Source organism: Nicotiana attenuata, chromosome 2 (assembly GCF_001879085.1).
Source record: "Nicotiana attenuata strain UT chromosome 2, NIATTr2, whole genome shotgun sequence".
In the NCBI taxonomy this organism is placed as follows: domain Eukaryota; kingdom Viridiplantae; phylum Streptophyta; class Magnoliopsida; order Solanales; family Solanaceae; genus Nicotiana; species Nicotiana attenuata.
This window is the reverse complement of record NC_031990.1, coordinates 85,757,226-85,829,314: the sequence shown is the minus strand read 5'-3', so window position 1 is coordinate 85,829,314 and position 72,089 is coordinate 85,757,226. Positions and strand designations below refer to the sequence as shown.

General features: G+C 39.0%; 2 protein-coding genes across 2 annotated transcripts; one reads left to right on the top strand and one right to left on the bottom strand.

Annotated features, from left to right (window-relative positions):
• LOC109221758 (zinc finger BED domain-containing protein RICESLEEPER 2-like) lies at window positions 29,170-31,389 on the bottom strand. The gene is made up of 4 exons (XM_019386211.1): window positions 30,082-31,389; window positions 29,776-29,946; window positions 29,352-29,679; window positions 29,170-29,252 (listed from the first exon to the last, which is right to left on the bottom strand). The coding sequence occupies exons 1-4, from the start codon at window positions 31,387-31,389 to the stop codon at window positions 29,170-29,172; spliced, it is 1,890 nt and encodes a 629-aa protein (XP_019241756.1).
• Window positions 40,817-41,986, top strand: LOC109221748 (F-box/kelch-repeat protein At3g23880-like). The gene has a single exon (XM_019386203.1). The coding sequence runs from the start codon at window positions 40,817-40,819 to the stop codon at window positions 41,984-41,986; it is 1,170 nt and encodes a 389-aa protein (XP_019241748.1).

Genomic DNA, 72,089 nt, shown 5'->3' with positions numbered 1-72,089 from the left:
GGGCTTTTTCTTTAGATTCACCAAGGAGATCCTGTCTGGAGCGATGTCTATGTTGTACTGAAATTGTCGAACAAAGTCTCGGGCCAGATCGTCCCAAATATGCCAACGCGAGATATCTTGGTCCATATACCACTCTGAAGTGATGCCAATTAAGCTTTCCCCGAAATATGCCATCAACAATTCTTCTTTGCCACCGGCTCCCCGTAACTGATTGCAATACTTCTTCAGGTGAGCAATGGGGTCACCGTGCCCGTCATACTTCTCAAATGTTGGTGTTTTGAACCCTGACGGCAAATGTACATGCGGGAACATACATAGGTCTGTATAAGAGATACTCTTTTGCCCGCTCAAGCCTTGCATATTTTTTTAAGCTCTGCTCGAGGCTTCTCATTCTCTTTGCCATCTCATCCTGCTCTAGGGCTTTGGGGGTTTTGTCCTGCCCTGTGTAAGCTCGTATGGTGGCTGCTGAGAGTAGGTATATTGAGTATAATGAGGAGGGTCAGCCTGAAAGACGGGATTTTGGAATGTAAAAACTGAGGGATCGAAAGCATGCTTGGGTAGTGATGGTTGTGTGGTTGCGGAGCAGGGTGGAGCCGTGAAGATGTTGGGAGCAGCTCCGGATGGGAACACCTGAGGGCGAACCTCAGAAGGTGTTCCTAGGAAGTGAGCAGTTATGGCAGGTTGCCCCAAAGGAGTGTTTGGGTGGCTAATGGGGACAGTAGTAGCACCTCCAGATCTAGGAAATAGCTCCGGGAATCCGGGGATGGTGCTTGGAGGTTCCTTTCCATTGTTCCAAGCATCCCACATTTCCATGAGTCGCAGGCGAAAAACCCGATTTTCTTCAGCTGTAAGGGACTCAGAGGCCGGGATCCCCGAGATGGGGCTGTCTTCGGATATGGGAATTGCAGGCAGGGTCATATCTGTAGACATTTCTATGCTACCTCTTGTTCTGGTGAAGTATTGATGTGATGCCAGCGTACCACAACCAACCACCGTTTCTAAAAGCTAAGCTGGAATTGACAGCAACAACGGTTAGTGTGAACAAATAACAGATAGGTAACTGCACATTGGAGTGTGATGCACCTATACAGCTAAATGAATATCTACATGTTTGCTTCAGTTGCATGCGTCATCCCGACTTTTCTTTTGTTCCCTTCGCTTTTCTTTCTCTTTTTGTTCTATTTTCTCTCATTTTCTTTTCCTTCTTCTCTCTTTATTTCATTTTCCGCTCTTTTCTTTTCCTTGGCCATGGTTTTTCTCTCAATGCCTTATTTTCTTCTTTTGCGTTTCTTTTTTCTCTCTTGTTTTTCTTTCATTTATTTCCCTCGCGTTTCTCTTTTTCTCTTTTTCTTAGGATTACGGTCGAATCTTATGTAGATTGCCTACGTATCATGGCCCCGCATGAATCAGACCAAGCGTAGTTCTTGCAAATAAGGTAAATAAGCTAACTCTTTTTTTTGGAATTTTGAAAGAAATGCTTTAAAAGAAAAAGGGAAATATTTTTTCTTTTTTTTGATTTTTGATTATGATTTTTCTTTTGATTTTTTGAAAGAAAGACTTCTACACATTTCTTTTCTTTTTATTGGAACTTTGGAAATTTTTAGAAGTAAAAAGAAATATTTTTATATTTTTTTTGTTTTGATTTTTTTTGATTTTGAGAGTTGCCTCTTAATTTCGGCAAAGGGACTTTTACGAAAAATGTTTTGGATTTTGAGAAAAAATATTTTCGGACACAATTTTTCAAAATATGTATTTTTTATATTTTTATTTATGAAAGAAAGACATCTAAGGAGTATTTTAATGATTTATTTTGACCTAAAAGGAAAAGTGGCTATTTTTCAAAAATGTTATTTAAGCAAACAAAGACTCGGTTTTGCAGATACGACCTTTCAGCACTTCGGGAAAGAAGATTTTAAGGTTGTGCCCGCTAACCATTGAAAATGACCCAAGGTGGTTGTTCTTCCAAAAACGGCCTTCCGGCCCCCTTTTGGGGACATTCGGCTTATTTTAAGCAAGAATGGCATCACCTGACTTATTTTGTGACAAAAATTAAAATTTTGGTATTTTTGGCTATTTTTGCAAAAGGGTGGTTGGACCCGATGAGGGTTGCCTACGTATCTCACATACGGTGAGAATCAAACCAGCGTAGTTCGGGCAAATTTGTCGAAACAAAATACATGTTGAACAACAATCCCCTTTTTTTTCAAATATTTTCCTTTTTTATTTTTCAAAAATCCGGCAGCATCTCGGTACTATTTGGGCATTGATTTTTCAAAGCAAGTGGTTACCCTCACTTAGTCCTAACACTGCTATTTTTCTCAATTTCCTCTCATTGTATACAAGCCGGTCAACATGCAAAGCCGAGCAAATAAATGCACAAGTAGCACGTAAGATGCATCAGGATGGTCTTTTTCATTTCAGGTCACCTGTCCTAGACGGACCCAACCCCTGTGTTGAGTCCCCTAAGTCAAATGCACATGATGCAAACAAACGTTCCTACTAGGGATCCGGCATGGGGTTTTGTTCTTCTAGGTTTAAACCCTAGATTTATTGGTCTAGACCTGGCTTACCCGAGCATACAACTCGAGCCGGAGGGGGGGGGGGCAGCGTACCGGGGATACAGAAGCTCCGCCGGCTTAGCAACTTATCCAAACCTCGTTCTAAATAGGGAAAGACTCTAAACAGAAGAGAAGCTACACGAAGTGCACCCTTCTCCATGATGTAGAAGACTCAGAAAGAGGAAGAGATTCGTAACAGTTTATATATACAACTCAACAAATAATAAAGCGGTAAAACATTTAGCACATATAGCATGGAACATGTAGAAAAATCAGATAAAGCCAAATATAACAATTATACTAAGCTCGAATTCTTGAACCCTGAATCGAAATTCTGGGTTCGTATCCCCAGCAGAGTCGCCAGAGCTGTCACACCTCCTTTTTTACACACCTACCCCGCAGGATAATATATAAGGGAGTTTTTCCATTTAAAGTGATATTATTCGAAATGGGATTATTTATTGGTTTTTTAGAGTCGCCACTTGGGAAAGGATTGGCTTTTGGTGTCCCAAGTCACCGGTTAAGCATAAATCCAAATCGAGGAAAATTATCGACTTCCCATTTGGAGTCTGCGAACCAGAAATTCTGAATAAGGAATTCTGTTGACCCGAGGGAAGGTGTTAGGCACCCCCGGATCCCGTGGTTCTAGCACGGTCGCTTAAATTATTATAAATGGCTAAAATTTGATTTTTATACATGTCATCCTATGGTGCAATTTTAGAATTATTTACCGCTTTTAGTTAAATTTTTAGGAAATTGAACGTCGTTTAAAACATGCTTTTGGATCACGTCACATGAAATGCACCCGGATCCTCGACACATTTTTATTCAACGTTTTGGGATTTGGATTTGGGTCACATGAAATGCACACCCGAATTTAGGAAGGTAAAATTATTAAAAGCGCGCCTAAAGCGACTAACGTGTTATTGTCTATGCGGGAGGCCGTGAAAATTTGCTAAAGGCACGTCCCGAATTCTAAGTATTTTAATATAAGCATTTAAAGAGGGCCACACAATTTATGAGTTTTATTTGGCGTGGCTCACCTCATTTAATTTTAGAGGCCATCCTAAAATGAACTATTATTTTCTATTAATGATTGTCTCTAAAGGCCTAATTAACATTAAGAATTAATCATTATTTAGAAAGTTCGAAAAGGTTCGGGCCTCAAGATCAGGTCCAAATTTAAACAAAGGAAATTTACATTGCTGAAAATCCCTTAGTTCAAATCTGCCACCTAAATTGAAGGCCCAAAGCTTATATTTAAATCGAAGGCCTGAACTTATTGATTTGGGTAACAAAGGAAATTGGGCTTTCAAAATTACTTTCACAACTGAACACATCAATTCGATAGCAACAGGAAAATAGTAGATTTATTCAATTCAATAACTGCCAATTTAATTCTAAACGTTCCAATCAGGTCTGAGCTAATAAATTTCTGCAAACATTTATAGGATTCAATGATTCAGCTAAGGCGATCAACCCTTATGGTAAAAAAAATCAAAATTCAAAAAACTTAGTAAATGCCGAAACGTTATTGTCTGATTTCAAAANCTGGTATTAATCTGAAATATAGAGCCATTTGCTCATTTTGTAAACTCAAAACTCAACATTCCTGTTGCACCTAAACTCAAACTTATCATTCAAAGTCATAACCTAAAATCATGCTCATTCTAAAGTTTATTTATAGAAATAATATCTAAACCTGTGATGTATTTACAGAACAATAACGCTAGTTCAACACCTATGCTGAAAATTCAATAAAGTCCAAACAGTCCAAAATTCAACTAAGCTATACTAAATGATACCAGATATGGCATTCAAATTATGCTGAAAACAGTCCAAACAGTCCAAACAGTCCTTAATACGAATGAGGCAACTGTTCAAATTACACTATTAACTGTATCTAAGTTGAATAACAGCAGAAAATTCATGTGAAACAAACAATTCTTCATCATTTACTTCAAACGTGTTCATACATATGGATCCAATCTTCAACATCACTTGAGGCAAAGAAAATGTACTTGGAAATTTGATCAAAGTGAGGAAATAAGAGTCAACTAAGTCACAGTGCAACAACAGCGATATCTTCAGCAGAAAACAACAATTCCAGGCCCAAAACCCAGGAAAATGGGACAGAGTGCAGTAGACTTCAAAAATGGACTTCAATTAACCAAAACCAAGCTGAACTTTGAACACCTAGCTGATGAACTAATGCAATTGACTCGAACACAGATCCAGGAACCCTTTTTTTTTTAAATTTTCAGTAGTTTTCAGTGGTGTTGAACTCGGAATGTGGATTTTGGAATTTGTAGAATTTTGGAGCTCTAGACTACTAAAATTAGTTTTGAATTTCAGATTTCAGTTTTTGGTTTTTGAATTTTGAAATTCAAATTTTTAGATCTCAAAATTTTAGAAATTTTTGGGGATTTTTCATATTTTTTGACTTTTGGAAATTTTTCAGATTGTTAAAACATCTTTATCAAGGCACTAGGCCTGCCTTTTATAGGCAGGAATAAGGGCAGAAGGTTCTGGAGGTTTTCACTCATTTTCTCCCTTTTATTTTCAGAAATTACTTACTAATCCTAAAGTTTTGACTTGTTCTCAAGTTACGTGCTTTCAAAATATTGTAAACTTACACTGAAACCCCGTTCTAGAAGGATCTAGGGTGTTCTAGCTTTGTTTCTACCTATGGAATCCTATACTACCCTTGAGTTCTGAAATTACTACCTATGCCAAACTACCCATTTTAGGTGCCCAAACTACCCTTGAATACCTCTGAAATTATCAACCAACCCCAAACTCTTTTATCCTTGGTCAAATAACTGTGGTTAAACCCAGTAAGTCTCAGCTATATCCAAACCCTAAACCTAATTAACTTGAAAATGAACACTGAATTGAAGAACAATTAAAACTAAACTAATTAAACTAACAGAAATATTAATTCAATCAAACCAAAAATCAAACAGTGTTCAGAACAGGTTTGAAGCACAATTAAACTAAAATCTAAAAAGGAAACAAAAAATCAAATTACAAAGCTAATACAAATGTGTTTATACCAAATACTACACTACTTATCAGAATTGTCGAAACACCAAGTGAATCGAAGTAAAACTAAAAGAAAATCCAGCTAAACTAACAATTTAAACTAATCAGAATTAAACCAATACTTAACAATTAAACTAACAAAACGAAAATCAAAATTAAGCTAATATGAACCAATTAACTGAAAAGATGAAAACTAATGCGAAGAATTGAATGACCTAGGTCTGAAAATTCAAGTCAAATTGGAAGCAAAGCCAAACAATTGCATCACAAGAACACAGATAAACAGACACATAAAAAAGAAAGAAAGAAATTAAAAAAAAAACTCACTGATTTTCGGCTTTACTTCATTAACTTGAAATTGACCCTAAAAATGATATTATATGTTTACTTCATGTCAAATAAACACATAATATCACTTTCAGGGTCATTAGACACTGGTAATCATGAGTCGCAATTCAACCTTGCTTAAAACCCTAGATGTGAAATTAGGGCTATCCGATTGGATTTTTTATGAAATAATCAAGAGTAGGGGTTTGTGGTGACCTAGGGGTTATGGGGTGTGAGTTTGGTTGAGTTTGGATGAGTTGAGGTTTTGGCCGAATTTTTCGATCTAATATTCGAGAGATTTGGTTATGACTTGAGAGAAACTGAGCCCGTATATGGAAAGAGGGGGTGGAGGAGCATCCATGGTGTAAATTTGGGCGCCATTGGAGGTTGGCCGCCGCCGTGGGGCGATTTCCAGCGGCGGCGTTAGGGCGGAGCCGGCGGAGGAAGATGAGGTACGATGAGGGTAACGTTTGTCTCTAGGGTTGAATGAATTTTCGGACACTTTTATTAAAGAGCCTTGAACGAATGAGGACCGTTGGATGATGAGCAATAGACGGTCAAGATCAAAACATAACCAAACAACGTCGTTTAGGGGGGTAAGGAGCTGGACCGGGTATTTTTGGGATTGGACCTGGTCAGTTGGTCCGATTTTGGGGGTTTTGGGCTGGAATTTTTCATGAAAATAGCCCAAACATGGCCATCCTATTTGACCCTCTTTATTTCATTTGTTTGTTTTTCCTTCTTTTCTTTTGTATTCTAATTTTATTTATTATTAAGTTTTTTTTTGAATTTTCTGATTTTATTAAAAATAAAAGACCCAAATTAAAATTCCAAAATTAACTAATTTCTAATTTAAAGGAAAACTTAAGACAAATTCTAAAAATTGAAAGTGAAAATGCAAAGAACAATTTTTTGTTATTTTCCTTATTTTGTAATATTACAATGCATACTATTTTGTATTTTTGGAATTATATCAAGTAAAATTCACACAGAAATGCAAACAAGACACAGAATCATGCAATTTAATTCCTAAAAATTCAAATAACAAAGAAAAATCTTAATTCTAAGGAATTTTGTAGGAGTAGTTTAAACGTGGCAAAAATCACGTGCTCACAACCACATGGCGTGTGTCACCACACTCAAAACAAGCTCTGGGAGGACGTGGCGGCTGTGACTGGCTCGGGCCAGGTCTGCTGGACTGACCACTGGAAGCACCCCGTGCAGGAGGCGCACTAGAGGCTGGAGGTGCATAATAAGGCTCCTGAGGCCTAGGCGGAGCTGGAATACCACTGGCTGCTGGAAGAGCTGAATGAACAGGGCGACCCATATGACGTCTACCATGACGACCTGCAGTTGGGGCACGGGCACCAGAAAAATGGCTCGACTCTCGAGACCTCTTGGCCTCCTCTCCTCTCTGTCCCTAGCATGCATACCCTCAATCCTCCTAGCAATGCTCAGCACCTGCTGATAAGATATATCTGTCTCTAACTCACGAGCCATGTTGCTCCCAAACGCACACGCAAGTATACGTGGTCGACAAGTAATATAATGATAAGTTGAGTGTCGAACCCACTGAGATTTGTGTAAACTACTCACTAAGTCGCTAAAATTGTTATTCAGTCCAGCAAAAATCAAAGTCTGATATATGATACTACGATTCTGAATAATAACTAAATTATCAAGTAACGAGTTGATTGTTGTGTAATCAATAGAGACAAGTATTCCAGGTTTGTGATCGATTAACCAATCATATTGTGTTCTAATTAACTCTCCCTTTCATATAATTCACTCATGATTTCTAATTAATCGATAAATGCTCACATAGCCTTCTCCCGAAGTACTACTCACCTATTCTCAATAGATTAACGCCTATATTCCTATGAAATCAATCTATTAAGAACGCTTAAAGATCACGATATTTAATTAAGCACGGTGACTAGGTATACTCCTATCCTAACCACAAATCCGCTCCCCCTAAGGGTTTGATATCATGCTCTCTTCAATTCTCCTCTAATCTAAAACACGACTTTCCCAAGCATAGCATAGATAGTAAATAGAACCTAACTGCTGGCCAGACAATTAAGCAATTAAATACAGAATTGAAGAAACAACCATATGTTGGTGAACTATAATCAAGGTTAAGTTAATATCAACAACAATATTCATAGCTAAATCACAACCCCAGAACAATGGGTGTTTAGTCACTCATGATGTAATTAAACAATTGCATAAGTGTTGAATCAATTGGAAATACTAGAAAAAGATGAAGAAAACTGAGAATTCTCCGCTTCCTCACGATCCCGTGTGTATCTTTACTCCAAAGTGGCGTCTCCCTTCAAAGTGGTGTTTTAGGATGTATTTATATGACCTAGGGTTGATGGGGGCGGAATTCTTCAATCCAACTTCAGATGGGAGAGTCGGAATCCGCGTCTGCCTTCGTGTCTAGACACGGACTTTGACGCGGATCCGCGTTTGCCTTCGCGTCTAGACGCAGACTTTGACACGGATCCAGCTTTTGAGATTTTTCCATTTCGCGAAGCGCTCCGTGCCTTTGCTTCGCTTCGCTATTTTGTGCCTTAAATTTTCTCCTTTTTCGCGTCCGACTTCGTGCCAGCACGAGAATAGACGAGCTCACACTCCTTTAATTTCTTCTTTTTGTGTCGAATTGTCATCTTTTGATCATTTATCATCCAAAATCGTTCCTACACATAAGAAACATAATGAGTATATTTCACTTCGAAAATCATGTACTCTCCCGCGACACACACAAGAATTAATATACAAATACACTCAAAAATATGCATTTTTTATCATTTATCAAGCCATGCTAGATCTGATGCTACGAATAAGCCCCTCAATGAACCGGCGAACCTTCTCGCGAACCATAGAAACCAAAGCTGGTGCATGTCTAGCCAAGTCAATGTAATGGACAACATACTCCGAGACAGTCATAGTACCCTGGCGCAAACGCTCAAACTCCGCGCGCCAGGCGTCCCTAAGACTCTGGGGGACATACTCCCTCGTGAACATGTCTGAAAACTGAGCCCAAGTCAGGGAAGCTGCCTCATCCGGACTGTCTAACTCATAAGCACGCCACCACTGATAGGTGGCTCCTCGAAGCTGGAAAGTAGTGAGGGAAACCCCGCTCGATCCTGATATGCCCATAGTGCGGAGAATACGGTAGCACTCCTCCAGAAATCCCAAGGCATCCTCTGATGCTAACCCATTGAATACCGTAGGATCGTATTTCTTGAACCTCTCAAGTCTCCGCTGCTCATCCTCTAAAGTCGCTGCCCTACCCTCGGGCTGAACTGGTACTGCAGGCGGCGCAGGTATAACCTCTAGGGCATGCTCAACATGCACTCGTTGCTTAGGAGTGCGGGCGGCGGTCTGTACCCCTCCCCCGGCCTGGGATATGGCTGCAGCAAGGGGAAGCAACCCTGCCTGAGCCAAAGTGGTGTACATACTCATAAACTGTGCCAAAGTCTCCTGGAGTGCTGGAGTAGTAGTGGCAGACGTATCGGGTGTCTGGTCCTCTCGGGTAGCGCGTGTCCTCACCATCTGTGAGAGAATAGAAAGACAGAAGTTTAGTTGTGTCATTTGCGATGTGCGTGCAAAGTTTCAGGTCATTCGGAGGTGGTTTGGTTAGGTTTTTGATCGAAAGCGTATTTTGAGGAAAATTGGAGTTCTTAGGCTTAAATCCTTGATTAATTCGAGTTTCCGGTGTTGTTTTAGGTGGTTCAATGATTGGTACAAGTTTGAATGAGGTATTAGGTGTTGTTGGTGCTTTTGGTTGAGGTCCCGGGGGCCTCGGGATGATTTCGGATGGTTGACGGGAAGGTTTAAGAAGTGTTGCAGCAGCTGTAGTATTGCTGCTTCTGGTATTTTCGCATCTGCAGCTTGGAAACCGCAGATGCGGCGCCACAGAAGCGGCTAAAGGGCCGCAGAAGTGGTTTGGGGTCATTCCTTCAGAAACCGCAGATGCGGTGTGAGGCCCGCAGAAGCGAAACCGCAGATGCGGTAGGAGGCCTGCATAAGCGGAACCGCAGGAGCGGTTAGATGTCCGCAGGTGCGGAAGCTGGTCACTTAAAGGAAAGTCGCAAATGCGACATTTTGGTCCGCAGATGCGGTCCCTTGACCGCAGATGCGGAATTAGCTGGGCAGAAATATGAAATTTCGAGGGTTTGGTTTCAAAAGTTGGAAAATCGAAATTGGAGCTCGGGAGAGGGCGATTTTGAGAGGGATTTGAAGAGGAGATCTCTGGGTAACGATTCTTTAACCCTTTATAGTTATATTCCGTCAATCTTTAGTTAATTTCATCATTTGATTTCGGAATTTGTGGTGAAAATTGGGGGAAAAGTTCTTAGACCTTTAGTTGAGGATTTGAGGGGTCATTTGGACTCCGATTTCAGTGTTCTTGTTATGTATAGACTCGTGAGAGTACGAGGTTTCTAAAAATATAAATTTCACTCGATTCCGAGACGTTGGCCTGAGGGGCGTTTTGGTCATTTTTACAAAATTTCGCGTAGTAGCTTTGAATTAAATTGTAGAATCAGTTGCTTGAGATGTTATTTACGATATGTAATTGAATTGAATAGATTTGGGCCATTTGGAGTCGGATACTCGTGGCAAACGTGTGGTTTCGAGTTAATTTTGGAGCCGGTTCGAGGTAACTGGCTTGTCTAACCTTGTGTGGGGGGCCTTTCCCCTTAAGATATGATATTTGGTAATTGAATGCCTTGTACGTGAGGTGACGAGCGCGTATTTGAGCTAATTGTTGGAAATTCGGTTTACTTTAAGTATTTAAAACTGAGTTCTTTTCTTACTTGTTTTATTCTACTTGCACTACAAGAAAAAGGGTCTTTAGTGAAGGGAAATCTGGTCGCTATAGGTCCAAATACGGTCGTTATCGATCAATAACGACCGGTAAAAATCCGGTCGTGACCGGTCGTTAAAGGTCTTGACGCTAAAAGTTTACGACTGGATTCCAATCCGGACGTTAAAACTTTTTTAACGACAACAACTAATCCGGTCGTTATAGCACCTTTCAACGACAGAATGTCCCTTCGTTAATTGCCATTTCCCTGTCGTTAACAGCCTCTAATAATGACAACTAATTCTGCTTTTAACGACCACAATTACTCTCGCTAATTGTGAATTGCTCTCAACATTACGTTTAATGGCCAAAATTCTATTCGCTAATGACAATTTTAATAAATATGATTAGATGGAACTAATGGATCACATCACCAAAAATATAAACATTTAATACTCATAAAACATCATTGTTAATTACAAAGGACTAATGCATCACATAGACTAAAATATATAAATATTAAATTGTATGACATTATTCTTTTCAAAGTCCAAAAAGAAAAGAATAGAATTGTAGCATCTAAAAGGACAACTCAACCCCTTGCAAAACAAAGTAGGTTCCTCTCGCAATTCAACTTGGTCTTTAACATTTACAGCTGCTTCAACTCGCTCAACAATACCCCTTACTTCAATTGTGAATAAGTCCATGAAGTAGTACCCATTGCTCAACAATAACGCTTGCTTCAAGACCAAATATTTTCACATCCTAAGAAGTAGATTCAGAATTAAGTAAACAACTCCATCATTCAGTAACGAAAGAAAAAAAGACGCTTCAAGTATCTTTCAATTTGCAATCCATTAAATTGAGAATTCAGCCACTAAATATCATCGTGAAACTGTTCATAAACATGAGAAGGCAAAAAGAAAAATAGTAGCAAGCCTGAAAGCAGGAGCATAGAAAAAAAAAGATAGTGCTCAGCTGCTACGAACTATGTTCATCCTTTACGACTTCATAAAGAGCCAATAGGAGATACCTGCTGGAAGAGATCCTCTTCACTTTCATAGGAGACCATTGTACAATAATTTTTGAATTTCTTTTCCAATCATCAGCTGAAGATTGATTCAACGTTTTCCACTTTCTTTTCCCCTAATAAAAATCAATATTCACATTGCCAAATATAAAGACCATGTTAAATAATTTAACGAGGCATTCCTACAACTAAATGATACTATAGTTTAGAAAATACAGAACGGGATATAAAAACTATCTTTATTGAAATTCTAAACTAACATTTTGAATATGAAAATTTAAAGTACCAAGTAAATAATGCTAAATATGTTCCGTAATCCAATAAATCAACAAGAAGAAACCAGGAAGTCATAGCATAGGAACAACAACACCTTATTTTCTTGTACTCCTTAAAAATGTATATGACAAAATTCCAACACTGTGTTGTGCTACAGAAACAAAAAGAATATCTTACTTCTAATATTGCAATTCTAATCACTAGAAACATGACAATATGAGAAACTAGCAAGAACAGTTATGAGGACAATAAAAATACCTTCTTCCTTCTCTTCCTTTGCAACGCGAACAATAAAATCACATCTGCCCCAAGTCTCATGCGACTTGTTTTCAAATTATTTCCATCTAGCAACTCATTACAAAGTTATAAGTCAATTGTTGCATACTAAAGTATTGTTGTATAGTTTCCAAGCATGCAATCGTAGTAAGCCCGAGATGGTATCCCGATTTACAAGGCGCACTCTATTTGGATTAAATCATATGATTTGGTGACTACCAAAGTTTTGAATATCTGGATATATAGCATGTACTGGGATCATTGGGTGGATCAAATTAAGAAGATGCATAAAATATTTAACATACAGAGAACGAACATATTTGGAACGCCAATAGTTCCTCATAGAGAGCCAACAAATCAACTCAAACCCTCTGCACTATCTTCAAGAAAGATTCTTGATTTGATAAGAGGACAAGTGCATGATAGTGAAGTAAGAAACCTCATACTATCTCCCTTTGTTGTAGAAAACAAATGAATTAAAATACTAGGTTGCTACTATTGTAAGACGTGAAACAAAGATCCGAAGTACATCTCACAAAAATATGAACTATTAGGGCGTTTTACATCAATATCACTAAACTAGATTGAAGGGAAAAAAGACATCACTTACTTGAAAATTACATGTCTCGTCTCCTAATAAATGGCGCACTTTTTCTTTAGCAAAATACCTAACTCAAGGAGCATCTCCTTAGAATCTAACTTCAAAAATTCAACTATTGATCAACAGATAAAGATAATAATATATTTTTAAAAATGCTAAATAACATATGTAAGCTAACTAGTTTACAAATGTTACACATTAATGAAAGTTAGGGAAAAAATATAAAATTATAGGCTTCAATTCTTGCGCCTTAAAAACAATTGAAATGTTTTCATGAATGCCGAAAATAAAAAGGTAGATATTCAGACAAATCTACGAATGTAGTGAGACAGAGAGAGAGAAGTTGTACCTATTTCCTCTGAAACATAGAATATAAACTGCACCCATTTCCTCTGAACCATGACAAATGTTACCATTGAAAGATCTAGAAAGAAAAGAAATACGTAACAACAAATCTACCTTCAACTGCACATTAATGATAAGCTGATCTTCAAAGACAAAAAAGGTGTAATCAGCTAACAAGTGCTTCAAAAAGTTTGGCAAGTCCATTCTTCCAGCTTCGCTACGTCTGTCTTCGCATTCGCCCTTTCTTCAACACTATTAGAGATTAAATCGTATTCCTCCATCTTAACAAGCCATCCCTTCTACAAACCTTCTTCATCACAGTAGGATATATGTTCATTTTCTTAGCATATACAACAATGGGAAGATGGAAATATCCTGAAAAGTCTTTCAATTCTACTGTTGCAGTTCATTCCCTCTATTCTATTAAAGAAAAAAATGGTCCTAATTCAAAATACAATAATGAAAAAAGACGGCAATATCTCTACGTAAATGTATAGCACCAAAGAAAACTTTAAAAAAAATTAAACAATCAAGTCCTGCTAAGATGCCTTTTTTCAAGATTTCAATGTGACATACTACAAAAGTGTGGCATGTTTCATGTCTGGTCATTTCCCTTGGCCTCTCTTTCCTGTTTCATGTATGTGGTTCATTTGACAATCTTCTGCGCACAATTATATCCAACATCATTATGTCAGTGATATAGAGCTAATGGAGTACCATTTGATATATAATAAAATAAGGTTTCATTCATAGCATTAACTCGAGCTAAACAAAACTAATATCTATTCACACTTTTTGAAGTATATTATGGATGTCAAGTTCGTCCTGACCATCAGATTCAACACTTAAAGCTTTACAGAAATCATAGAATGGATCGTGTAGCAAAATATAACCTTCATGCTTACAAGTATCAGGATATCTTTTTGATAAGGAAAACTACAAGTAAATAACATGGGTTGTGACAGCTGTGGGATTTGAACCCACGCACAAGTGTTAAGATATTGAAATTACAAATTACTTCACAAAGCTTGTACAACCCTTTCTAAAATCGTTTAAGCGGAAGACAAAACTAATAATTAAACTTGTCAAGCAAGTGCCTAAAGTACATTGTATACTAGAGCAGAAGAGGGAAAAATCCATGTTCTAGAAGAGCATAAAAAGAACTAAATATTTGGAGCGACTCAAGACTATGGTGAACAATTTAAGGGTTGTAATGAGCTTGAGCAGTGTGCATAATTGAAGCATCTAAGTTTTAACCATAAAGGAAGAAGGAAAACCTGTTGAAGCGTGCAATCGTTGTAAAGAAAGACTCATCGGAGGGTAACTGTAGCGATAGCCAAATAACAGGATAATATCTTGCATAGAACAGCAGTTCCGGACAATTAACGCCAAAACAATATCATGATTTGTCGAAACAAGGGACAGAGCTCGATAGAACTTTAACAAACTGAACGAGATGGCATTCTGCGACACGAAGGCATATTTGAAGAGGTACAACAACCCTTGTTCAAGCCCCGATTTAGTGCCTAGGGTTATATAAATTTCAGTGACTCAGACGACGAATTGGAAGACGTCTGCGATGGTGAATCAGAATAGGTTCAAGGCTTTTGGAATAATTGACAGTGATTTCAAAATAAGAGTAAAAGAGGGCTGAAATCAACAGAATGTTAACGAGGGTTTCTTTTGCTTTGGTAGAGTTGGGATTGGGGAAGGGGAAAGGAAAATAATTAACGCCCCATTTTCTAATCAATTAGCGCTAATTAGTTTTACCGTCCCGATATTAAGTCTTTTAAGGGATGTATATTGTCCCTTCGTTAATATGAACTTAAAATTGGCTTTAACGTCCAAAAAAAGATGTGGTCACTATAAGTACACTTATAACAACCAGATCTAGCTCCCTTCGTTAAAAACTGATGGTTAAAAGTCAATTTTCCTGTAGTGTTGCAAACATAGCCTGTGTTAGTTTAGAAGAGCATGCTTAGTTGAATTAATTGCCTATTTTGCTTAAACTGTCTTAATTGCATTACGTGAAGTATGTTAGGCTAGAATTTACTGTTTACTTATTACGGACTTAGTTTTTATTTTGATATCCTTGAGCTGCTGCTGTATGTTTTAAATTGGGACTACGGGACGGCATCCCGGGAGATCCCCTGTGCGTAATTATGATCTGGATTGAGGTGCGGGATACCAAGAGACCCCTGGCACATGTATGCAGGATACCAAGAGATCCCTGGCATATGTATTGAGGATACCAAGAGATCCTCGGGATACCAAGAGATCCCTGGCATCTGTATTGAGGATACCAAGAGATCCTCGGGATACCAAGAGATCCCTAGTGTGTATATTGAGGATACCAAGAGATTCCGATTATTTATCTTGCTGTGAGGGGTATTTCCTTGTAGTTTGCCTTTATCTCTGTTTCCGTTATTGCACTAGTATTATACTGTGTAGATCCTTATTATCGACTCTCAGTTTTACTGCTTAATACCCTGTCTTTTCATTATATATATTATCTCAGTAGGGCCCTGACCTTCCTCGTCACTACCCAACCGAGGTTAGGCTTGGCACTTACTGAGTACCGCTATGGTGTACTCATGCCCTTTCTGCGCATGTTTTTCATGTGCAGATCCAGGTACTGCTGCACAGACTTACCATCCTTGAGGCAGGGAGAGCTTTTGGAGACTTCGAGGTACATCTGCCGCGTCCGCAAACCGAAGAGTCTCCATCTTTATTCTATCTTGTAGTATTAGCCCTTCTATCATACTGTTGATGTAGACATTCCGGAGTTGGAGCATTTTTACTATATTTCTCTCAGCTTGTGTTTCCGTGAGTTTCCGGGTTTGGGATAGTATTGTAGAAGTTTGAGATATTGTGTTGTATGTGCCGAGTGGCATTTTTACATTTCGTTTCCATTTTGTTAAATCTTGGTTTTAAGTTATAATTTCCGCAAGGTTTCGATTGTTTTTCCGCACTTGTTAGGCTTACCTAGTCGTAGGGACTAGGTTCCGTCACGACAGTTCACGCAGGGCGAACTGGGGTCGTGACAAGTTATCTGTTTATGAATAGTAGGGACCAAATTCGAATATTTTCACCATCTGCAGAGACGCTTCGAGCTGCAGAGACGCTTCTATACCAAATTTGAGTCGTTTCAATATCTGCAGAGACTTCTCTATGATTCTTATGATCAAATCTCTCAACTTAGAATATTAGTCTCTATTCTCTTATTTCATATCTCTCTCTATGGTCTCTAACTTTTGCAATTGAGGAAATGGTAGTGGCTCCACACAACCCATTCTTCTGGGATTTCTACACAACGGTAAAGTATCTAAATAGAAATGAAAGTTTCTATTTTGTCTTCCTCCATTCTACCCAACATTTATGATATTCTTATATATCCTTGTGTCTCTTCTCTTTAAGGCGATCTAGGCGCGTCTATTAAACTATTTTTTTTGTTATTGAATTCAAAGACTTAAGTAATATGAATGTGAAATTTCCTAGATTAACTTTGATGATTCAGTGAATTATTTCATCTAATTTCGATAATTTTGTTAATATAGAGATTGCAAGAAATTACGAGAATAAACACGAGATAGTTTTAACCCAATTGAAGCAAAAAAGTGCACTAGAAAGTGCATCTAACTTTAGCATTTGTGTGGTATTTTTATATTATAAGCGTGGATCTTAGACTTTAGTCTCTCATGCCTTATTTTTGCTACACGGTGCAACACCTACAGAAGCAGCTATGTGGTTATTATTTTGTGTGGCGAGGTAATATCTATGTTTTTTTTTTTATATCATTCTAATGTTAAATCAAAATAGATTTTCCTTCTTTTGGCTGTTCCTAAATATCAAATTTATATTTACAACTTACTTAGTAGTTCCTTTTGCTAATTTGTCCTTTGCAGTATGTATCAATGTGTGTTGATAAAGAATTGTATTGCTTTAAATTCATTTGGCTGGTCAAAGTGGAGTTGTAACTAATAGATTATTATTTGAGGGGGAAGGAGTTTAAATAATTCTAGGCTATAAAAACTCAGCACGAGGTGATTGTTTATGTAACTTGTTATTGTAGTGCCCTACTCCTCCTTGCACTATGCAAAATGCAGGCAAACCAATACATAGAAGTCCTTGATGCATATAGTTAAAAATTGTTCAGCTGATTAATTCATTTTCTTTTTCTTTTTTTTTTTGCTTCTTCAATGTACAATAATAGTGCCAAGTATGTGTATTTTGCCTTCTATAGTTCTGATTCAACTTTTTAATGTTTAGCATTTGGAGTTAGAGATTAATGTAAGGGAATAGGAGTTAAAGTTCTGTTCTTTCTTCTTAGACCAAATGCTTCTCTTTTTTCTTTTGCAAAAGAAAAATAATATACTTTTGTAGGTGGCCATTAATATTTGACCACACTCTAGATAATTGGACACCTATTGTGTAATCTATATTTGCATTTTATGTACTATGTGTATATTACATATTTGACCAGCCGGTCAAAAATAATTATAGCAGCCAACCCAATATACAAAATAATAAATTTATTATGTATACAATTTGTATATTATATGTATATTATACATAAATATACAAAAATATACATTTGTTGGCTATTTTTTGGAAGGTGACTATACTATGTAGATTTTCCTTTATTTTATAGTGCAGATAAATAGAAATCTTTATTTTGAGATGGGGCAAACACTCTGATAAGAACATGATGTGAATGGTTACAGTTTAGGGCATACATTATAGCTAAATGGTTTATTGAAACCTATGATAAATGGTGGAGACTTGAAGCATGCACAATTCTTAAGCATGTGTGATTTTCCTTTGCAAAATGTGCGCCCTGAATTCAAATGCCTTCTTCGATATAATTTTGTTATATCTTTGACAATGTCTTCTGTTTTTTCATTTTTTTTAACATCTTATTTTTTAATTATTCTACTTTTAGAATTTCACGGGTCCTCGTATAATTTTCTTTTATTTTTGCAGCTTAAACTTGCTGATTAATATCAATATTTTTTCAGCAATCTGGTCTTCTGTGTGAGTACTCATTCCAGGTAATTTTTTTGACCTATGTGAAGTTCATATAGTTTGAACTTCGGTTTCTTATTTTTTATTAATTGCCTTTTAATTGCTCAATTTCTAGCCGTTTTGAGTTATCTGGTGTTCTAAGATCGACCAAGTTATGTGGAACTAATTGTTATTTTTCGGATAATGTAAATGGCTTTTGGTGTGTGATACAACCAGCATCTCTTACAACATTTCAATTAACCATTCTCTGGGTTTAAATCATGGTGGAGTTATCATGGACAATGTCAAATTGCGCAAATATCGAACTACTTACGATTATCATGTACGCCTAATTTTTTAAGTGGTTATATATAACACGTAAACCCAATGCCTTTTGATTCAAGGTTATAAAGGTCAGCAAAGTTGCAATGGCGTGCACATCTCTAGTTACATGTTCTTGTATTGATTAAGTGAAGATCAAAGTCTTCGTATGGATGAAGTTGCAGATGTATGTGTTAGAGAGTGATCTGGGATATATGTACATTTAAGTTCCTTTCCATTTTAACTGGACTTTTGTGCTTTCAATTTATTACATCTTTTCTTTCTCCATATGCCCCAAAAAATCATATTGATCTTCTCACAGATCTTATATATTCTTACTGTAAAAGGTTCGCAGTTGTTGTTTCAGAATAAGTAGAAAGCAAAGATAGCTAAAGGTGCTTCCACACTCTGTTGCCAGAAATAGTTTATTTTCGCTTGACCCGCAACAAAACCATAAATCAAGATGATAAGTTCGTCTACAGTCCTTTCAAAGAAATCTTCTCCCCTGCATGCTCGAGTTTCACAGATCTCTTAACAGACCTCAGAAGTCTAAATGTTATAAACTTCCATTTAGGTATGTATATTGACTTGATACTGGGAATTGGTGCTATGCTGTCATGATTGTCATGCTTGCATTTATATAATGTGTTGACATAGTTAATTATTAATTATAATAGAAAAAGGCAACTGTTAGGCAGGAAGGAGTTTAGTTGAATGCCTAATAAGAAGATGGTTGTTTGATACTCTTTTTTGAACTTGGTCAAATGTAGCAAGGCAGTGCATTAGTGAATTGATAATGAAGACTCAACCCATTCTATGTAGTTGGAATGTCGATTTTCTTTTCTTGATTAGACTAATATTGCAACTGATGTTTAATGTCATCCAACTGATGCCATTAAGGGACAATGAAGTTAGTAAGTCACACATCAATACTTTTATTGTTAAGATTCCTGACACTGGCTGCTTGCCTCTGTATACATTTCTTTAGTTTCATGACTGTTTCCCGGTTCCACAAATTTTTCCGCTTTTGTGTTTTTCTTGGCTTCTCCAATTGATGGTGATGTTACATGATGATGCATAAAAGAATGAAGAAAGATTTGGTTAAATCGTCGAATTTACTACTTTTCTTGGCCATTCTTCAATGCTATTAGACAAATGTGATTTTAGCATTTTAATTAATTTTAAAATGTGCAGTGATGAAGCAGGGGAGCGAGGAGTTCTGAAGCGGAGGGATAAACATGAAAATTTATTTAGTATCTCCCCCCAAAAATGTTAATATGTTAATGGCTTTTTTCAAGTGCAAGCTCTCTTTCATTTTGAATCCTCTTTGCACTTCTACTTTGCCGCCACACTTTTTCGAACAGGCAAATTCGATAACATACAGTGTTTGGTAAACATTTTATAATTTATATTTGCAGGCGAGAAGGTTCAAATGGTTGAAACAAACTTATATCAATTTTAGTAGTTACGTTAAGTCTTTAAACTCTTAGCTTTGTATGATTATAACCTGAGTGATGGTGTATAAATACCGTATGTATCTGATGGGTTGGGCGCGTGCTGGCACGCGCAATCCCGTAGACATAGAGGAGGTAATTGGAGATTCATTTAGTTAGTCCTAATTACTTAATTATATTTCGAGCTAAGTAATTATTTGGTTCGACTTAATAAAGTTAAAGCAATAAAATGAATATCTTCATGGGTAGCTGTCACGATTCGGAATCCATTAAAGATCGTGATGGCACAAGACGTCGCTGTCAGGCAAGCCAAAAATAAATAATTAACTTGTTTACTCATTTTAGTATTTTGAAACTGTAATTTTTTCTTCAATTAAATAATAAAAAATCATACAGTGAATGATAATATTTTTCCCAAATAGTATATTGAACATCTCGTAAGTACCCCCAGAACCCGGTGTCACAAGTGCATGAGCATAAACTAGGAAGATAAAATAAATATAACATCTGTTTGGATTACAAGTTTGGACAAGAAAGAAAAATAAATACTCCAAAGGTGACTCTGATGGCTACGGGTCGTAATATGAAATGCAGCTCACCTAAGTCCCCGCAATTAACCACACCTCTGTGTCCACAAGGCCGCTAGACATATATGTACCTGGACAAAAAAATGTGCAGCAAGTGTAGTATGAGTACGTAAATCAACGTGTACCCAGTAAGTATCTAGCCTAACCCCGAAGGAGTAGTGACGAGGGGTCGACTTCGACACTGACTAGTGGTCCAATAATATCAGGTACAAATAAAGATAAGCAGATATGAGGCTAAACAAATAAACGAAATAAATGAGCATAAGTACGTGGTACAATCCTCCTCTTTGCAATAAACTCACGCTCTCCATTAGAATTTCCCTCCTTAACCGGAGCATGTATATAGATATAGTGGATCTCATCAAGTAGGTTGTCATAATTCAAATCAGGAAAACTCCTAGATATATTGGCTTCTTGCCAAATATTACGCACGATTTCATGAGGATATTTTTATAAGAATGTCGATGCGTATGACCTAATCCAACATAAATATTTAAACTGTGCACTGTCGAGGGTCGAACGGCGCGAATCATAGATGCATCTATTATACTACCGAGGTGAACGGCCCGCTCCCGTGGGAATGTGGTACATAAATCCTCCCAAGGCGAATGACCCGATCCCATTAGAATATAGTACATAAATCCTGTCGAGGCGAACGGCCCGATCCCATTAGTAAGAAGCTTTGACGGGTGAGAAAGAGAGATCAGAAACATAATTGGGAAGAGTCAATAACACTAATTATTCTGCAAACGTAATGATTTATAAGCAAAATATGATCATATCAGTTTTTCCTTTTGAATATAGAATTTGTTTGACTCAAAAGTAAGTTAATGTTTTTGAAGCAAATCAATCAGTATAGATGAAGGGGTAAATCGTAGTGGAAGATAGTAAACTCTAGGATGATCTTGAATATTGGATCATATAACAACGAGATGAACTAAATTCAGAGAAAATGATAAACTTCTATTAGATAAGAGAGACAATATTAGAGAGAGAGAAAGAGAACTTGTATTTCTTATAATCTCCCAGAGTTCCCTTTTTACCAAGCTTAGATCCCCTTTATATAATAGAGAGATCCTTACTTAAATACAAAAAGGCAAAGAATAAAGTACATATTGTAGGGCGTGGTCATGGAGTCGTCCCTCTTGTTGCTCATAGGTCGCTCTTCTAACCGGGCTCACGCACACTCGGTCGGTCGTGCTGTCTTAAAGAACGTAGTTGGTCAAATTCGACCTTATACAGAATTGATAGTGAATAAAATTATAATCATAGTTATACATTTAAACCATAAGATGAGCTTTCAGAATCTGAATCAATAGAATAAGTTGTTTTCGTTAATATCAAGAACAAATACTATCTAAAATATACGATCTTCTGCTGTAAAGTTCTTGGTTTGGGATTTCATGCTTAATCAAGTTTCTGAAGTTGTTTCTGCTCAATTTGAGGCCCAATTCTTGCCCTGTTTCTCTTATTTCTTTCCATCTCATTCTTGATTTTAGATAGTATGAATTTAGTGATTATGTATTTGGTACATTGTTTGTTTGTTAGACGTTAGTGTTTGAATTACATGAGCAGATCGCAAAATTAAGAATTCAAAAGAAGTAAGGTTCGGTAATTTGGGTTAGATTACTAAAGTAATTGGACCGTGATACTTCGTTATTTAAAGATGCTTAGTCTATTAACAAACTTAAAAAATATATTAAAAAGTACTTCTCTCTTCCATCACAAGACTTAAAAGAACAACATTTCAGAATATATATGAATGAGAACTTTTAATAGAGCCGTCATGTGACGACCCAAAGGGTCACCACCGGACTTCTCCCTATTTCCGAGCTTCCGAGGTCTTAAAAACCTCGCTTTAGTTGCTTCGATTTGCGTGTGCAGTCTGAGCGCGAAGCCGAAAAATTTTTATGTTGAAATATGTGAACTTTGTGAAAAATTTGAAGAATTTTGATATTGATATTGTTAAAGTTGACTTTGGTCAACATTTTTGGCAAACGGACCCGTACCCGTGATTTGGCGGTCCCGGAGGGTCCGTAGAAAAATATGAGACTCGGGCATATGCCCGGAGTCGAATTCCGAGGTCGAGAGCCCGAGAAATGAATTTTTCTGTGAAATTGTTTTTCTGAAATTCTTAAGAAAATGGAAATGAAAATTGATTAAAAGACTATGGTATCGGGCTCGTATTTTGGTTCCGACGCTAGGTACAAGTCTTAAATATGTGTTAAGCGCTTTCTGTAAAGTTTGGTCGAAATCGGACGTCATTTGACGTGTTTCGGACCTAAATATCTAAAGTTAGAAGTTTAAGAAGTTTGAAATGAAAATGATGATTTTGAGGCTTGATTCATGGATTTTGATGTTATTTAGGCGATTTGATCGCACGGTTAAGTTCGTAGGATGTTGTTGAGTTAGTCCATGTGTTGCGTTAGGAGCCCCGAGGGCTCGGGTGTGATTCGGATGTGTTTTGGGATGGTTTTAGCCTTAGGAATGCTACAGAAAACTGCTGTTGCTGGTGTCTGCGATCGCGTACATTCTTCTGCGATCGCGTAGGGTTAATTGATCAGGCCCATTTTCTGTTCTATGCGATCGCATGAACTCCTCTGCGATCGCGTACCTTAGCCCCTTCATTCTTTGCGATCGCATTAAGCTTCCGCGATCGCGTTTCATTAAACCAACCCCGGTATGCATAGCCCCTTTTCTTCTATGCGTTCGCATGACCCATTCTGCGATCGCAGTGGTCAATTTTCCCTTCCCCTATGCGATCGCAAGCCTCCTTCTGCGATCGCATAGAGTAAATACGCCCAGTTATATTTTTATGTCCAGAACAGTAGCAGCACGGGATTTCTCATTTTTTTTCACACGAGCTCTTCTCTTAAACCCTCCATAGACGAAATTCAAGCTCTCCTTCCTCCATAACTCTTTGGGTAAGTAATCTTAACATCATTCCCTCATTATTTCTTCATCTAATTACTAATTTCCTAGCCCTAAATCATGAAATCAAAGTAGAAATTAAGGGTTTTGGGTAGAGTTAGGTTTTTTGGGAATTTTGGGTGATTCAACCTCAATTTGGGGTCGAATCTTGAAATAAATTATATATTTGAACTCGTGGGGTTATGGGTGATTGGGTTTTGGTCCGAGCCTCGTGTTTGGACCATGTGGGACCGGTGTCGAATTTTGGTGTTTTGGGAGAATGGTTGGAAAAATTCATTTCTAGACTATGAGATTATGTTTTTGAGCCTTATTGATATTATTGAACTAATTATGACTAGATACCATTGTTTCGGAGCCGGATTGTAGAGGAAAGGCGGTAATTGAGGGTTGATTGCTATTCTTTGGACCGAGGTAAGTGTTTGTTCTAACTTTGGCTTGAGGGAATATGATTAGGATGTTATTTGCTACTTGCTAAATATGGAGTACGGTGTATAGGCATGGTGACGAGTATCTATACATCAGTGTCTAGCATGACCGTGAGTCTTAATTGTTTTAAATCGAATGATGTGACACCACTACCTTGTCTAATGAATAAATTTCTTATAATGTGAACGGTTGAGGAGGAATTGTGATTGGTATATTTTGGAACATTGGTTCGAACAAGAATGTGATAGTTGAGAAAGGAATGATTCAAAAGAGGATGTGTTGTGATTATTCCCTTGCCGGGACGTGTAGACTATTATTATGTACTCTCCCTTGTCGGGATATTTGGGCTGTTAGCTGTACCCTTGCCGGGTTAGAGTGTTATGTTGTCGAATTCCCCTAATGGGGCCTTCTTTACAAAGTCAGATATTTTGAATTATAATATGGGATCGTGTGGCGCGCCGACCACTTATATATTATGAAAATGGGATCGTGTGGCACGCCGACCACTTATATACTATAATATGGGATCGTGTGGCACGCCGACCACTTATATATTATGAAAATGGGATCGTGTGGCACGCCGACCACTTATATATTATGAAAATGGGATCGTGTGGCGCGCCGACCACTTATATATATGAGCTATGGTTTTGAGATAGTTTCGTCGTTATATCCATTGATCGGTATTCGCTGTATTTTTCCCGAGCATGTCCTCTTCCCCTTTTTAGTTGATATTCTCTGTTGTTATTTTCTGTTGTCTTGTATATATTTATCTGCACAGGTTGTTTTCGGTAGGCCCTGTCTAGCCTCGTCACTACTTCGCCGGGGTTAGGCCAGGCACTTACCAGCACATAGGGTCGGTTGTGCTGATGCTACACTTCTGTGTTTTTTGCACAGATCATAGTACCGGAGCAGGAGCCTTTGGTCAGCAGTAGGAGCGTTGGGAGCTTACTTCAGTCCGGAGATTCCGAGGTAGCTTGCTGGCGTCCGCATGGCCCGGAGTCTCTCTTATCTCTGCTTTTCGTTTGATTTCCCTTGTATCAGATCAGACAGTACTGTATACTCATTCAGACTTTGTATTTAGTATTCAGTAGAAGTTCGTGAGTTAGTGACACCAGATCTGGGTACAGGTGTATGTGAAATTCCGTACTTGGTTTCTGTTATTTATGTTTCGAGATTTCCGCTTTTATGTTAATTGCCTCGTCCTTCTTTATTTTGCTAAGGATAATGAGAAAAGTGTTAAATTAATTGGCTTGCCTAGCTCCTATCAGTAGGCGCCATCACTACTCCCGAGGGTGGGAAATCCGGGTCGTGACAAGTTGGTATCAGAGCACTAGATTACATAGGTCTCACAACTCACGGACAATCTCGGTAGAGTCTGAGGGATCGGTACGGAGACGTCTGTACTTATCCCCAGAGGCTACGGAGTTAGGAAAAGTTTCACTTTTGTTCTTTCCCGTCGTGCGATTCTGTTTCTCAAATATTGATTGTCTTTCTACTCTGTTCTTTCGCAGATGGTGAAAACATGTGCTTCCTCTTCCACCGCGTAGCAGCCCGAGCCCCCAGCAGCAGCTCCTGCGAGGGGCAGAGGCCGAGGCCATGCCAGAGGTCGAGGCCGGGGCAGAGCTCAGCCCCGAGCAGCAGTCCTAGAGGTGGAGCCTCATGTTGATTATGATGAGGAGGCTCCAGCCACAACAGCTCCGGTGGGCCCAGCTCAGGTCCCAGAGGGGTTCATAGCCACCCCAGTTCTTCAGGACGCTCTGGTCCGATTGGTAGGCTTTGTGGAGAGCGTCACTAGAGCGGGTTTGCTTCCAGTAGCCCCAGCCACTTCCCAGGCTGGAGGAGGGGTTCAGACTCCTGCTACACGTACTCCGGAGCAGGTAGCTCCCCAGGCTCAGGTTCCAGTGGTTCAGCCAGCGGTGGCAGCTCAGCCGGGTATTGTGACTCAGACCGGCGATGGAGCGGCTATGTCTTCAGATGCTTTGTGGAGACTTGATCGGTTCTCCAAGCTCTTCACCACCACATTCAGCGGTGCTTCATCAGAGGATCCACAGGATTTCTTATTCAGCTGCCATGAGATCCTTAGGACTATGGGTATTGTGGAGACCAATGGGGTCGACTTCGCCACCTTTCGGCTTGCAGGATCCGCCAAGACTTGGTGGAGGGACTATTGCCTATCTAGACCAGCAGGGTCTCCAGCATTGACATGGGATCAGTTCGCGGAGTTATTTTTGGAGAAGTTTCTCCCAGTTACTCAGCGGGAGGCACTATGCAGGCAGTTCGAGCGCCTCCAGCAGGGCTCCATGACAGTCACACAGTATGAGACTCGGTTCATTGATTTGGCACGCTATGCTGTTGTTATACTCCCCACCGAGAGAGAGAGGGTGCGGAGGTTTATTGATGGATTGATTCAGCCGATACGTCTCCAGATGGCTATGGGAGCTGGTAGTGAGATTTCTTTTCAGGAGGCGGCCAATGCGACCCGTAGAGTTGAGATGGCTCTTGCACGGGGAGGTGGTTATGGGTCAGACAAGAGACCCCGTCATGCAGGTAGATTCAGTGGTACCTCGTCTGGAGGTGGGGATTCTTATGGTAGAGGCCATCCTCCGAGGCCCTTTCAGTCAGCCCTACAGGTCTCACATGGTACTTCAGGTGGTCGTGGCTCTCAGCCGCAGTCTTCTGACCAGCAGCTTTTCAGTTCTCCATCAGCACCTATCAGCGCACCACCACTCCGTTATTCTCAGCAGCCGAGGGCTTGTTATACGTGTGGCGACACGAGGCATATTGCTAGGTATTGCCCTCGAGCTTCTGACAGCTCTCAGCAGCAGGGTCCTCGTCCTATGATTCAGGCATCAGGTGATCCACAGGCCGCCCAGCCAGCTAGAGGCGGGGGTAGAGGCCATAGGGGTGGAGGTAGGGATCATAGAGGTGGAGCTCGGACCGCCAGAGGTAGAGGCCAGCCAGCAGCCGATCGTCCCAGAGATATAGTTCAGGGAGGTGGGGCCCAGCCCCGGTGTTATGCTTTGCCAGCCAGGCCAGAGGCTGAGTCTTCAGATGCTGTTATTACAGGTACTATTCTGGTCTGTGATAGGGATGCTTCAGTGCTATTTGACCCTGGGTCTATGTATTCATATGTGTCGTCCTATTTTGCACCCTACCTGTCTATGCCTAGTGATGCTTTGGGTATTCCTGTTTATGTATCTACACCAGTGGGCGATTCTATAGTGGTCGACCGAGTTCATCGTTCCTGTGTGGTAGTATTTGAGGGTCTTGAGACCCGTGTTGATTTATTGCTCTTAGATATGGTGGATTTCGACGTCATATTAGGGATGGATTGGTTGTCCCCGTATCATGCCATCTTGGATTGTCACGCCAAGACTGTGACCTTGGTTTTGCCAGATTTACCCCGATGTCATGCCACTCGCAGTGTTATCTCCTATGTGAAGGCTCGACGCATCGTCGAGAAGGGGTGTCTAGCTTATCTGGCGTATGTTCGCGATTCCAGCACAGAGGTTCCTTCTATTGATTCTGTTCCTATTGTTCAGGAGTTCCCCGAGGTTTTTCCTTCAGACCTGCCGGGTATGCCGCCCGACAGGGATATTGATTTCTGTATTGATCTGGCCCCAGGCACGCAGCCCATTTCTATTCCGCCGTATCGCATGGCCCCGCCAGAGTTGAAGGAGTTAAAGGACCAGTTGCAAGATTTGCTAGGGAAGGGTTTCATCAGGCCTAGTGTTTCTCCTTGGGGTACGCCAGTGTTATTTGTGAAGAAAAAGGATGGATCGATGAGGATTGATGATTTGTTTGACCAGCTTCAGGGTGCAAAAGTGTTTTCAAAGATAAACTTGAGATCTGGCTACCACCAGCTGAGGATTAGGGCATCCGATGTCCCTAAGACAGCATTCCGCACTCGGTACGGGCATTATGAGTTCCTGGTCATGTCGTTTGGGTTGACCAATGCCCCAGCAGCATTCATGGAGTTGATGAACCGAGTGTTCAGGCCGTATTTAGACATGTTCGTGATAGTCTTTATTGATGATATTCTGGTGTACTCCCGCAGCCAGGAGGAGCACGAGCAGCACCTCAGAGTGGTTCTTCAGACTCTGAAGGATAGTCAGTTGTATGCAAAGTTCTTGAAGTGCGAGTTCTGGTTGAGTTCAGTTGCATTTCTGGTTCATGTTGTATCAGCAGAGGGTATTCAGGTGGACCCGAAGAAGATTGAGGCAGTCAAGAATTGGCCTCGACCAGCATCAGCTACAGAGATTCAGAGTTTCTTGGGGTTAGCAGGTTACTACCGCCGGTTCGTGGAGGGGTTTTCATCTATTGCAGCCTCGATGACCAGATTGACCCAGAAGGGTGCCCAGTTCAGATGGTCGGACGAGTGTGAGGCGAGCTTTCAGAAGCTCAAAGCAGCTCTGACTATGGCACCGATATTGGTTTTGCCCACAGGTTCAGGGCCCTATACAGTTTACTGTGATGCTTCCCGCATTGGGCTTGGTGCGGTATTGATGCAGGATGGCAGAGTCATTGCTTATTAGAGCTGTCAAAATGGGCCGGCCCAGCCAAGCCCAGCCCAGCCCTTGCGGGCCACAAAAGTTGATGGGCTAGGACGGGCTGGCCCTTCATGCAAAAGGGCCTAAAAATGGCTAGCCCAACCCAGCCCTAAAAGGGTTGCGGGCTAGGACGGGCCAGCCCTTTAATTTTAGTCTTTTTCTTAAGATAATTTTATTTTTAAATGGTTAATGAAGCTTCAAGAATCAAGATATGATGACTAATAAAGAAATGGAAAAGACTTGAAAACATACCAATAAAGTGAAACACATTTACAACTCAAACAGTGACAAAATTTATTATGAATTCATCAATACTTTGTATATATCATAATTGCAATTTTGTCAATTAAAATCAGGAAACCAAATAATTGTCTAAGTCATTAATAGATCAACCAAATATAAAAAATAAAAGCTCAACAACCAAAATATACTCTATTAGACTACTACGTAGTGTCTAATCAAATCTTAGGTCCATAAGACCATAACCAAACTGTCCCATTAATATTGCTAAAATAATATTGTATAATAAAAAGTCATTAAACAAATGACATCAGTCATCACAAAAATAAAAAAAGACCTTAATGAAATAAACTCCTACTAAAAAATGTTGTACTGGCACTTATAGCATATCCAATACCATCACATTGTCAGACATATCTAAATCCGCTTCTGATAAAGTTGCCTTAACATTGTCATCTTTATCTTCATATGCAATTCATATGCAATGTTGATTAGTTAAACATTAACAAATAACTATATTTTAAAAATAAACAATATTAAATCTACATAAAAAAATCTTACCACTTTGAGTTTGAGTAAAGCCGTGCAACCAATTTCGAGTAGCAACAAGTGTTTGGACATTTTCATGATGGATGCAACTTCTATATTTGGTGAGAACACGACCACCAATACTAAATGCTGATTCTGATGCTACAGTAGTAATCGGGATACTAAGTACATCTCGCGCCATTACTGATAAGTCAGGATATTTTCCAGAGTGATTCTTCCAATACATGATAACATCCATTTCGCGAAACTTCTCAAAATCAAGCTTTGGCTCCTCTAAATAAATATCCAATTCTGATTTTCCATCATTGGAAGCAGATACATTCTCAAATGCTTTGAATTCCTATAAGTTAAACACATGACAATACGCTTAAGATCTAATGATAATAATAATAATAATAACACTGAAAAAAAGAAATAGAAAAATAAAATTACTTACATCGAATATTTTGAATCCCGTTCCTTTGGATTTACTTCTTTCTTCACTTGGTGTAGTCAGAGTACTAGAAGAAGCACTCGCAATATTTTGCTTATTTCCATAATGATCATAGAGCTTGTACAATTTATTTTTCACATGCTCTATTTTTTCTTGTGCAGAAACTGAATCCAGCTTAGAGTAATAAAACTTTAAAAATTGTTACTTCATGCGCGGATCAAGGATTGCTCCAAAAACAAGCACTACACTATATAACGTCCAGTATTTTTTAAACTTTTCATGCATTCTTGAAGCCATTTACTTAATAACCTCATCTTCATTATTCAAATTCTCATTAAGCATGCACTCAATTCTCCAAACTTGCATAAAATACAAGTTGGATGTTGGATAACTTGAACCAGAAATCAAGTTAGTTGTCTCATAAAAAGGCTCCAAGAACTGAAATATTTTCTCCGCCCTTCTCCACTGATTCAATGTAGGACAATAAGTATAATTTCTATCTATTAAATGTAGACTAGCAAAAGCCTTTTCATACTGGAGTGCACTATCAAGCATCATATATGTCGAGTTCCATCTAGTTGATACATCCAAACGTAAACCAAGATTTGTTTCAATTCCAACTTCCTTTACACATTGCTCAAACTTTTGTTTTCTCCCATTCGATCCTTTAACATACTTAACACTTTCCCTTATTGAAAACAAGGAATCACTAGCTGCTTTCAAACCCTCTTGAACAATTAAATTCAAAATATGAGCAGAACAACGCACATGAAAGAACTCACCATCACACAACAAACTCTTTTGCAACCTAAGATGGCCTTTCAAAATATTTTGTAAGCTATCGTTGGCAGTGGCATTATCTAAAGTGATCGAAAATACCTTCTTATCTATGCCCCATTCTTTCAAACAGTCATATATAGCAGTAGCCAATTCAACTCCAGTGTGGGGAGGATACATACGACAGAAATTAAGAATTTTACAAACCAACCTCCAATTTTTATCAACAAATTGGGCAGTTGAACAAATATATCCCTCAGAGTTAGATGATGTCCAACAATCAGAAGTCAAGCATACCTTATTAGGAATTTTTGCTAAGATTTGTTTTAGTTTCTCCTTCTCTCGGACATACACTTTCTTGACATCTGCAACACAAATGTTCCTAGAAGGCATCTTAACATCTGGACTTATATAATTTACCCAAGACTTAATTCTATCATACTCGACGAAAGAATATGGCAAATTATGCTTAATGACAGCTTCAGCAAGGATACTACGGTGTGTCCATTGATCTATTTTTCTAGATTGCATTTTACCTTCTTGATTCAAGAACATTTGACCTAAATCATGAACTTTAAGCATTGGACACTGATATTTATGACGATGCAAATGTGATATTCCATAGTTTTTACCTTTGCGTCCCGGAGTTGAACCAACCTTGAATGGTTTCTTACACCCTTTACATTCAGCCCTTTCAATTCCATCTTTAGCTCTGCTAATTTTTTTGAAATACAGCCACACATCTGATGTTAACTTAGTTTTTTTCTGACTTGGTTCTGCAGGATCATTTACCTCCACAACGTCCTCAATATGTTCATTTGTTCCATTTGAATCATCCATTGGTCTTCCTGTAACGAAATTTCAAGAAGTGTTAAGTTTATAAAGTAAACATCACTGCCACTACAAGTTAGTAAAATTTTTGTAAGAAAATAATTATTAAAGTGTTTACTAAACTTTTGAACCAAATGTATCCCAAATCGTGCATTCACGATGTTATCGTAAAGGAATCTGACAACATCATTGTAATTTAAGGATAAATTCCTATTATCTGTGCATCACCTAGTTCACAACATTCTAAACCTACTCCTTTACTTATAATTAAAAAAGCTTCAAAAGCCTTTAAAGCATTCCATGCAAATAAGTAATTTATTTTTACTAATATGTTAACTGAATAGAATGTTGAGTTTTAATATGTTATTAACGAGAATATTAAGATTTACTATGTTATTTTCTTTGCCCAGATTATCATAAATATTATGTCATGAGACTTTTAAATAAACTATTAATAAGAGTTTTAGTATAGTATATTCATTTATATCTAAAGAGTAGTTGGTAGTATCATAAATTCATAATCTTTCTTTCTTTAATCCTCCCGAGAACGTACATTAAAAGCTGACTAATCCTTTCATAAATTAATATATTTCTTGCATTGCAACAAAATTCCCATTAATTTATTTTAGTTACTTCTAGATTAACTTTTTATATTTTTAATTAATTGACTTAACACAAATCAACACATACATCTAAAGACGTCAAAATATAGTAAATAAATAAAAACAAAAGCCTAAATATGATCCATATACATATACAAATGCATATAAAATAGACATAAACCCAAAGTAAAATAGAGAAATATATATGTGTAATAAAATATGAAGCAAACAGATCATTAGTCATGTACATAATGGATTGAATAGTCCAAATATTAATAAGATAGAAAGATTAGTAAACTCAAGAGAAAAAAACTAATTACCTGTAGTAAGTCGTCGATGCCAAAGATCAAGAAAGAGGTAGCGATAAAGAATTGAGGATTGAGGGGAGGTAGGCAGAGAGTTGCGATAGTAATATGTTGACTATTGAGGAAGAAAAGTTTATGATTAGGATTTAGGGTGCAAGACTTACGTCTTTAGCCCATTCTAAATCTTTACTTCCTTTTTTTTTAATTTAAAATTCTAATTAAATAAATTATTGGCCCGCGGGCCAGCCTCGGCCCAGCCTAAATCAAGCCTCAAGGGCCGCGGGCTAACTTGGATCGGGCTTCTTAGCCTCAGTTATAAAATGGGCTTAAAATATCTTAGCCCAACCCTACCCTAATAGCGGGCTGGGTTGGGCTGGCCTCATGGGCTAAGCCCATTTTGACGGCTCTATTGCTTATGCTTCGAGGCAGTTGAAGATCCACGAGAAGAATTACCCAGTTCATGATCTCGAGTTGGCAGCCATTGTTCATGCTTTGAAGATTTGGAGGCATTACCTATATGGTGTGACGTGTGAGGTGTACACGGATCACAAGAGTCTGCAATACTTGTTCAAGCAGAAGGAGTTGAACTTGAGGCAGAGGAGGTGGTTGGAGCTATTGAAGGACTATGATGTTACTATTTTGTACCACTCGGGGAGAGCCAATGTGGTGGCCGATGCATTGAGTAGGAAGTCCGCCAGCATGGGTAGTCTTGCTTATGTTCCGGTCAGCCAGAGACCGCTTGCTTTGGATATTCAGGCCCTGGCCAATCGATTTGTGAGGTTGGACATTTTGGAGTGCTAGCTTGTACGGTCGCTCGTTCTTCATTATTGGAGCGCATCCGTGATCGACAGTTTGATGATCCCCATTTGTGTGTCCTGAGAGACACGGTGCAGTGTGGAGGTGCCACGAAGGTGACCTTAGATGAGGATGGTGTTTTGAGGTTGCAGGGGCGAGTTTGTGTGCCCAATGTCGATGGGATTCGAGAGTTGATCTTAGCGGAGGCCCATAGTTCTCGGTATTCTATTCACCCGGGCGCCGCGAAGATGTATCAGGACTTGTGGCAGCTTTATTGGTGGCGTAGGATAAAGAAAGATATTGTTGCATATGTGGCTCGGTGTTTGAACTGTCAGCAGGTTAAGTATGAGCATCAGAGGCCTGGTGGGTTGTTTCAGAGGATTGAGCTTCCCGAGTGGAAGTGGGAGAGGATTACTATGGATTTCGTTACTGGACTTCCGATGACTCGGAAGAAGTTTGATGCTATTTGGGTCATTGTTGATAGGCTGACCAAGTCAGCGCATTTTATTCCTGTTGCAGCCACCTATTCATCAGAGAGGTTAGCTGAGATCTACATCCGAGAGATTGTTCGCCTTCATGGGGTGCCGGTATCTATTATTTCGGATCGGGGTACGCAGTTTACCTCGCGCTTCTGGAGGGCAGTTCAGCAGGAGTTGGGCACCCAGGTTCAGTTGAGCACAGCGTTCCATCCTCAGACGGACGGCCAGTCCGAGAGGACTATTCAGATATTGGAGGATATGCTCCGAGCCTGTGTCATTGATTTTGGAGGCTCGTGGGACCAGTTCTTACCTTTAGCAGAGTTCGCCTACAACAACAGCTACCAGTCCAGCATTCAGATGGCTCCATATGAGGCGTTATATGGTAGGCGATGTCGGACTCCAGTCGGATGGTTTGAGCCGGGAGAGGCTCGATTATTGGGTACAGATTTAGTTCAGGAGGCCTTGGACAAGGTCAAGATCATTCAGGACAGGCTTTGTTCCGCTCAGTCGCGGCAAAAGAGTTATGCGGATCGTAAGGTTCGAGATGTAGCTTTCATGGTTGGTGAGCGGGTCTTGCTCCGAGTGTCGCCTATGAAGGGCGTGATGAGATTTGGGAAGAAGGGCAAGCTTAGCCCTAGGTTCATTGGCCCATTTGAGATTCTCGATCATGTGGGAGAGGTGGCTTACAGACTTGCCTTGCCGCCCAGCTTGTCAGCCGTGCATCCAGTGTTTCATGTGTCCATGCTTCGGAGGTATCACGGCGATCCAGCCCACGTGTTAGATTTCAGCACTGTCCAGTTGGACAAGGATCTGTCTTACGAGGAGGAGCCGGTAGCCATTCTAGACCGGCAGATTCGATAGTTGAGGTCGAAGAGTTTTCCATCAGTATGTGTGCAGTGGAGGGGTCAGCCTCCTGAGGCATCGACCTGGGAGTCCGAGTCTGATATGCGGAGCCGTTATCCTCACCTATTCCCTGACTCAGGTACTTCTTTCTTTTGTCCGTTCGAGGACGAACGGTTGTTTTAGAGGTGGAGAATGTGACGACCCAAAGGGTCATCACCGGACTTCTAACTATTTCCGAGCTTCCGAGGCCTTAAAAACCTCCCTTTTAGTTGCCTCGATTTGCGTGCGAAGTCCGAGCGCGAAGCCGGCAAACTTTTATGTTGAAATATGTGAACTTTGTGAAAAATTTGAAGAATTTTGATATTAATATTGCTAAAGTTGACTTTGGTCAACATTTTTGGCAAACGGACCCGGACCCGTGATTTGGCGGTCCCAGAGGGTCCGTAGAAAAATATGAGACTCGGGCATATGCCCCGAGTCGAATTCCGAGGTCAAGAGCCCGAGAAATGAATTTTTTCTGTGAAATTGTTTTTCTGAAATTCTTAAGGAAAATGGAAATAAAAATTGATTAAAAGACTATGGTATCGGGCTCGTATTTTGGTTCCGACGCCCGGTACAAGTCTTAAATATGTGTTAAGCGCTTTCTGTAAAGTTTGGTCGAAATCGGACGTCATTTGACGTGTTTCAGACCTAAATATCTAAAGTTAGAAGTTTAAGAAGTTTGAAATGAAAATGATGATTTTGAGGCTTGATTCATGGATTTTGATGTTATTTAGGCGATTTGATCGCACGGTTAAGTTCGTAGGATATTGTTGAGTTAGTCCATCTGTTCGGGTGTGATTCGGATGTGTTTTGGGATGGTTTTAGCCTTAGGAATGCTGCAGAAAACTGCTGTTGCTGGTGTCTGCGATCGCGTACATTCTTCTGCGATCGCGTAGGGTTAATTGATCAGGCCCATTTTCTGTTCTATGCGATCGCATGAACTCCTCTGCGATCGCGTACCTTAGCCCCTTCATTCTTTGCGATCGCATTAAGCTTCCGCGATCGCGTTTCATTAAACCAACCCCGGTATGCATAGCCCCTTTTCTTCTATGCATTCGCATGACCCATTCTGCGATCGCAGTGGTCAATTTTCCCTTCCCCTATGCGATCGCAAGCCTCCTTCTGCGATCGCATAGAGTAAATACGCCCAGTTATATTTTTATGTCCAGAATAGTAGCAGCACGGGATTTCTCATTTTTTTCACACGACCTCTTCTCTTAAACCCTCCAGAGACGAAATTCAAGCTCTCCTTCCTCCATAACTCTTTGGGTAAGTAATCTTAACATCATTCCCTCATTATTTCTTCATCTAATTACTAATTTCCTAGCCCTAAATCATGAAACCAAAGTAGAAATTAAGAGTTTTGGGTAGAGTTAGGTTTTTGGAAATTTTGGGTGATTCAACCTCAATTTGGGGTCGAATCTTGAAATAAATTATATATTTGAACTCGTGGGGTTATGGGTGATTGGGTTTTGGTCCGAGCCTCGTGTTTGGACCATGTGGGACCGGTGTCGAATTTTGGTGTTTTGGGAGAATGGTTGGAAAAATTCATTTCTAGACTATGAGATTATATTTTTGAGCCTTATTGATATTATTGAACTAATTATGACTAGATACCATTGTTTCGGAGCCGGATTGTAGAGGAAAGGCGGTAATTGAGGGTTGATTGCTATTCTTTGGACCGAGGTAAGTGTTTGTTCTAACTTTGGCTTGAGGGAATATGATTAGGATGTTATTTGCTACTTGCTAAATATGGAGTACGGTGTATAGGCATGGTGACGAGTATCTATACATCAGTGTCTAGCATGACCGTGAGTCTTAATTGTTTTAAATCGAATGATGTGACACCACTACCTTGTCTAATGAATAAATTTCTTATAATGTGAACGGTTGAGGAGGAATTGTGATTGATATATTTTGGAACGTTGGTTCGAACAAGAATGTGATAGTTGAGAAAGGAATGATTCAAAAGAGGATGTGTTGTGATTATTCCCTTGCCGGGACGTGTAGACTATTATTATGTACTCTCCCTTGTCGGGATATTTGGGCTGTTAGCTGTACCCTTGCCGGGTTAGAGTGTTATGTTGTCGAATTCCCCTAATGGGGCCTTCTTTACAAAGTCAGATATTTTGAATTATAATATGGGATCGTGTGGCGCGCCGACCACTTATATATTATGAAAATGGGATCGTGTGGCACGCCGACCACTTATATACTATAATATGGGATCGTGTGGCGCGCCGACCACTTATATATTATGAAAATGGGATCGTGTGGCACGCCGACCACTTATATATTATGAAAATGGGATCGTGTGGCGCGCCGACCACTTATATATATGAGCTATGGTTTTGAGATAGTTTCGTCGTTATATCCATTGATCCGTATTCGCTGTATTTTTCCCGAGCATGCCCCCTTCCCCTTTTTAGTTGATATTCTCTGTTGTTATTTTCTGTTGTCTTGTATATATTTATCTGCACAGGTTGTTTTCGGTAGGCCCTGTCTAGCCTCGTCACTACTTCGCCGAGGTTAGGCCAGGCACTTACCAGCACATAGGGTCGGTTGTGCTGATGCTACACTTCTGTGCTTTTTGCACAGATCATAGTACCGGAGCAGGAGCCTTTGGTCAGCAGTAGGAGCGTTGGGAGCTTACTTCAGTCCGGAGATTCCGAGGTAGCTTGCTGGCGTCCGCATGGCCCGGAGTCTCTCTTATCTCTGCTTTTCGTTTGATTTCCCTTGTATCAGATCAGACAGTACTGTATACTCATTCAGACTTTGTATTTAGTATTCAGTAGAAGTTCGTGAGTTAGTGACACCAGATCTGGGTAGAGATGTATGTGAAATTCCGTACTTGGTTTCTGTTATTTATGTTTCGAGATTTCCGCTTTTATGTTAATTGCCTCGTCCTTCTTTATTTTGCTAAGGATAATGAGAAAAGTGTTAAATTAATTGGCTTGCCTAGCTCCTATCAGTAGGCGCCATCACGACTCCCGAGGGTGGGAAATCCGGGTCGTGACACGTCAATATGGGCTTGACCTGTTGGGTCAGTCCAGCCCGTGATTTAGCAAGGCTGGGCTAGAATTTTAGGAGCCCACTTAAAAACGAGACTTTTAAATACGGCCCGAGTAAGCCCGTGGCCCGTGAGCCTTGACTGAGGCTGGGTTGGGTCGGCCCGTGGACCTAATAAAAATACATATTTAAAATAGATAAATATAAAAAGTATATGACACAAAAAAATAACAAGAAGAGTATCCCAAGCTTAAATTTTATTAAGCTCATCATATTGAAAGATGAAAATAAATTAATTATTCTTAATATTTAACTAATTAATACATACAAATTGTAAATGTAGATGAAAGTGAAGATGTTAAGACAACCTTCTCACAAGCTAATGAGTTTGATGAAGATGATGTGTTAGATATCCCATAAATGTCATGGACGTTCTCTTGAATAGTCTGTTTTGGGTTTTGACTTTTAGTGAATGAAACATAGTTTTGTAGTACTTTTTTAGTGTTTATTGTGCTTTATTGGAATAGTACAAAAAGTTATTAAGTTTTGTGAGTTTTTCCAATAAGATTTTTTTAACTTTTAAAAATTTATATTTTTTAAGGTTAGAACTAAAGAAAAAATATAAAATTATATTTTAAAAAATGATCGGCCGACCTGTGGAGGCCCGCAGCCCACATAGGCCTAGGGTGGGCTGACCATTATAAGGCCCATCAAAATGATAGGCTAGCCTAGCCCAGCTCGTCAATAGCTAAAGGTCACATGGACTGGGCTAGGCTAGCCCGGCCCCGCCCATATTGACAGCTCTAACTTTTAACTTCCGAAGAATTAGAATGTGCGCATCTTAACTCCGATGAACCTTTAGAAAAAAAAAAAGAGATACAGTTCTTATATTTTTAAAAGAAAATGCAAAAAAAATTCTATAAAAGTCAAAGTGAAAAATTTACATTATAATCTAAAGACTTAAATATTTAGTTCGTCTAGAGTTTAAAATACCAATATCGTCATGTATATGAACTATAACTAATTTTACATATTAATTGAACTCCTTTCCTACTCAATCAATATCATCTCTTTACTGATTTTTTGTATAATGCTTGAAAATTATGACCAACTAAGAAAATAGTTAAGAATATTACAGAGAGAAGAGAGAAAAGAGTAGTTGACAAAGGTCAATAACACTATTAGTTCTGCAAACACAAAGATCCAAAAATAAAAGTTGATCGATTTCTTTTACCATTTGAAAATAAATTTATGGCCGGATAAAGTTGTAGTTACGATTAAACATTCAAAATTTGAAGTGAGATAACATTAAGAATTTTAATCAACAAAAAGTAAGTATTTCATTATGTGAGAACAAATTATTAAGTGTTTGAATAAATTGATTAACAAAGGAATTTAATTCAATTCTTTTACAAATTCATCATATAAGTAAATTATCTTTCAAATTGATACAATCGTTTTGCTCCGTTGGGAAGAGCATCAGGATTGAAAGAAAAAAATTGAGAAAAATCGATTATGGTATAGCATTAAGAGTTAAATTGATTAAATTGCTATTCGTTTAATTAAATATGGTAAACATTCAATCATTTAACTTACAGTTTTTCCTTAAGTTTTATTTTATAATTCAAGCACAACTATCAATATAATATTATGTGATATTAAAAAATTATACTCATTGAAATGAGATACACACTCAATACGCGTACTGATCACGCCCAACTATGCCTTATAAAAGGACAAAGCGGTAGCTGCAAATATATTCCGGTTTCCGGAGACAAATCCCACAGGGTATTAACCTATCGATCACAACTATTGGACTCATAGAAATTCACGTATTCAATCTTCAGAGATATTTGAGTAACAAATTGGGTATTTATTAAGTAAATATTACGCAATAAAAATGCAATAATTAAGAACTAGCTATAAACTGGTTGTAAGTAAGAATGAGAAAGTTCTAAGGTTTTGATTTCCCCTGTTGTCGGAATCCTTTCCGCTATGTTTGCTATAAATTTGCCTAAGTCTTCTCTATCGATCATAAGCACTCTGACTGTCGTAACTCTCTCCAAGTAATTACAACAATATACTAGATATATTCTCCCGAATTACGCTAGCTAGCTTTTAAGTACAGCTCACTTAGATCGCACTCAAGGTTTCGTTATCCCTAATCCCACCTTTAAACCCTTCGTATTGATCCCTCATATACGTTAGGAGTGATGATGTTCAACAACAACCTAAATATAAACTCTCTCCTGAGTAATGCACACTAAATAGGAACAACTAATTGAGGGCCCTTCAATCAACAGCAATAAGCATATAGTTGAACAAATAGAGATAATACGATGACAAATCTATATTAGCATAACGAGAAAATCATCCTTCAACAGGTTCCATCAAAACCCTAGATTAGGTATTTAGCTACTCATGCTTATAGTAACAATTCCCCAAATAGTTTGCATAATCAAATTACAAATTAAAGATGAAGGAATGAAGAATTCAATGGTAATCTCCTTCCGAAATAGTCTCCCTAGGTCTCCGGTGTATCCAATGTCCTCCAAATAGCATTTTTACATGTATTTATACCAACTAGGGCCGGGTCCAGACGAAACACCCTTTCCTGCGTGAATTAGGACTTAGCTCTGCAGATTTTGTACAGGCGCGCCTCACGCTGCGTCGCACAGTGCGGCGCGGTAGTGGGAAACTTCAAAGAGCTTGTTTTCTTATGCCTGTCGTGAAATTGCACACATGCGACGCACACTGCGGCGTACTGTGCGGGGCAGTAGTGCAAATTTCTCAGAATATAATGAAATTTTTTATCTTCTTTTGACATCCAGACTTGGTACACGACCTCCGAACACGATCCAAGCTTAATACATTGAGCTTTTACTTAAACTTCAAAGCTCCAAATTGATCGATTTAGCTCCAAATTAACTTTTGAACTCGGGATCACTTCCTGCAAGACATAAAACACGTACTAAGTGTAATTCACTATCATTTGAGCTTAAACACACGTAAAAATGCAGTAATTGGAATGTAATACTACGGCTAAAACACGAGTCACGTACCCAAAGACTAGTACTAAAAAAATATATAAAAACTACTATAACTTGTAATTCTGCTCATGTCAATATGACGAGAACCAAAAAGCGTCACATCAATTGAAGCGAAGGAGTAAAACTTAAACTAATTATAAAATCTGAAAACTCCTGATCAGTTTTTTCGGCAATTCAAAAACTCACAAACCAAAAACTAGATTATCAGAATCTTAGAAGTCAAAACTTGAGAGAGACAAGCTCAAGTTGGCAGCCCCTTGTGTATATATGGAAAAAGAAACCCTAAACCCTAAGTAGCAACATCACCACCAATGAGTCGCCACTCAAGAAGAAGCCCCAATTTGTCTGACGACCTCGTCACCGCCATCCTCTTGAAACTCCCTGTTGAATCTCTTCTACGGTTCAAGCTTGTAAACAAATCATGGTGCTATCAAATTAAGAGCCCCGAATTTATCATGTTGCAGATAAATGAATCATCGTCCGATATAAATCGTCAAAAAATTCTCTTAATTTCTTCGAAAATAATTCCATCGCGGGGTTTGGAATATAACATGTTAGGGTTTACCATCAGTTCAACTGAAGCATCATCGCTCACTGTTAATTCTCAAGTTATGTCTCTCGAACCGCCACTCCCAGTTTTCTCCTTTGATTTTTCTTATCCATTGATGAGTTCTTGTAATGGCTTGTTATGTATGATCTATAGCCACGGAATAGTATTATGGAATCCTGCTATTAAAAGATACAAAATGATTCCCAAGCCTGATTGTTACATGTTGCGACGTGCTAATATTAATAATTACGAATCAGCACTATATGGTTTTGCCTATGATTCTGTTACTGAAGATTATAAGGTAGTTGCGACACTTGTGATTAATGCAAAGGATTGCAATTACGTTGTTGGAATGTACTCAGTGAATAATAGATCTTGGAGAAAGATTGGCACTATTCCTGATGGTTATCGGTTGTTCGACCAAAATTCAATTTCACTATATGGTACAATTAACATGATGGCGACAAATTCAGTTCAAGAAAATGGGAGCAGTACGTTCAATAAATTCGCGATCATTTCCTTATTCGTGGGTGATAAAAAATTTATTGTAACGCCCGTTCCATTGGAATATTGTGGGAATCATATGAAATTGTCTAATTTTGCTAATCGTTTGTGTGTTTCCATGTTTGTTGAGATGGATTTTTTGGTGTGTTCGCTGGAGAAAAATGGAGAAATTGGATGGACTTGGACTAATGTTATGAGAGTTTCTACATTAGGCTCATTAATTGGAAATCATGGGCATTTGGATGATATTATATGTGTGAAGAAAAATGGGAATATTTTATGGAGGAAAACTGATGGTAATTTTCTGGAGTACAATGTGAAGAAAGAAGAAGTGACTGAATTTACCTTGAGTGAAATTCCTCCTACTGCTGATTTATCGATCTTGTACGCGGAAAGTTTGGCTTGCTTGAAAATTCCTTGGGAGTAGAAAATTTAACTATTGAACTGTATTTTATTTAGAATTTTCTCAGATTTTTGATGAAATTATTCTGCTCTATGACGGTTGAATTGTTGGTGTTGCAGTTTGCAACTTTAATTATGGATTGTTAAAACTATACATTCGACATTAGTCTTGTACTATTTGGGAATGGTTATGTTCTTTTGTGGAAAGATGTTACTTGAAATGTTGTGATTTTTCATGAAAATGTGTTACTTGACTTCTTGTGACTTTTCATGAAATGCCGAGTCCGTTGAAAACAACTTTTTGACCGGTCATGAATGGGTACCTTTAATTTGTTGGTTTATAAATAGGAGGACCAAGTGAGTTTTCAATGTGATAATGAACAAAAATTTTGCATAAAATTGCTTTCGGATTGCATCCAAGGATTTGGGTTAGTGGTCAATGAATTTGGCCGAGAACTATGAGGTTTCAGGTTAAAATTTCAACAGATGCAAAAATACTAGGTGATTTCTTCCCATCTGTCCAAGCCTTGATGGACTCATTGGATGGTAACAATGAATTCCCAAATTGTGAGTAGGATAAATAATTCGCTAAAGACAGCAATTCATTTGTGCGTCAAATTCCTACCTATTTGATTTTACACATATTTTATTCTTTTTCTTTTTTTCTATCAATCATCTCCAAAAAGGTTTTTAGAAGTTTAAAAGGTCCGTTGAGTGCCTCAAGGCTATGTCATAATAGAGCCGAACACTTGCCCCGGATCGACTTCCAATCTTTCCAGCCAAATCTCCTCAATGAGAAACTTCTAACCATCTATACAACATGAGTATGGTCTTATTTTGCCAATTATTTGGTTTAAGACTAGACTTTTAGTCAACTCAGAAACAAAGAAGATATGCAGCCAACCATCTCTTCCTGGAAGGTTATACAACACAAAGAGTATAGTCTTATTTTGCCAATTCATTTGGTTTAAGACTAGACTTTAGAACTCAGAAACAAATTAAAGAAGATGTGCAACCAGGTATGATCAGATCTCTACTTCTATTCCTAGTGATACATGAAACCATCTTTAACACAAACATCTGTACGCAAACATTTCAAATAGATTAGCCTTTAATCTACTTGGAAAGATATTTTGTCTAAATGTATGGTTGCCGATCATTAGACCATAACTGCATAGTTTACCAGTTAAATGAAATAAACCCTCTTCATCTTACCTTAAGATTACTACCAATGGAAGCTACATGTGGAAGGAGAACGAAAGTTAGAGTTGGGGGCGATTATAAGGAAGATAGATGGATCAATGGTCCAGAACGATTTATTGTAGCAATAATATGATTCAGGATGTCTTGCAAGACTAGATTTCATGATTTCTTCAAATGGGATGGGTAATGTTCTCCTTGAAATGGATTCCTAACTCATTGTAGATATGATTAGTTGTGATCATATATAATGCTTCATGTGGAAGCAAAACAAAAACCCTGGATTTGGGGGATTATAAGAGTGCATTCTCAGAATCCTAGATTTACTAGCAATAATATGATTCAAGCTGCCTTGTAGAACTAGATTTCATTTTCTTAAAAGGGATGGGTAATGTTCTCATTGAAATAGGATTTCAAGATCATTATGGATATGATTAATAGTGATCATAATGCTAAATGTGGGAGGAGGAGAAATCTGGAGTTGAGGGATTAGATTTCATTTCCTCAAATGGAATGAATGATGTTCTCCTTGAAATGGATTTAAAACTCATTATGAATATGATCAATGGTGATCATATCTCTTCATGTGAAAGCAGAAGAAAGTTGTAGATGTATCAATGGTCTCGACATCTTCTGAATTTTATTTCCTCAAATGAGATGGATAACGTTCTTAAAATAGATTCAAAATTTATCCGGGATATGATTACTGGTGATCCTAATGCTCATGTGGAGGGTGAAGGAAACTGGAATTGGAGGGATAATAAAGACGGTAGATGGATCAATGGTCCAGGCATTCTCTGAGTCCTAAATTTACTATAGCTATGATATGATTTAGGCTACCTTATAGGATTAGATTTAATTTCCTCAAATGGGATAGATAATGTTCTCATATAATATGATTCTAATGTGGATATAATTAATGGTGATCATAATACTTCATGTGGAAGGATAAGAAAGCTAGAGTTGAAGGGGGGAGGGAGTTATACGTAATGCAAATGATCAATGATCCTGGCATTTTCTGGATCCTAGACTTACTGTAGCATGATATGATTTATGTTACCTTGTTGAACTGGATTTTATTTCCTCAAATGCAATGCATAATGGTACTCTTGAATAGGATTCCAAATTCACTAGGGATATGATAAAATATATGGTGATCATAATGCTTCATGTGGAAGGAGAAGAAAGCTGGAGTTGAGTGGATTATACAAAAGGTAGATGGATCAATGGTCTTAGCATTCATTGAATTATAAATATGATTCAGGGTGCCTTACTGGACTAGGTTTTGTTTCCTCAAATGGGATGGATAATATTCTCCTTTAAATGTATTTAAAACACATTCGGGATATGATTATTGGTGATCTGTTAATGTGAAAGAAAGGAGAACAAAAACTAGGGAGATCGGTGAGCAGGTTTTACGCCATGCTTGGTGAGAGCAGAAACTTCGAGAAAAAAACCCAATGTTCTGTCTATCAGAAAAATGATAAAATTGGTTTATTACATACATGGGCTTCACTATTTATAGTGACCCGGAAAGAATACAAAAAATGAATGGGCTAACTCTTAATCTGTACATTTGGGCCCAAACTATAAATACAGAATTACAAAGAGTAAAAATACTAGGCCCAAAGTCTATTAGCCAGCATCTAATTGTCCAATTCTAACAGCCCCCCTCAAGTTGGAGGGTGACAAAACTCCCAACTTGCGAGTGTGTAAGTGATGAGCAGGACCAGGTAGAGCCTTTGTAAGGAGATCAGCAGCTTGGGAGGCACTAGGAGTGTGAACCAGAGAAATCAGCCCATCTCCAAGTTTGGCACGCACAAAATGACAATCCAGTTCTATATGCTTTGTCCTCTCATGAAAGACAGGATTTTTTGCAATGTGAAGGGCAGCTTGGCTATCACAAAATACAGGTACAGGAGAGGAAAGTGGTACACCAAAATCAGACAATAACCTAGAGAGCTAAGTAACTTCAGCCACTGCTTTACTCATGGCTCTGTACTCAGCCTCTGCTGAGAAAAGGGAAACCACAGGTTGCTTCTTGGATTTCCAACCCACCAAGCTACCTCCAAGGAAGATACAGAACCCAGTGACTGATCTCCTACTGTCAAGGCAAGAGGCCCAATCACTATCACAGAATACCTGTAAGGACATAGCAGGATCATTGTTGAAAAAAATCCCAGAATCAGCTGAACCTTTGAGGTATCTGAGAAGATGAAGAGCAGCCTTCATATGTGGTATGCAAGGCTGATGCATAAATTGGCTCAAATGTTGGACTGCAAAACTGAGGTCAGGCCTTGTATGGGTCAGAAAATTCAGTTTACCTATGAGACTTCTATACTCTTCAGGTTTAGGCAAAAGTGCACCTTCCTTGGCCTTCAATTTCGCATTCAATTCAAGAGGACATGTAACAGGAGTACATTCAAGAGAGTGAAACTCATCTAAAAGGTCATGAATAAATTTCTTTTGATGCAACAGAACACCAGAAGAAGTATAGAGAACTTCAATACCAAGAAAATAGTTAAGGAGACCCAAATCCTTGATCTCGAACTGATCATGAAGAAAGCTCTTTAGGGCAGAAATTTCTGACAAATCAGTACCAGTTAGGATAATGTCATCTACATAAACAACCAATATAACCAAAGAGTCCCCAGATCCCTTAGTGAAAACAGAATAGTCATTGAGGGAATGCATATACCTTCTGGAGGAGAGAGCTTGAGACAACTTAGCATACCATTGTCTGGAAGCTTGCCTCAATCCATAAAGGGATTTCTGGAGCTTGCAGACCAAAGAAGTAGAAGAAGTGGAAGCAGGAACAGATAGTCCAGGAGGAAGTTTCATAAAAACCTCTTCATCAAGATCACCATGCAAGAAGGCATTATTGACATCAAGTTGGAACAAAGACCATTGTTGCTTGATAGCTACAACAATTAAAGTCTTAATAGTGGACATTTTTACAACAGGAGAGAATATTTCATGAAAGTCAACCCCTTCTACTTGAGTGTCACCCCTGACCACCAACCTAGCTTTGTACCTCTCTATACAACCATCAGCCTTATATTTCACTTTATAAACCCATTTACACCCAATAGGCTTCTTGCCATGTGGCAGCTCCACAATTTCCCAAGTCCCATTGGCGTCCAAAGCCTCAAATTCCTTCCTCATGGCATCCTGCCACTCAGGAATAGTGGCTGCCTGGGAGTATGAATTTGGCTCTGGGATATGCAACTGACCAATGTAGGGGATGGAGTTGGAGCAGGAGAACTGACAAACATAGCTATTGAGGTAACTAGGGGGGTTATGTGGCCTAGAGGACCTTCTTAGAGTAGGTAATGTAGAAGAAGAGAGAGGGATGGAATGATCAATAGGAGAAGGATCAGGAGGGGAAGAAGTATGGGAAACAAGAGGTGAAGAACTGAGAGAAGAAGTGGGGCTAGAAGCAGGATGTAGAATAGGAGATGAAGGATCAATAGATGGGGAAGAAGGAGGTGGAGTAGAAGATAAAGTAGGAGGATGAGGCACAAAACGTTCAATATTCTTCAAATGGTTGCAGTTAGAAGATAGTCACCCCAGAATCTAATAGAAAGATGAGATTGAAACAACATGGCCCTAGCAGTCTCAAGCAAATGTCTGTGCTTCCTTTCCACCACTCCATTCTGTTGAGGAGTGTGTGGACAGGAAGTCTGATGTTGAATTCCTTTTTCAGAGAAGAAAGTAGAACCTGAAGCAGTAGAGCCCAATTCTAAGGCATTATCACTTCTGACAGCCTGAACCTTAGTATGAAATTGAGTTTCAACCATGGCAATGAAAGCCTTGAGTAAATCAAAAGCATTACTCTTGGCTCCCATAAGATGGGTCCAAGTGGCCCTTGAGAAATCATCAACAATTGTCAAGAAGTATTTGGAAGCATTATAGGTGGGTGTGTGATAAGGTCCCCAAGTGTCTATGTGAATTAATTGGAATGGGTGAGTGGATTGTATATTACTATCAGGGAAAGGCAGTCTTGTTTGCCTGGCTAATGGACAAACAGGACAGCTAAAGGATAGTTTAAGAGGAAATTTACAATTTAATGCAGATATAGTTTTCAGCTTGGAGAAAGGAATGTGCCCAAGTCTGTAATGCCAAACAACTTCAGCTTTATTCATATTATCAACAGCTGATATGGTATTTACAGGTGAGCAATCATCAATTACACTAGCATGAATAGAAGAATTAGAAACTGAAACATTAGAAAGAGCAGAATGATTAGAAGAAAAGAGATCTGGATTAGGAGCAATGATAGATTGGAACAACTTGTAGAGACCATTGTCCAGCTTACCAAGTACCACTGGCTTCTTCACTGAAGGGCCCTGTAAAGTACAAGCAGCCTTGGTAAACTGTACCATGTCATCAATATGAGAAAGTAATTTGTGGACAGAAATGAGATTATACTGAAAACTAGGAACATAAAGTACATTGTGCAATATTAAATTAGGCAATAGAGCCAATGACCCAATATTGGTAACTTTGACTTTATAACCATTTGGAAGAGAGACAAGGTATGGAACAGGTAAGGTTTGGACATTAAAGAGTAAACTTTTTGTGGAAGTCATATGGTCAGAAGCCTCAGAGTCTATTATCCATACTATACCATCTACTTTAGTCAACATACATGCACCATAAGACACACCAGGGGGAAGTAACTCACCAGCAAAATTGGCTGACCCCATTAGGCTTGAGGTAGATGGAGAAGGAGACAAGTGTGACTGTTGAAGAAACATCATTAATTGAGAGTACCGATTCTTGGTAAGTCCAGGAATAGCAGACATGTCTTCAGACTGTGCAAGAGTACCATGCTCAGTAGGGGTGTCACCAGTCCCAGAATCAGGTTGGCTGGTGAGCTCAACATGTGCAGCAGTTTTTCTAATATTAGGAGTTTTGGTGAACTTGAAATTCGAAGGATAACCATGGAGTTTGTAGCATTTTTCTATAGTATGTCCAGGTTTCTTACAGTACTTGCAGGTGATACTTGGTTTAGATGACTCAAAATTCACTCTAGAAGGGTAACTCTGCCTTGACACTCCAACATTAAAAGAAGCAGAAGTAGAAGGAAACTGAGTTGCAGTAGACACATTCCTCTGTTTCTCATCAGACAACAGAATGCTATACACAGCTCCAACTGAGGGAAATGGTTTCATCATGAGAATATTGCTTCTAGTTTGGACATACGTATTATTTAAACCCATTAAGAACTGATAAGCCCCCTATTCCTCATCTTCAGCAGACTTAGCCCCACAAGAACACACCCTAGTTCGACCAACAGATATGGAAGCTATTTCATCCCATAACTGTTTGATTTTGTTGAAATATGAGGCTATGTCAACAGATCCCTGGGAAATGTGTGCTAACTCTTTCTTAAGTTCAAACACTCTAACACCATCAGCTTTACCATATCTCTCTTCTAACTCATTCCAAATTTGCATAGCAAACTCTGAATACTCCACACTGCGAGATATTTCTTCAGACAAGGAGTTTACTAACCAGGAAATGACAAGGTCATTACACCTTTGCCATTGTCTGGCAAGAGGTGAAGTAGGTGAAGGTTTCTGGGAATTTCCATTTATAAAATCTATTTTGTTTCTAATTGAGAGTGCAACAAGAATGTTGCGCCTCCAACTGCCATATCTTGTTCCATCAAACGGAGTGGAGACCAACGAGGTCCCCAAAACATCTGATGGGTGCACATAGAGAGGATGACATGGATGAGTATAATCATCCTCATGGAAAACAGTGCGAGAAGTAGCAGAGTTGAAGAAGAATCAGGGGTTCCGTTGGTCATGTTGTCAGATTGACAATCAAATCAAATCTATAGAAAAAACCTAGATCATGCAAGAGGAAATGCAAAGAAATAGTGAAGTACGAACTTGATGTTACCAATATCTTTCGCAACCGGAAAGAGCTACGACCTTCAACCAGGAAAACACTCCAATATCAACCGCCATCATAGAATCCGATATAAGCAAAACCCTAATTTCAGTCGAAGTCCTTGAAATCCTCTGAAAATGAGATTCACTGCTTCTATGCACTGGAGAAGATGATTGAACACAATTTTGGAGAAAAAATTGAGCGAAAAACAGCACCAAACCACGAATCTTCAAAAGGATCGAAAAAACGAACAAGTGTGTATAAAACCAACTGTAGAAAATGAGCGTAAGATCAATCGAATCCTCAGCACGAGATTAAGACGGATCTCGGCTCTGATAGCATGTTAATGTGAAATAAAGGAGAACAAAAACTAGGGAGATCGATGAGCAGGTTTTACGCCATGCTTGGTGAGAGCAGAAGCTTCGAGAAAAAAACGTAATGTTCTGTCTATCAGAAAAATGATAAAATTGGTTTATTACATACATGGGCTTCACTATTTATAGTGACCCGGAAAGAATACAAAAAATGAATGGGCTAACTCTTAATCTGTAAATTTGGGCCCAAACTATAAATACAGAATTACAAAGAGTAAAAATACTAGGCCCAAAGTCTATTAGCCAGCATCTAATTGTCCAATTCTAACATGATCATAATGCTTCATATGGGAGGAGAAGAAAACTTGAATTTGGGGGATTATAAGGAAGGCGGATGGATCAATGTCTTGGCATTCTTTGAATCATAAACTTACTATAGCAATACTATGAATCGGGCTACCCTGTAGGACTAGATTTTATTTTCTCAAATGGGATGGATAATGTTCTCATCTAATAGGATTGCATTTTTATTATGGATATGACTAATGATGATCATAATGCTTCACATAAAAGGAGAAGAAAGCTGGAATTGGGGGGACTATAAGGTCCGAACATTCTTTGAATCCTAGATTTTGCTATAGCAATAATATGACTCAGACTGCATTGTAGGATTAGATTGTATTTCCTCAAATGAAATGAATAATGTTCTTATTAAATAAGATTCCAAATTCAATATGGATATGATTAATAGAGATCATAATGCTTAATATGAAATGATAAGAAATCTGGAGTTGGGGGAGTCATAAAGAAAACAGATAGATCAATGGTCCTAGCAGTCTCTGAATCCTAGATTTATTGTTGAAATAATATGATTCAGGCTGTCTTGTAGGAATGGATATCATTTTTTTCAAATGAGATGGATAATATTCTTTTTGAAATAGATTCCAAACTCATTGTGGATATAACTATTGGTGACTTTAGTGCTTCATGTGGAAGAAGAAGAAATTTGAAGTTGGGGGGATTATACAGAAGGCCAATGGATCAACGGTCCTGACATTCATTCAATGTTCTCCTTGAATAAGATTATAAATTCAAGGTGGATATGATTAATCGTGATCATATTGCTTCACGTGGAAAGAGAAAAAGCCAGAGTTGTGGTAATTATACATACAGAAGACAGATAGATCATTCAAATTCAGTACGGATACTATCAATGGTGGTCATAATGCTTCATCTGTAAGGAGAATAAAGTTGTAGTTTAGGGTCCTTATAAGGAAGACTGATGGATCAATGGTCTTGGCATTCTCTATATCCAAGATTTACTGCAGCAGTGATATAATGCAAGTTGTCTTGTTAGACTAGATTTTATTTCCTCAAATAGGACAGATAATGTTCTTGAAATAGATTCCAAACTGATTGAGGATATTATTATTAGTGATCATAATGCATCATGTGGAAGGTGAAGAAGACTGGAATTGGAGGGATCACAAGAAAGATAGATGGATCAGTGGTCCTTGCATTCTTTGAATCCTAAATATACTATAGTTAAAAAAATGTTTCAAGCTATCTTGTTGGAATAGATTTTATTTCCTCAAAACAAGATGGCTAATATAATATTCTCCTTGTGTCACACCTCCTTTTTTACCACCCGAGGGGGATATAAGGGAGTTTTTCCAATTTAAGTGACATAATTCGAAATGAGATTATTTTATTTATTTTTAGAGTCGCCACTTGGGATAATTTATTATGGTATTCCAAGTCACCGGTCTATTTTAAATCCCAAATCGAGGAAATTTTCGACTTTATTTGAAAGTCTGCGAACCAGAAATTCTAGATAAGGAATTCTGCTAACCCGGAAGAAGGTGTTAGGCATTCTCGGGTTTCGTGGTTTGAGCACGATCGCTTAAACTATTAAAATTGGCCTAGTTATCTGATTTACTCCATGCTTTAAACCTATTGTGCAATTTTTAACTTTTAAATTGCTTTTAACCATTTATGGAATTATTCTGGAACAAGTTATGATTGTCGTACACTTGTTTGTTTGATACACATTGTGAATTGTGTCACGGGAACCGTACCCACGATCTACAACATGTTTAATTTATTAAAGTTATTAGAAGTTGTGGCCGGGTCACATAAATGTACCCCCGGATTTGGAAATTAGGTATCACAACTACGTCACGGGAACCGTACCCGTAGCTATGATGATTTATTACAAACGCACCTAAAGCAAACTACGAATGTTCAAACTATTTTCTACACTAGTTACAATATTAATGTGAGGGCCATGGGTTATGAATTTCATTTATGGATGGCACACCTCAATTTATTTCAAAGGGTTGTATTTTTACTAAAGCAAACTAAGAAGGTTTATATTTAAAACTATATTTGATGTTCCAATATGAAAGTTATTAATTATACAGATTCGGGATATATGTGTTGGAAGTTAATCAATTTTTGATAAGGGGTTTGGGCCAGCATTAGCCCATTGATTATTTAGTCAAGGATCAATCAGCATTGGAGCTGCATTGGGCTCAGAATTTGGCCCAGAAGTAAAGAACTCAGGGGCCCTTGCCCAGTCCGAGTTTTAACCAGGTCTGGCCCTCATTGGGCTTATATTAGGCGGGCCCAGTTACGACTATTTACTGGCTGGGCCTATCTACTTTAACATTTTAGGCAGAAACTTACATAATATACATGTTTTTTGCCAAAGAATATAAATCAATTCACTTTAAATAAAGGAGAATCAGAGTACAATTCCAGTTTTGAGAGTGTAATACGCATGATTTGCAAGACATAAAAAAAAAGAATGTGTTTATACTGTTATTCACAAGGGTAATTCATAACTAAGAGTCAAACTGTTGGGCTTAACACCCAGGCCCATTCGCCTGGGCACAGACTTGCTCAGGTGATTCCCATATTGGGCCTTGTTGCAATTCTGGTCCAACTTTGTGTTACATTCAAACAGTTCTGCGATAATAGGCTATGCTTATTACAAAGAAATCATACTGCTATGAACCTAAACAAATAATCAAACATAATCAAATTTGAAATTAAAATATTCCAACAGTCCATTTACTACTGACAGTCCATAAATTTACAATATGCTCCTTAATACAACTATGTGTCAAAGAAAAATTTAAGGTAAAGAGTAACTTTCTTCCCAACTTTGAGTCTTTCAGCTATTACAAAATCCTTCGAACCAGCTTCAACTTGCAAGAAATAAGCTATAGAGCTGTTTCTTGCAGGCTAGTATTTAATTCCAGCTCTGAGGTTTCTTACTGCCCAATAGACTTTTGTTTCAGCTTAGACTTTCATGGATCTGACCATGTTAAAGGTTAGATTCACAAAAATGGCTTCAAATACACGGACCTACTATATTATCAAACCAAACTCAAATAACCGATGCAAGAATGAGTAGAAAAAAGCAATGTGATTCATGGATCTGACCATGTTAAAGGTCAGACTCACAAACCAACAAGGCTTCAAACACATGGACATACTATACTTCCCAACAAATGCAACAAAAAAAAAGTATACCAGCTGAAATAAATAAATAGTCAGTGCTGTTTTCAACATACAAACAAGAAGACATATTCCTATGGTATAAGAAAGCTAGATGAACAAAGAGTCACATATTTCAAAGAAAAGCTTCAATGTTGTTGCATTTAGGTGAATAAATCATAACAGGAAGCATAAACACACATCATTGACAGAAAACAACTTGTATTCATCTTTAGCCTCAGATTTACAAACACTTAAGCATAGGATAAGATGTGTACCTAGTGGCTTAAAATTTGATTCCAAAGTGCTAAGTTAAAAACAAGTAGTTCAGCAGCCCAAGAAAACAACAGTATATGTCAACCACAGCTTCAGTATCAGCTCATAACTTGACTCCAAAAACCCAGAACTCAACAAGAATTCCTCCCAAATTTGTAAAAAAAAAAAAAGAAGGAAAAATAGGAAAGTTGGGACTAGATTTCCGTTTCAGAGAATTTTTCAGGTTTGTATGCTGATGAGTGTCTATCTGTGAGTGCAGTTTTCTTTTCTTTTTATAGAGCGTATATCCTAAATGGTATCGAAGGAATATTCTACCCTAAATTCCTTAGATAGTACAGCATATTGACAGAGGATAAAATGTCCAGCTGTCTATTTTCAGCATCTTTTAAAACCAATTTGGATAGTTGGTACACTTCTAGAACTTTCTTCTCTTAGATATTTATTTTCTTAAGTTCTGAAATCCCCCCTAATTTTCTTTTTAGTTTAATTGAGCCCCTACAAGTTCCTAGTGAGTTACAAAGCAAGGCAAACAAAAACAAGATCAGAAGGGATCAAAAATCCAAATCAAAATGCCAAAACAGAAGCATGATGATGCAATTGAAACCTAAAACACAGCTAATTAGTAAACGAAAAATGCTTATCTAGTTAACCCTAAATAAAAACTGAATTTAAACAAACATTGGTGGCAGAAATAGTAACAAACAAAGAAACAAATATGGTAATGCAATGAAACCTAATAATTAACCTAATTAATCTAAACTTTGGTGTAATTAAACAAGATATGCGATTAAACTAATTAAAAATTCAGCATGCTTGAACAATTCTAACAATAAACTAAAAATGAACTCAAATACTGATTAACTTAATGAACTTAACTAAACATAAAATACATGTAAAATCAAAGCAAGAAAAGAAGAAAAAGACCAAGAATCAGGAGATATACCTAACAAATCTGCCAACTCAGAAAAGTTTTTCCGAAATAAAATCAAAAGTACGTTAATCAATCGTTCTGGTTGAGAACGATCAATTAACGTATGTTTTAATCTCAATCGAGTCTTGAAACTTGAAGAAGAACAGAAGGAACATCGGCACACATGAGCAATCTAGGTTTTTTTTCTGGAATTTGAAGAAATCAAAAGAGGAATTTAGGAGCAATGGTGGTGATGGAAGGCTGTGGGTTACTTGGTATGGTTTTCGGAGTTTTTTCAGGTTTTTTAGGGTTTGAGATCGAAGTCTTAGATCTGAGATTAAAGAAGATGGGCGGGGATTTTGGGGAAATTGATAGTGGGAGAATGTAAAGGGGAAGCTGGGGATCATTTGGTATAGGTTTGGGGTGGTTTGGAGCGTCGCCGCCGCCGTGAGGCAATTTTCGGTCGGCGGCGGACGGTGGGGACTTGAGAGATGATAGAGATAAGAGATGGGGAGGGGGGAGTGAGGACCGATCTCTAGGGTTTGGGGGTCCAAGGGGTGGCCGGGTTTTTGAAGGATTGGGCTGGGTTTACACGGATTGGGTATTAAAAATTGGCCCAATTTCAAAAATAAAAACCCCCCTTTTCAATTCCTTTTCTTATTTCCTTTTTCTTTTGTTTGTGTTTTTTTTCTTTTCTTTAATTAAAATCCTAAATTAAATCTTAAATTAATCTAATTTGTAAAATTAAGCTAATTATCAAATAATAATATTTATAAAAATGATTTGATCCTAAATTATAAAAGAGTAAATTACTAATCTAAAATTAAAAGCTAAAATATAAAAATGAGCCAATTTTTGTGATTTTCATTTTAATAAAGCAATTAATTAAATAATTAATCCTAAAATAGGAACACAAAGTCTAATATGCAATGCATGGTATTTTTGATATTTTTGGGGGATATTTCATACTTTTATAAAAATTAAACGTGCGCAAAAATGCAAGCAATTAATAAAATCCTACAAAAATCCTATAAAATGGCAAAAAATTAGGAAAAATCTGTTTCTTTGATTTTATAGGAGTATTTTGAATAGGGCAAAAATCACATGCTCACAGCTGCCTCTCTTTGCTCGGAAACATGAAGGGTTTTCGGGCAAAGATAAAATGAGCAAGGACGAGCAATTTTTGCCCGTTTGAAACCCCATGGGAAGCATTTTTTTTTTGGAAAAAGTCTGACCGAACCTTGCTTCGGAGGTTGCCTACATATCCTTGGCTATAAAGGAATCAGGTCAGTGTAGTTCTGGAAGTTTTGGTAGCTGGGACTACCGAGAAACTGCGATTCCACTGCTATTGCTGCTGTTTCTACTTGCTGAGGTCCTTATTACACCAAAATGAAAAATTAAAAGCTAAACTAACTAGGCCTATCAACTACGAGTTACAAGATTCCTATCTATAAACCTTCTAAAGCTTGATCTTGAGTCTTGGCTGGTTCTTTCTGCAGACTCTGATCTGAATCTTGATGCTCGTTAGCTGCAACCGCTGGTTCATTCTTCTTCAGCCTTACGGATCAAGGCGAGACATGCAAAGCTTGTGACTTCAATCATATCTTGTGTAATCCGCATCTTTTCTCCGCTTCTACACTTAGATTTCACTTCTTTTCTTGTTTTTCTTTTCTTTTATTTGGATTGAGACTTCTTCTTTGGTCATCTCAAACCTTGTGCCTTATGGTAAAAACCTGTTCAGGCACCAAAACAAACAAACGAATGAAATTTTTCTGCCCCAGTTTTCACTAGAAAAATTTTCTGAGTTATTGTAACAAAATCTAAACTATTTCTTTATTGAAAGCAATAACATCAGGATTGTGTATTCTTGAGAAAAAGAGATTAGGGAGTGGAGACCCTATATCTAAAATGAAATCAAATGGGAATCGGAGGCCCTAAGTTGGGAAGATTACCAGGTTATGCTGGAAAAGTCACCGGGTTATGCCGGAAAGATCCTTGGGTTATGCCGGGGAAGGTCATCGAGTTATGCCGGAAAGGTCCACGGGTTATGCCAGAAAGGTCCTCGGGTTATGCCGGAAAGGTCCTTGGGTTGAGCCGAGGGTCTATTGGAAACAACCTCTCTACCTGCATTAGGTAGGGGTAAGGTCTTCGTACAAACTAACCTCCCCAGACCCCATCTGTTGGGACCAAACTGGGTTTGTTGTTGTTGTTGTTGTTGTTGTTGTTGTCCTAGGGTTATGCCGGGCAAGTCATCGGGTTATGCCGGAAAGGTCCTCGGGTTATGCCGGGGAAGTCATCGGGTTATGCCGAAAAGGTCTTCTAGTTATGCCGGGGAAGTCATCGGGTTATGCCGGAAAGGTCCTCGGGTTATTCCGGGGGAAGTCATCGGGTTATGACAGAAAGGTCCTCGGGCTATACCGTGGAAGTCATCGGGTTATGCCGGAAAGGTCCTCGGGTTATGCCAGGGAAGTCATCGGGTTATGCCGGAAAGGTCCTCGGGTTATGCCGGGGGAAGTCCTCGGGTTATGCCGGAAAGGTCCTCGGGTTATGCCGGGAAAGTCATCAGGTTATGCCGGAAAGGTCCTCGGGTTATGCCGGGGATCAACTAGGGGGTGGGACCCTATGTTGGAAAAGATTACCAGATTATGCTGGCATCAACTAGGGAGTGGGACCCTATGTTGGAAAGATTACCAGGTTACGCTGGCATTAGCTAGGGAGTGGGACCCTATGTTGGAAAAGCTTACCAGGTTATGCTGGCATCAGCTAGGGAGTGGGACCCTATGTTGGAAAAGACGCAGCTAGGGATTGGAGACCCTATACTACCATGATTTTGAATTTTTCTTCTTTTCTTTCTTTTTATTTCATTTCATCATCATCATTTTTTTTATATTTCAGAGAATGAGTAAATGCGGGAAAGAATATTGATGGAGACTTCCCTTTTTGGGTTGTTGCTGCAAAGCTGTTTCTAGCCCTTGCGCAGTTTCTTTTTGGTTGCACCTGCTTGTTGCAAGGTTGCTTTTGGATTGCACCTGTTTCATGTTTTTCAAACAAAGAACAATTTGTTAGTTTGAAACGATGGTTGGTTTTGTGGCCTTGATTATTTCAGCCATTTGATCTCGGCCCCTTTCATCTGCAACTAGTTGTTTCTTGAATACCGATTGCATTTCTGACCCTGGAGAAATTCTAGCTTTTCCAGACTTTGCCATGACGATTGGTCGTTGGGACTCACCCTTTTTGACTTTATTTTGCCTTTGTAGGCCTTTTACTTCTGACTCTTTTTTTTTTCAATTTTTAACTTCGGAACATTGGGGATCTTTCGGCTCCTCAAACCTGCTGCAACGGCTAGTCGCGTGGGACTTAACCTTTTCCAACTTTATTTCACCTTCATAGGCCTTTCATTTCTGGCTTCTTTCTTCAAACTTCAATTTTAGAGCATTTGGGGGTACCTTGGCTTTTTCAAATCTTTGCCGAGACGGTTAGCCACGTGGGACTCAACCTTTATAGGCACTTCAATTTGATTTTCTCCTTCCAAGAGTTTTCAATTTCAAAACATCAGCCACCATGGCCGGTCTAAGTCGACTTGATGCCCCTGACGAGGCTGGGTGCCTTATTGCACATTAGCTCGTGTAAAATGAGAACCTTGTAAACCAGTCTTGCCATCCTTTCTTTGTCTTAGTTTTGGAACAGAGTTAGACCGAAAGGGATTCAAAGGTAAAACAAACAATGGAATGGATAAATGAATTTAGACAAGAGGTATCCCTTTCGGGGAAAGGAAAGAAGGACTTATCTGGAGTACATGCGGACTTCAATGAACATGACATGCCTTTTGGACTGGATGCCTGATCTGTGTAAATCGTCCGACTCTCAGAAATTCATCACAACTTTTGCCTCAAAATCGAGAAACCTTGCCAGGACTCTGTCGATGCCGATGGCTGTGAGGATCCTTTTTTCAATCAGGGGCGCCCTTTGCGGGTTTTCACGAGCTGACCTCTCTCATTTCTCTTCTCACCATCGCCTTATAGTGCTCTTTGCGAGTTTTCACTAACAAGACTCTCTCATTTCAATTTCTCCGCCTACCATCGCCTTACGGTGCCCGTGTGGGTTTTCACCAATAAGACTCTCTCATTTTATTTCTCTCATTTTGTTGTATCAGATCCAAGTAACTGTATCCTTTCATTTCGAACCTATTTGCTGATTGATCAGAAGGACTTGAACAGGGTTTTGGGGTAAAAAGCATTTGGATTGAATTACAACTTTGGAACCTTTCGGGCGAAACCATCGCCGAACCATTATAGCTTCTGCCCCAGTTTCAACTTTTCGGGGAATGTGGATTTTTATTTTGGTGTGACTGAACCCCAGAGAGAGGTTGCCTACGTATCCTTTCGGAATCAAGTCGAACATAGTTCAGGGAACTTTGTTTTTGATTTTCTTTTGTTTTTCTATTTTGTTTTGTTTTCTCTTTCTTTTTCCTTTCCTTTTTCTTCTCTTTTTTTTCCTTTTCTTTCATCATTTTTTATTTCATTTTTTCAATTTCAATGTTTTTTCAATAACACTTTCAGGTTCCAAAGAGGGTAATCAAAGAAGAGTAACCGGTTCAAAGGGTTTGCAAAGGGTTGAATATTTGGATACTAAGAAAGAAAGCCTTCTTCATCCCAACCGGAGAACACTAATGCTGTATAGAAGATCCAACATAGTACCTTTGTCTGCATTTATATTGACAGTTGTTTCAGGGACATTTCTTCGATGTGTCCCAAGTACATGCTCTCTTTTGGCACTCTTGCAGCAATGGGTGGACCTTTCCAATCTGGAACCAATTTTCCTTCAGATGTTCTGAATCTTTGTTTTATTTCCTCAAACTTATCTTCTTTGCATTCTGGTTCTTGACTCATCATTTCGAAGTCTGAAAGCATTTTGAATCTGGGCATGATGTCAGCAAGCATGTCATATTATTGAAATCTGCATTTAACAGAACTGAAAAGAGAATAAGAAAAACGACGAGATTAAGAAAAAAGAATAAATATTAATTTCACTTGATTCTTTTTGATGATCTTTTTTTTGATTTTGAATTTTAAAGATAGAAGGGTTTACATCAGGAAGTAAGACAATAAAGTAAAGCATCCGGATCATATCCTGAGATAATCCGAACACAGAAAGGATAGCAAGACTGGCTACTAAGACTCCCGTCTGATGGGGACTTTCATGCTTGGCGACCATTTTTTGGCTTTTCTTCTGTCTCGGCAATGGCTGCAATGGCCTTCAGTGCCGGATCAAATTCCTCATCTTCACAAATCATTCCGACTATTGGCCCGCTGTTATGGGAAGGCAACAGATTGTTCATCACATCAAGAGCTTCTTCATCCTGAAAAATAATTCTTTCAGCTTCAATCAAATCTTCAACTGCCCTTTTGAGGGTCCAACAGTCCTCTGCATTGTGTCCTACTGCCCCAGAGTGGTATTCACATCTAGCATCAGCTCGGTGCGAGGGGGACTCGGGGTTTGGCCGGTTTGGGGCCACTGGATGCAATAGATTTAGCCTGATTAGCTTTTGGAACAAGCTTGAATACGATTCACCAATAAGGGTGAACTGATTCTTTCTGAAAGGCTCTCTTGGGCGAGGATTGTACTGGGAACATTTGGTTGGGGATTATATGGAGCTTCGTAAGGATGGGCATTTATGGGAGGTGGAGCTCGGTTTTGTGTATGATGTTGTGGCCGCTAGGGCTGCTTATCGAGCGGATTGGGCGGTTATTTACTCTTAATAGTTTGGCTTATCGGTTATCGGCTTTTAAATGTATTAATCCGCTAGCCACCCGATAAAATATCGGCCGGATTGGTATCAGTTTAGCTCTTATCGGGCGTTTTATCGGCCTAATTCAATCTATATTGCGTGCATTAATTGTTTGCTTATCGGTGACTCAAAATAGAAAATTTAGAAAAGAAAAAGGAGAAATTAGAGTAGCAGCTTTCCAATTTTAAGTATTAAAATAGCCGTCAATATGAATTCTCCAAACTCTCAGCTCAGGATAATTCAGTTACTCTATCATCATCTTGATTACACCTCACAATCACATATAATATATACGCCTTTTTCTTTTAACTTTCATCACTAATATTCTTCGAGAAAGAAGTTAAGACGATGTACTAGTGAATAAGCATTAGAATACTGACATCAGCAACAACGAATCAACGATATGAGATCTTTTTGTACTAATGTGTGTGTGTATATATATATATATATATATATATATATATATATATATATATATTCTTAACGGGTTAACGGATTATCCGTTAAGAAAATTGAATAATCCGCCCCAAACCGATAAGCCGTTAATAAAAAAATTTCAATCCGTTCCCCGTCCGTTAAACCGTTAACCCGATACCAATAATCCATTAAGCTTCGATTTCGGTTCGATTTTGAACACCCCTAGTGGCCGCTTATAAGGTTGCGCGTTCATCACCGCATAGGGAGGCGGTGCCAAGACATAAGCATCATCTTGAAGGGGGTAATAGTGTGGATGGACCATAGGAGGCACATATGGTTGGCTGAATGACCTGCGGGCCCCCCTCAAGCTTGAAGCCATCATGGCTCCCTTTTCACTCCCATTGCTGTTCATCAAACCCTCCGAACCATTCTGAGCAGCCTGTGATGTGGCCATAAAAGTAGCATGACTCAAGATTCGACCTGTTTTTAAACCGTTTTCAACCATTTCTCCAATTTTGATAGCCTCAGCGAATGACTTACCCATAGCGGACATCATGTTCTGGAAGTAGTCCGCCTCTTGGGCCTGTAGAAAGACCGTGACCATTTCAATTTCGTCTATTGGAGGCTTTACCCTAGCAGCTTGCTCACGCCATTTGACAGCATATTCGCGGAAGCTTTCCGCAGTTTTCTTTTTCAAATTGGACAAAGTGTTTCTGTCGGGAGCGATGTCCATATTATACTGGAACTTGTAGACAAAATCTCGGGCCATATCGTCCCACACGTGCCAATGAGTAATTTCTTGATCCGTATACCACTCAGAAGCGATTCCGGTGAGGCTTTTCCCAAAATAGGCCATCAAAAGTTCTTCCTTTCCGCCTGCCCCTCTTAGCTGGTTGCAATATCTTTTCAAGTGGGCGATCGGGTCTCCATGCCCGTCATATCTTTCAAATTTTTGTGTCTTAAAGACGGCGGGTAGATGAACGTGAGGAAACATGCACAGATCAGCGTAGGAGACACTCTTTTGGCCACTCAGGCCTTGCATGTTCTTAAGACTTTGTTCGATGCTTTTCATCTTCCGGGTCATCTCTTCTTGCTCAGGGATTTTCATAGTTTTCTCTCTTCCATGGCAGATTCATACCGAGGGTGCTGAGGGTAGGAGTTTGGGGTGACATAAGCCGTGTCTAGTTGAAATTGTGGTACTTGGAAAGTGAAGGCTGACGATTCGAAACATGGCCTAGGGACTGTTGGCTGTGCCGTAGTAGAGGCTGGTGGCGCGGGTGAATATTGTAGAAGATACTCCCGAAAATGGTGCCCGGGGGCGAACTTCAGAAGGCGTACCGGTGAAATTAGCTGACATAGTGGGGTCCCCGAACGGGATGAACGGGTTGGTTATGGGAATAGGAACATTAGAGGTTCCACTTGTCCTGGGAATCAGTTCGGGAAATCCAGGGATTGCACTGGGCGGCTTTCTGCCATTAGACCAGGCGTCCCACATTTCCAATATGCGGAGGCGCAACATCCTATTCTCTTCAGCAGCTGCTAATTCTAGCTGCAGAATAGCCAATGCCGGGCTATCCTCAGGCTGATGATTGGTAGATTGCTTGCGGAGGCCATCTGTGCCTTTAGATATTGTGAAGGAGGGGGGGCTAGACTACCAACAAAACCAACCACCAAGACCTGGCTAGTTTGCACACCCAACAACCTTGTTAGTTTTGAGATGCTTCACAGATAGGAAATCGCATGTTTGGATGCAATGCACCTAAACAGTTAAACGTTTCTACCGTGTGTTTGAACGGTTGCATGTTTCATCCCGGCCTTAACTAACCCTTTTCACTCTGTACCTCTTTCTTTTATTTCTGCCTCTCTTTAATCACTCTTGATTTTTTTTATTTCGTTTCTGTCGCTCTTTTATTTTTTGGCACTCTCCTTTTTTTCTTTTCTTTTTTTTGTTTTTGTCGCTCTTTTCTTTCTTTTTCACTCAATTTTTTCTTACTCTCTTTTTATTCAAATTATTTTTGACTCAGTTAATTATATGGCTATGATCGAATCTGATGGGGATTGCCTACGTATCATGACGCCGCATGAATGAGATCTTGCGTAGTTCAGGAAGATTGAGAATGGAGTAAATAAGCTAATTATTTTTTTTTATTTGCTTACTTTTTATAAAACTCAGACCATGAAAGCTTTTAGAAAAGAAAAACATATTTTTGAATTTTTTTTTTGGAATTTTGCTTTGAATGGAAATATTTTTTATTTTGATTTCTTTTTTTGATTTTTGAAAGAAAGACTTCTAAAAATTCATTTGCTTTTGATTTGAACTTTGGGAATTTCAAAAGTAAAAAAAGAAAATATTTTTGTTTGAATTTTCATTTGTTTTCTCTTTTTCTAAAGAAGAAAGGAAATATTTTTGAATTTTGGATGTTGCCTCTTAATTTTCGAAAGAGGGACTTTTAAGAAAATATTTTGGATTTTTGAGTTTTTTTTATAAAAGTACTTCTAAAGAAAAGCACAAATATTTTTGGGCTTCAATTTTTCAATCAATTTTTTTTTGAAAGAAAGACTTCTAAATAAGAAAAAGAATATTTTTGGATTTTTGTTTCTAATTTTTTTTTTGGGATTTTTAGGAAAAATACTTCAAAATAAAGGAAACCCGTATTTTGGATTTTGATTTTTGATTGATTTTCTTTTTATTTCTTTTTTCCATATGAAAGACTTCAGAAAGAAGGAAACTATTTTTTGAGCTTAAATAATCTTTTTTTTTGAAATTTCTAAGGAAATGCATCTAAAGAAGGAATTAAAGGAAAATATTTTTGGATTTTCTTTTAAAAAATTGGGTCCGGAACCGATGAGGTTTATCTATGTATCTCATATCCGGTGAGAATCAGACCCGCGTAGTTCGGTCAGTTTTGACGGAACAGAGGAAACGTGACTTATTTTGAAATGACTTTTCTTTTTCTACTTTTCTCTCCTTCTTTTTTTTTTCAAAATTTCGGCAGAGTTTCGGGATTTTTGAATACCAGGATTTTCATAACCGGGTGTTTTTCTATCCTCACTCTTCCTTTTTCTTGATTTTGTTTTCCTTTTTTTTTGACTTTCTTTCCCTATTCTGGAAGCCGTCAACATGCAAGCCGAAGCAAACAGATGCGCAAGTAGCACGTAAGATGCATCAGGATGGTCTTTTTAATTTGGGTACACCTGTCCTAGACAGACCCAACCCCTGTGTTGAGTCCCCAAAGTCAAATGCACGTAATGCAAACAAGCGTTCCTACTAGGGATTCGGCATGAGGCTGAGTTATTCTAGGTTTAAAACCTGGGTGTATTGTTTTAGACTTGGTATACCCGAGCGGACAACTCGAGCCGGGGGGGGGGGGCTACGTACCGGGAACCAAAAGGCCATCCGGCTTTGTAACTTGTCCAAACCTGTAACGACCCGACTAGTCGTTTTGAGCAATTTCGTCTGGTTCGGTAGTTTGAGGCCACGAGCAGCTTCATAATATGAGTATCGACTTGCGTGCATGATTGAATTCAGTTAATGGATGATTCAGAGTCAAATTGGAAGAAGGAATCTAGTTTTGGAAGTTTGAACGGTGAGAATTTGGACTTTTGAGTAAACGGCCCCGGCATGGGTTTTGGGTGATCTCAACAGCTTCGTATGGTGATTTTGGACGTAGGCGTGCATTCGGATTGTGCTTTGGAGGTCCGTAGCTAATTTAGGCTTGAAATGCGGAAAGTTGAATTTTTGAAGTTTCCGGTTCGATAGTGAGATTTTGATATCGGGGTCGGAATGGAATTCCGGAAGTTGGAGTAGCTCCGTAGTGTTGAATGTGACGTGTGTGCAAAATTTCAGGTTATTCATACGAGGTTTGATAGACTTTTTTATCGAAAGGGTAATTTGAGAGTTTTTGGAATTCTTAGGCTTGAATCCGATGAAAAATTGGTGTTTTGATGTTGTTTTGAGCGTTTCGAAGGTTGGAACAAGTTTGAATGATGTTTTAAGATTGGTTGGCATGTTTGGTTGGGGTACCGGGGGCCTCGGGTGTGTTCTGGGTGGGCCACAAGTCATTTTTCCCTATGTTTGAACTGCTGCTCTACTATCTGGTGTTTCCTTCTATGCGATCACATAGGCATAGCCGCGATCGCGTAGTACAATGTCAATCTACCATATTTTCCTTCTATGCGATCGCGTAGCGCAAAATTTGGACAGTAGTATTTTCCTTCTATACGATCGCATTGATTTGTTCGCGATCGCGTAGCACAAAATTTGGACGGTAGTATTTTCCTTCTATGCGACTGCATTGATTTGTTCGAGATCGCGTAGCACAAAATTTGGGCAGTAGCATTTTCTTTCTATGCGATTGCATTGATTTGTTCGCGATCGCGTAGCACAAAAATTGGACAATTGCATTTTCATTCTATGCGATTACGTTGATTTGTTCGTGATCGCATAGCACACTTTGGGCCAGCAACTATTTCTTCTATGTGATCGCATCTCTTCTCCCGCGATCGTGATGTACAAATACCTGGGCAGTATTTAAATAGCCCATCCGCGACCTTTCTTCATTTTTCCACCATTTTTGAACGGGATTGAAGCTTTTGAGGGAGATTTTCGAGGAAACCAAAGGGTAATCACTTGGAGTTAATATTCTTGACTTTATAACTCGTTTATATGTGATTAAAGGTCTAAATAGTGGTGAAAAGTTAGGAAAAAATTAGTGCAAAATGGGTAATTAGGGCTTGAGATAAGAGACCTTAAAATGGGTATTTGAGGGGTCAATTCAACTCCGATTTCGGTGTTCTTAATATGTATAGACTCGTGAGAGTACGAGGGTTCTGAAAATTTTACCCGATTCCGAGGCGTGGGCCCAAGGGGCATTTTGGTCATTTTATCTAATTTCACGTAGTAGCTTAGAATTTGTTTGTAGAATCAGTTACGTGAAGTGTTATTTACATTATGCAATTGAATTGGATAGATTTGGGCCATTTGGAGTTGAGTACTCGTGGCAAGAACGTGGTTTCAGGTTGATTTTGAGTCGGTTCGAGGTAAGTATCTTGCCTAACCTTGTGTGGGGGACTTCCCCTTAGGATTTGAGTCTTCTATGCTAATTGTAGTCCGTGCATGCGAGGTGACGAGTGTGTGCTCGGACTTATTTGTGGGAAATATGCTTTAGGGTTCTTTCCTTACGTTCAATATGTGGGAAGTATTCCGTTATGTTTGAGTGTAATAATTGCTTAAATTGTCCCTATATGCTCCACATGATGTTGTTAGCTTTCCTCTAATTCTTACGTGTTGCTTCAATCTTAATTTCCTTAATTGAAGTGATTGCCTTCCTTACTACTTTGATACTTCTTGATTGTGAGTTCCTCTATGACTTCGTGCAAATAGATTACAAGTCCAATTGTTGTGGTTACCGGTGTAGTTATCACTTTCCTATTATGTCTTGTTGTTTAGTTGAGGTTTCATTGTGAAGTAATTGTTACCTATTATAGTTGATTCCCTTCCCGGGACATATTTCATTCTTACTGTGGGTTCCCTTGCCGGGATGTGTTTATTCTTGTTGTTGACTCCCTTGCCGGGATATTGTTGTTTCCTTATTATTCCCTTACCGGGATTCTTTGCGATTGGTGTTGATTTGTATACATGGGAACGGATTGCATGCCGCAACAATATTATATGATTTGGATCGGGTTGCATGCCGCAACAGTATTATCTGATTTGGATCGGGTTGCACGCCGCAACAATATTATATCATTTGGATCGGGTTGCACGCCGCAACAATATTATATGATTTGGATTGGGTTGCACGCCGCAACAATATTATATGATTTGGATCGGGTTGCACGCCGCAACAGTATTATATGATTTGGATCAGGTTGCACGCCGCAACAATATTATATGATTTGGATCGGGTTGCACGCCGCCACAGTATTATATGATTTGGACCGGGTTGCACGCCGCAACAGTACTATATGATTGGGATCGGGTTGCACGCCGCAACAAGAAAGAATGAAAGTGAACATTGATTCTTATGGTGGGAACGAGAGTAAAAGCACGAAGGGTGATGCCGTGCACTTTCTATTGTTATGTTTATTTGTTGTTATCAATTCAAGTGTTTTAACTGTTTAATTTCTTTTATTGCTGTGATCCTTTGTGTTGGAACCTACAGTGTTTTCAATACTTCGCCGTATTTATATATATGCATTCCAATACTTCAAACTTCAAAAATTGTTATATCTTTAATTCAATTAGTTTCTCAATTATATCCCCTTAAACCGTTTGAGGTCGTATTTTACTTAAAAAGGAATTCCTACTAAGTTGTAAGTTATTAACTCCCATGTTAAAGGTAATAATCCAGTCGATGTTGTATTTTAATTGAAAGGGGTGCTTTCTTTACTCAAATGATTTCAAAAGAAACAACCTCATCTTTTCTCGCCGACTTTTCTAATTAAGTTAGAAATTGTAATTTACTTATACTAGGTAAATGAGACTTCTTGAACATCTTGAGTGCATTTGTACGGACATTGTATAGTATAGCATGTGGATTTTGTTGTTAGAAGTGAGATGGAAAATATGGGGCACAGGGTGCCATGTGTGCTGAAGGTTCAGAAGTTGGAATTATGATATGAGAAACCGAGGATTGAGATGATCGGGATTGTGTATTAGACATGATGTGATTGATTGAGTTGGTATTGCCTTCTTTTTTGGATACATTCTTACTTGTCTCTGTTCCTGTTATGTTAGTGTTGATTTACTTGGTTATCTGGTTTACTTGGTTATCTGACTTACTTGGTTATCTGATTTACTTGGTTATCTGACTTACTTGGTTATCTGATTTACTTGGTTATCTGATTTACTTGGTTATCTGATTTACTTGGGTATCGTTCGTTACTAGCCGTGTTCTCCCTTTATTGTTCCTACTATTTGTATTTTGATTTCTCTCTGCTGTTGATATTATCTCGTTATCTTTATCTCGATATTTTACTATCATGTCTTGTTTATTTCATTTGACCAGTAGGTGTCTTGTCTTTTCCTCGTCACTACCCCACCGAGGTTAGTCTTGATACTTACTGGGCACCATCGTGGTGTGCTCATACTACACTTCTGTACATTTTTGTGTACAGATCCAGATATTGATCGATAGTAGCTGTGCGGGTCGTCGTGGTGAAGACTCACGGTAACCTGTGCTGCGTTCGCAGGCCTTGGAGTCACCTTCGTTTGTATTTACGTTTCATCGATTCCTTCTTGTTCTGGAACAGTGTTGTATTTATTTTCTATAACTACTCTTAGAAAGGCTTATGACTTGTACCACAGGTTTTGGGAATTGTGATTTATTGATAGTTATTTAATTTGAAGTCAGTAAAAGTTAATGTTATTTAATGTTAGGCTTACCTAGTTTAGAGACTAGGTGCCATCACGACTCCTTGGGAGGGATTTTGGGTCGTGACAAGTTGGTATCAGAGCTCTAGGTTCATAGGTGCTACGAGTCATAAGCAGGTTTAGTAGAATCTTGCGGATCGGTACGGAGACGTCTGTACTTATCTTCGAGAGGCTACAGAACTATTAGGATAATCTCACATTCTTCATTCCTTATCGTGTGACATTGATTCAGCTCGAAGCATATAACTTATGTTCCTTTACATCCACTCGTGTGTAATATTACGCTCTCGGTGTCCGCTATGCCCCAGTGGTTCGTGATGCTACAGATAGGCTACGAGGGAGTCAGGGATGCTCAGACATTTTCTCAATGTGCTGTCCAAACTGGAGATACAGAGGTATTAAGAGACTATTCAGTTGTTTATATGGAGGCGCATCGGAAGCGTGGTGGGTGTTGATTGAGGATAGTTGGGGGTATTAGAGTACCTTGTGATTTGTGTTGTACGAGCTGTGAAGGTTAGCTCTGCGGATCATCAGACGTTGTTTTCTATGGCTTTGCGTCAAGTGGAGGCGTCCATTAGCGGCATTCAGACTGCATAGTCAGACTTGCGTCAGTTTCGGCCTGAGGTATATGTATGTGTGGTGTTGGTAGGTTCCCGGAATTTTCATATGGCTAAGGTCTGAGATCTTGTATGAGACGATGTTGGGACTTTGATTGGGATTATTGCATATCGACTATCCGAAGAAATGGGTCAGCTTTGTGGTGTTGGGTCAGCATAGCGATGAAGTGATTGGTCCTTTGAATAGGAATTCTCTACTGGTATTTGTGAAAGCACTCTTGGATTAGACGATTTGTGTGACTCGGTTGAGTTGGAGAGGTGCAGTCCTGATGGCTTAATTGCGTGTGGGCGGATCTCGGAGGGTTCTCGATGGTTTGACTATGGCTTGAGTGGGTATCTACTATGGGCGTAAGGAATATGTGGTACATTGTGGCTTTCTCCTGAATAGGCATTAGAAATTAATGGGGTGTTGACATTGTTCGCTATTATATGTGAAGAGTGTGCATTTTGGAAAGGACCTTGAGTTTTGGTTTGCAGTGCGTGGCTGGTAGCATGGTGATTACTAGGTTTTGAGGCTTTCGAGGTTCATGTTTTGTTACGTGGCCAAAAACTCTATATGAGTGCTTCAGCAGAATGATAGGGTGTAAGTGTTGTATCAGCCATTTGATTTGCGTAGTGGAGTTTGAGTATGGAAGTTTTGGTATTCCTGAGGTTTTGGGCTAGATGCCCTCATATGTGGACCATTTCCTACTAGCGGGTTGTGAAGAAACATTGAGGGTGAGGTAATTAATAGCATGCATGATTGATAGGTCGCTGCAAATTTTTGGAAAGGATATTTACCTATTTGGAAATAATCAGGATTTGGGTTGGGGGCTATTTGAAAGCTCAATGAGAATATGTATCTTGTATCAGATTAAGTTTGTGTGCTCCTGTGAGATTGTCATTACGGTTATGTTACCAGACAGAATGGATATTATTTGTGCCCCTAGCCTATGTTATGTGCTACTCTTTTAGGCTGTGTTAGGCGATGAGGATGTATGATTATACCCCACGCATGTTGTAACTCTATTCAGTCCTTATGGCGAGGCGGGCGAGATAGCCCCCGTGATGTTAATTTGCTCGTTGCACCTTATATGTGCTTGCTTCTCTCATATTTTATTACTTCTATTCATTGTTCCCAAAGTTTTACTTGTGCACTCTACTGTGCGTGATATCAATATTCATGTGATCAGTGGACTCGAGCATTTTGGCTTGATGAGTATTTGGGAGCAGGATGCACGTCGCAGCGGATGTTATGTGGGATACCCTTTCCTTGTGTTTATTTGGTGTTGTGTTTTCCCTATGTGGGACGATTTGATGAAAGACTATACTTTTGTTGTCACACATGTTGTACTTGTTAGATAATTCTTATACTTGGCTTTCCCTTATTTGTGCTGCATAATTTAGTTATTGCTGGTTGGGTGTACGAGCTGTGTAGTGTGAGAATCTGTGTGGTTCCGTGGTGAGTTGTTAGTTGGGCTGCTTGTACTGGCTTAGATGAGGTTCTTAGACCTGAGAATTGTATTATGGTATTAGGGGTGAAGGGTGTTTGGATGTATGTGGTTGTTTCTGCTAAGAGTTGGGTAATGGCCCTTGGCGGCGAGAGAGTTTCTTGACTCGTTGACTTCATGAGCAGCTATGAATATCCGCATGTTTCTTTATCATGGGTAGTATTGTGGAGGTCCGGAACAAGGTTATATTCAATGTGAGGTGTATTGCCGGCATCCAGGATGTTATTTGAACAGCTATGGTGGTCAGAGATTATTGCTTTGGGCATTTGAGTTGTGTGTAACCGCATGTGATTGTATTCTGGATTGGAATTTTGGCTCGATTCAGCTTGTTCAGGTTCATGCAGTGTAATGATGTGGGATTTGGGTCCTATGATGAATTTCGGATGTTGAGGTTTGGGTCATGTTCTAAGGTTATGGACTAAGGAGGAGATGAGATCTTCAGTTAAGTTGCATTGTTAGTTCTGCATAGATTGGATGATGGGGAATCACCCCCGGGTGTATGTATGGTCAGCTCATGCAGTGGTTCGATGGCTTTGGAATGACTCCGAGCATGTTCGAGGACGAACGTATGTTTAAGTGGAGGAGGATGTAATGACCCGACTGGTCGTTTGAGCAATTTCGTCCAGTTCGGTAGTTTGAGGTCACGAGAAGCTTCATAATATGAGTATCGACTTGCGTGCATGGTTGAATTCAGTTAATGGATGATTCAGAGTCAAATTGGAAGAAGGAATCTAGTTTTGGAAGTTTGAACGGTGAGAATTTGACCGAAATTTGGACTTTTGAGTAAACGGCTCCGGAATGGGTTTTGATTGATCTCAATAGCTTCGTATGGTGATTTTTGGACGTAGGTGTGCGTTCGGATTGTGTTTTGGAGGTCCGTAGCTAATTTAGGCTTGAAATGCCGAAAGTTGAATTTTTGAAGTTTCCGGTTCGATAGTGATATTTTGATATCGGGGTCGGAATGGAATTTCGGAAGTTGGAGTAGCTTCGTAGTGTTGAATGTGACGCGTGTGCAAATTTTCAGGTTATTCGGACGAGGTTTGATAGACTTTTTGATCGAAAGCGTAATTTGAGAGTTTTTGGAATTCTTAGGCTTGAATCCGATGAAACATTGGTGTTTTGATGTTGTTTTGAGCGTTCCGAAGGTTGGAACAAGTTTGAATGATATTTTAGGATTGGTTGGCATGTTTGGTTGAGGTCCCGGGGGCCTCGGGTGTGTTCCGGGTGGGCCACGAGTCATTTTTCCCTATGTTTGAACTGCTGTTCTGCTATCTGGTATTTCCTTCTATGCGATCGCGTAGTACAATGTCAACCTGCCATATTTTCCTTCTACGCGATCGCATTGATTTGTAGAAATCACGTAGCACAAAATTTGGACAATAGTATTTTCCTTCTATGCGATCGCATTGATTTGTTCGCGATCGCGTAGCACAAAATTTGGACAGTAGTATTTTCTTTCTATGCGACCGCATTGATTTGAACGAGATCGCGTAGCACAAAATTTGGACAGTAGCATTTTCTTTCTATGCGATTGCGTTGATTTGTTCGCGATCGCGTAGCACACTTTGGGCCAGCAACTATTTCTTCTATGTGATCGCATCTCTTCTCCCGCGATCGCGATGTACAAATACCTGGGCATTATTTAAATAGCCCATCCGCGACCCTTCTTCATTTTTCCACCATTTTTGAACGGGATTGAAGCTTTTGAGGGAGATTTTCGAGGAAACCAAAGGGTAATCACTTGGAGGTAATATTCTTGACTTCATAACTCGTTTATATGTGATTAAAGGTCTAATTAGTGGTGAAAAATTAGGAAAAAATCAGTGTAAAATGGGTAATTAGGGCTTGAGATTAAGAGACCTTAAAATGGGTATTTGAGGGGCCAATTGAACTCCGATTTCAGTGTTCTTGATATGTGTAGACTCGTGAGAGTACGGGAGTTCTGAATATGTAAATTTTACCCGATTCCGAGGTGTGGGACCAAGGGGCATTTTGGTCATTTTACCTAATTTCGCGTAGTAGCTTAGAATTTGTTTGTAGAATCAGTTACGTGAAGTGTTATTTACATTATGCAATTGAATTGGATAGCTTTGGGCCATTTGGAGTTGAGTACTCGTGGAAAGAACGTGGTTTCGGGTTGATTTTGAGCCAGTTCGAGGTAAGTATCTTGCCTAACCTTGTGTGGGGGACTTCCCCTTAGGATTTGAGTCTTCTATGCTAATTGTAGTCCGTGCATGCGAGGTGACGAGTGTGTGCTCGAACTTATTTGTGGGAAATATGCTTTAGGGTTCTTTCCTTACGTTCAATATGTGAGAAGTATTCCGTTATGATTG

Coding starts and splice junctions, on each gene's coding strand:
- LOC109221758 (XM_019386211.1), bottom strand. CDS start 31,389: ATGGATGATTCAAATGGAACAAATGAACATATTGAGGACGTTGTGGAG. Junction 29,947..30,081: donor ATTTGAATAATGAAGATGAG/GTTATTAAGTAA, acceptor TATTACTCTAAG/CTGGATTCAGTTTCTGCACA. Junction 29,680..29,775: donor CGGGATTCAAAATATTCGAT/GTAAGTAATTTT, acceptor TTTAACTTATAG/GAATTCAAAGCATTTGAGAA.
- LOC109221748 (XM_019386203.1), top strand. CDS start 40,817: ATGAGTCGCCACTCAAGAAGAAGCCCCAATTTGTCTGACGACCTCGTC.